Below are 71,689 nucleotides of genomic sequence, written 5' to 3'. Positions count from 1 at the left end.
GGCCAAAGTACTGGAGTTTCAGCTTTAGCATCAGTCCTTCCAATGAACACCCAGGACTGATCTCCTTTAGAATGGACTGGTTGGATCTCCTAGAAGTCCAAGGGACTCTCAAGAGTCTTCTCCAGCACCACAGTTCAAAAGCATCAGTTAGTCACTTGCCAAATGGTTACACGGTAGGGCACAAATGTGTCCTTTTCTTTGCCTGTGTTTTCTGCCCTGTGGCTAGAAAAAGCCAGTCTACAGAAAAGAACATGGTGGACTCAAGGTGCAGAGAGAGGAGACAGGTTGAGCCCTAGCAGTGCTCCCAGGGCTCTTTCCATTTCTTTCCTTTTTTTTTTTTTTTTTAACAGAAGTGTCATTGATTTACAATATTGTGTTAGTTTTCCTTTGTTTGTTTTTTAATTCGGCTGCATGGGTCTTGGTTGCAGCACGCAGGATCTTTTTTTTAGTTGCACTATGTGGGATCTTTAGTTGCAGCATGTGGGATCGAGTTCCCTGACCAGGGATCGAACCCAAGGCCCCTGCATTGGGAGCTTGGAGCCTTGGCCACTGGACCACCAGGGAAGTCCCTTTTGTGTTAGTTTTAGGTGTACAGCGTCGTGACTCAGCATTTTTGCAAATTATGTTCCATTAGAGTGGAGGTGATGGAACTCCAGTGGAGCTATTTCAATTCCTGAAAGATGATGCTGTGAAAGTGCTGTACTCAATATGCCAGCAAATTTGGAAAACTCAGCAGTGGCCACAGGACTGGAAAAGGTCAGTTTTCATTCCAATCCTTAAGAAAGGAAATGCCAAAGAATGCTCAAACTACCGCACAATTGCACTCATCTCACACACTAGTAAAGTCATGCTCAAAATTCTCCAAGCCAGGCTTCAGCAATACGTGAACCATGAACTTCCAGATGTTCAAGCTGGTTTTAGAAAAGGCACAGGAGCCAGAGATCAAATTGCCAACATCTGCTGGATCATGGAAAAAGCAAGAGAGTTCCAGAAAAACATCTATTTCTTCTTCATTGACTATTCCAAAGCCTTTGACTGTGTGGATCACAATAAGCTGTGGAAAACTCTGAAAGAGATGGGAATGCCAACCTCCTCTTGAGAAACCTGTATGCAGGTCAGGAAGCAACAGTTAGAACTGGACATGGAACAACAGACTCGTTCCAAATAGGAAAGGGAGTACGTCAAGGTTGTATATTGTCACCCTGCTTATTTAACTTCTATGCAGAGTACATCATGAGGAGTGCTGGGCTGGAAGAAGCACAAGCTGGAATCAAGATTGCTGGGAGAAATATCAATCACCTCAGATATGCAGATGACACCACCCTTATGGCAGAAAGTGAAGAGGAACTCAAAGGCCTCTTGATGAAAGTGAAAGAGAGTGAAAAAGTTGGTTTGAAGCTCAACATTCAGAAAACTAAGATCATGGCATCTTGTCCCATCACTTCATGGGAAATAGATGGAGAAACAGTGTCAGACTTTATTTTTTGGGGCTCCAAAATCACTGCGGATGCTGATTGCAGCCAGGAAATTAAAAGACGCTTACTCCTTGGAAGGAAAGTTATGACCAACCTAGACAGCATATTAAAAAGCAGACACATTACTTTGCCAACAAAGGTCCATCTAGTCAAGACTATGGTTTTTCCAGTGGTCATGTATAGATGTGAGAGTTGGACTGTGAAGAAAGCTGATCGCTGAAGAATTGATGCTTTTGAACTGTGGTGCTGGAGAAGACTCTTGAGAGTCCCTTGAACTGCAAGGAGATCCAACCAGTCCATTCTAAAGGAGATCAATCCTGGGTGTTCATTGGAAGGACTGATGCTAAAGCTGAAACTCCAATATTTTGGCCACCTCATGCGACGAGTTGACTCACTGGAAAAGATTCCGATGCTGGGAGGGATTGGGGGCAGGAGGAGAAGGGGACAACAGTGAATGAGATGGCTTGATGGCATCACCGACTCGATGGACACGAGTTTGAGTGAACTCTGGGAGTTGGTGATGGACAGGGAGGCCTGGCGTGCTGTGATTCATGGGGTCTCAAAGAGTCAGACACGACTGAGCGACTGAACTGAACTGATAGTTTATCGTATATTTAAAATTTGATTTTAGAGTCGGTCCTTTATCAAAAATGAAAAGATTAGATGAGACTGACTACAAAATAAGAATTACATATGTGTGTTTGTACATAAAATATCAGTAATCTCTGTATTTATTGCATGGCATATATTCATACTTACATACAGACATGAACTCCGGGAGTTGGTGATGGATAGGGAGGCCTGGCGTGCTGTGATTCATGGGGTCGCGGAGAGTTGGACACGACTGAGCGACTGAACTGAACAGTGCAGGCAAAAGAAATAGAATGGTTAGTTCTACCTGGTGGTCTCAACTATGAAAATACTTTAAACTCGTGAATTTGCTTGAACTGAGCTGAGATAGAAAAGGCCACATGAACATCTAATTGGATGAGATTTACACTGGAAGGTGAAGATATTGTCTTTTTTTTTTTTTTGATTTGTTGTTGTTGCCATTCTGATTCTTTAATGGTCAAAGAACATACTCTACACTGTTTCAGTCCTTTTAAATGTGAGACTTGTTTTATGCCCAGGATATAGACTATCTTGGTGAATGTTACATTTGCACTTGAGAAGAATATGTATTTTGCAATCATTAGGTGGCATGTTCTATAAATAACAGTTAGGTCAAGTTCATTGATAATGTTCAAATCTGCACCTATTGATTTTCTCTCTAATTAACCTATTGATTGCCCAGAGAGAATTGTTGAAATTTGAAACTGTCATTGTGGATTTATTTCTCATTTCATTTTTGGTTTCCTCTATTTTGAATTTCATTTACTAAGTATACACATACTTAGGATTCTTATTTTCTTGATGGATCGTCCTTTTTGTCACCATGAAAAAATGTTTAAAATATCTGGTAGTATTCCTTATTCTGGAATTTACTTTGACTGATATTAGTTTAAGATCTCAATTTGATTATAATGTCCTTTGGCATGTTCTCTATTTGAGTTTTTTCCTGCTTCAGGTTCATTAAGTCTTTTGGATCTTTAGTGTACTTCTGCATTGCATTCCAAATGTCCATATTTGGGAAAAGACCTAAGGTTGTGTAAAAAATAAGAGTCATAATCTCTATGGCAGAAAGTGAAGAACCTCTTGATGAAAGTGAAAGAGAGTGAAAAAGTTAACTTGAAGCTCAACATTCAGAAAACTAAGATCATAGCGTCTGGTCCCACCACTTCATGGCAAATAGATGGGGAAACAGTGGAAACAGTGGCTGACTTTATTTTTATGGGCTCCAAAATCACTGCAGATGGTGATTGCAGCAATGAAATTAAAAGACGCTTACTCCTTGGAAGGAAAGTTATGACCAACCTAGACAGCATATTAAAAAGCAGAGACATGACTTTGCCAACAAAGGTCCATCTAGTCAAGGCTTTGGTTTTTCCAGTGGTCATGTATGGATGTGAGAGTTGGACTGTGAAGAAAGCTGATCGCCGAAGAATTGATGCTTTTGAACTGTGGTGCTGGAGAAGACTCTTGAGAGTCCCTTGGACTGCAAGGAGATCCAACCAGTCCATTCTAAAGGAGATCAATCCTGGGTGTTCATTGGAAGGACTGATGCTAAAGCTGAAACTCCAATACTTTGGCCACCTCATGCGATGAGTTGACTCATTGGAAAAGACTCTGATGCTGGGAAGGATTGGGGGCAGGAGGAGAAGGGGACGACAGAGAATGAGATGGCTGGATGGCATCACCGACTCGATGGACATGAGTTTGAGTGAACTCCGGGAGCTGGTGATGGACAGGGAGGCCTGGCGTGCTGTGATTCATGGGGTCGCAAAGAGTAGGACATGGCTGAGTGACTGAACTGAACTGAACCGAATCTATACGTGATCCTGTTTTGCCACATGTGCATGAGAGAATATTCAAATCAAATAAAGCTGGTTGACCTTAAAATGATCTCCTCAGTCTTTAAATAAACTTCAAGCAAACTGAATCCCTGTTAACTCATTTACTCATTCATTCATTCAGCCAGAGTATCCTCAGTCCTGCCCTGATGTCAGGCACTTACCTGCTTAGAGCTGATAGAACAAAGTTGAATCAGATGGTGCCCACTGCCCTCAAGAATCACAGAACAGGGTGAAGAGCATCACTGCCCAAGGCAGACTGAAACTTCAGAGACCCCAATAATGAAGGTTTTTCTGCAGATTCAAAATCATTATAAATAACAAACAGCTCAGAAGACTGTACATGGACATATTTAGAAATATATCATTGATTTGAAGGTGGTAAACTTTAAAGAAAAGTAGGAAGCAAAATTGTACATATAGTATGGTTACAACCAAAACATTTTATATAGAGAAAAGACTGGAAGGAAATATACCAAGATGTCAATAGTAGGTAACTTTGGTTATTTGGTGATTATTTCATAATTATTGGTCATTACTCTTTTCTTTTTTCTAGCCCACTTGATTTTAGGCTTTAGACTGTTTTGCATGCCTGTGATCATTGTTATTGTGCATTTGTATAATAGATTTTTTATTTTATAAAAATTTTATATAATAAGGGTAGCCATTCCCTTCTCCAGGGGATCGTCCTGACCCAGGGATTAAACCCAGGTCTCCTGGACCAAAGGCAGATTCCTTACAGTCTGAGCCACCAGGGAAGTCTTATATAATGACTAGCAGCTCTTATTTAAGAATACTTAGTATGTACTGGTCATCAGTTATCACTACCTGCATTTTTCTCAGTTAATTCTCACAATCTATTGAGAGAAGCACTACTATTATCTTTATTTTACTGATGTTCCTAGAGTTTAAAAAACTTTTCATCGTCACGTGGCTTGCAAGAAGCAGTCAGGCAGCTTACGCTCCTCACTGCAGAGTGACTATGACGGCTTCAATTTCTTAGTGACACAAGCACCAAGCTTAACAAAGACTCTCTTTCAGTTAAGCTTCTTTGTGGTGCCTGTTTATTAATTAAAAAATGTAAGAACTGCTAACATTGAAAAGAGTGGCAAAAAGATTATATTAGTCACTCAAGTTTTTTCATACATTTGTCTGTTTGAATGAAATCCTTTTTACTTTTTAAATTAAAAACAATTAGTCACACATTCAATTCTACTGCATTGATAATATGCTTGTCTCTGGATCATAATAATACGACTTATTTAGACTGCAGCAACTGCCAGGCATCTATGAGTAAGAATTTAATGACCCACCACAATATTGTTAAGTCTCTACACATTTTTCCATGCCCAAATAAATTCTCTGTAAATTTCAAGACCCAGTTCATATATTTCATGGTCCCTTCCAGAATCACTCTAGCCACCTGCTAATTTTCCTTTCCCTGTGCTCCAAAGACACACTAACCCTAACCCAACAATTTGCTTCTTAATCAAATATTGTTCCTAATTGATTGAAGCAATACTTATTGTGTGCATCTTATGTGCGGGATAAAATGCTCTCCATCGCTTTTTATGAGAGAAAATCTTGTACTTTGGCTGCAACTGTTCTTGGATTTATTGTGTCACTTTCATGAGCAAACACAGAGTGGGTATCTAATAGGTATTTTTGCATTTGTTTCCTCTCACCTGGTCCTAGAACCAGTTCTTTCTCCTACTACCTTAGTCTTTTAATTCTCGTCCTTTCCCTGGGCCTCTGTGTTTGAAACCTATATTGCCTCTCCATTAATCATCAGCATTTAAAAATTCCCAAAGTTATTCAGCACCTCCTCTTAATTTCTTCCTGTATCATTCTAATTCCTCTTCTAAATATAATCTCCTCTTGAACGATATATATGGATTTTTGTCTGTATTTAGCTCTTGGCTTCTTATTCCCTTATCGTCCTCTGCCTTCCTGTTCTGTTTCATTTGTTCCTTAAATGTTGCTGTTCCCTTGGGGCAAACACACATGCAAGCACACACACACAGTTCCCATTCCTGAGCTTTCCCTCCAATGAGGAATATCTTTTAAAGTCCTTTATGTTGTTGTTGTTCAGTTGCTAAGTTGTGTCCAGCTCTTTGTGACTCCATGAACAGAAGCACGCCGGGCTTCTCTTCACTATCTCCTGGAGTTTGCTCAAACTTGTGTCTGTTGAGTCGGTGATACCACCCAATCACCCCATCCTCTGTCTCCCCCTTCTCCTCCTGCCTTCAATCTTCCCCAGCCTCAGGGTCTTTTCCAATGAGTTGGCTCTTCGCCCCAGGTGGCCTTTATGTAGTGAGTCCTTTATATACTGAGAATTCTTAATTGTATCAGTTAGGATCTTTGCAAGTAACAGAATACCCTCACTAGAGTGACTTTAAACAATAAAGTAGTCCTGTCTCAGGTAAGGAGACTGCTGGAAGAGGGTAGCCTAGGCATCCAGACTCAGAGTACCCAGGGCAAGGCACCCCCTCTTCTACTTCTTTCTTCATTTATTTTTTTTGGTTGTATTGGGTCTTCATTGCTGGAAGCAGGCTTTCTCTAGTTGCGATGAGTCAGGGCTACTCTGTTGTGGTGCATGGTTTCTCCTGGCAGTGGCTTCTCTTGTTGCAGAGCACGGGCTCTAGGGTGAGCGGGCTTCAGCGGCCGTGGCACGTGGGTTCGGCAGCTGTGGCTCCTGGGCTCTAGAGCACAGGCTCAATAGTTGTGGAACATAGGCCTATTTGTTCCTCTGCACGTGGGATCCTCCCAAACCAGGGATCAAGGCTGTGTCTCCTGCGTTGGTAGGTGGATTCTTTACCATTGAGCCACCAGGGAAGCCCCTTGCCTGGCATTCTTATTCCACAAGTGCTCCACAGAATATGCACTATCTTTTGGAGCTGATAGTTTCAGAGTAGCAAGAAACATTTTACTAGTTAACAGGGATCTTTAAAAAAAAAATGAAGAAGGCAGGGCAGAGGAAAGCTAAGTTGGATAGGGATTGAGGAGCTGGGAAGGACAAATGAAAATACACAGGTCACCAGCCACACAGGCAGGAGCTCAGGTAGTAGATTTTGGCTCAGTACAAGTCACTGTTGAAAAAAAAAATGAACTGAGTAATGTTATGAAGTAGGAATACTGGAAGTATTCAAGTAGTATATGTTTGACCTACACCCAAGGATGTTGTGGAAAGGATTTTTACATAGGTTAGGAGGCTGGACTAGATCCAGGGATCTTAAACCTTTTAGGGTCAGGTGCCCCCAGGAACCCAAAGAAAGGGAAGGATCTTTGTTTCCCTCTGAAAAGTCACATGCCCACTGAACTGATTACTTATGGCTGCATAATAAATCACCCCTGAGAACTTAGTGGCTTATTATCTCACAGTTTTTGTGGGTCAGGGATTCAGAAGCCAGTTAGATGGGAGATTCTGGTTCATGAGGTTAAAGCTGAGAGGTCGACCAGGGCTGTAGTCATCTAACAATGTGGCAGTCAGCTGAGGGTGACTTTGCCCCTCAGGGGACATTTGACAATGTCTGAAGACATATTTGATTATCACCAAGAGTGTGTTGTGTGTGCTCTCAGCATCTAGGGAGTGGAGGTCAGAGATGTTGTTAAACCTCCCACAGTGCACTAGAGAGCTCAACACACAAAAATGACACAGTCCCAAATGTCAAGAGTGCTGAAGCTGAGAAACCCTGGTCCACAGGCCGGACTGGGTTGGGCAGACCCCCTTCTGAGGTGGCTCTCTCATGTGGCTGGTGAGGGCTGCCGGCGTCCTCACAATGAGGTGGCTGGCTTTCCCCAAGTGAACTGAGAGAGACAGCAAGGAGGGCCTGTAGGCAGTGCCTTTATGACTGAGTTTCTGGGAGCAAGTCACCTTCACACGAGGAAGGAGAGAGGAATCAACTTTCATTGTTGGAGGGGAGAATTATCAAAGAATTTGTGGGCATATCTTAGAATCAACACACCCTCATACAACAACATTTTAACCTGTCAAATTTGAGGGTTCACAGATTCCCTTCAAGGAATCCCTAAGTTAAAGGACCCCTCAGGTTCCCTTGAGCTCCAACAGATAAAAATCTAACAACCCATGATCAGGAAATCGGCAAGGACAGGTAAAAACTGCAAAACAACAAAACAAAACAAGAAAGAAAAAAAAACCCTCGGTATTCCACCCTCTGTTACAGTTCAAGCCCCTTTTTTTACACTATGCCTTTTCTTTCCTCCTTCTGGGTTTTTAATCCAAAGTCCTTGTAATTTACTGTCTAACATTCTATTTCATTCTAAATATGTATCACTCAATTTCATTCTAAAGCAGAACAGAAGTACTGAACCACTGTCATTTACAGATTGGAGAGTTGAGACTACATTTTAAGAGAAAGATTGGCTGGAATTTCAAGACCTCCCTCACCATGAGATAAAACAAGTAGGACTAGAATTTCCTTGAGGGTCTAGCGGTTAGGACTCTGCCTCCACTGCAGGGGGTGTCAGTTCGATCCCTGGTCCGGGAACTAAGATCCCACATGCCGCTAGGCTGTGCCAAAAACTAAAAAACAAAGCCCCCCAAAACCAACTAGGACAGTTAATTTTGCAAGTAAAGGTAGCTCTTATTGTCTATCAGAGAAAATGAAGGACAGCAGGTTAAGTGATGCAATCAGATCCATTCACTGATTTCCTGATGACTTATTTAATTTCAGTCCATAAATTTATTTGCTTTCATTAAATAAAGCAACTTCCAAGATAGTCATTCCAAGAGTGTTCCTTGGAATAGAACAGGATATATTTTTTTACTTAGATTTTTAAAAGATTTTCTACAAAATAATTTTTTGGTAACAATTTTCTGCTTTCAGAATAGATAGGCATATAGCTTCCTGGATATAAAATGACTTTCTCAATCCAGTGCTTTGATAGATGAAAGGGGAGAAGCTCTAATACACTTGATTATCTGCCCTTGAAACATCTCAGCTGAGCACCTTGGAGCAAATTATCAGTGGAGCAAAGGGTTTGAAAAACAGGGTCCAGGTGTTTTTCCTGGCCTGGAAATGCTGCCAGCTTTGCTTCTTGCTGCTGCTTTGATCACCTTTGGAACAAACACGGCCTGTGACAAGAACAGTCAGACTCAGGCCCTGCGGTTTCCTCAGAGATCTGACTTTTAATGGGAGGTGCTTGTGAAACCACGTCTGTGGGAGGGGTAGTCCCTTCACAGGCTTCTTGACTTAGAAGTGGACATTGTTTGTGGCATGAAGGCACCGTGGAAAATGGACAAGGAGCCCAATCCTCAGGCATCAGATAATACCTGTTAATCTCTTGTCCACAGGAAGTTAAGCCTCTGTGTGTCCCTGTCATGGGGGCTCAACCTCTGCTCCCCACCTGAATGGTGGGGCACCATTCATTACCGAGCACAGTAGGGCCTGGCAGGTGAACTGGACACATAGCGTCCTAAAGGGGGAGGTCCTCACTGTTTCATATACTTCCTGAAATCTGTAGGATGATTGATAGATAAGTTGGCTAAGTTTCATGCCTAAAATAGAGAAATGACAACTACACAGAGACACCATCAATCTAGTTGAAAGCACCTATGGCTTTGAATTTTGTGTAAAAGCCAGGCAAAAACAATATTTATTTTTTTCTCTTAAAAATTACAAAAAAATATGGAGTGAGATTTTTAAATTAATTATTTTCTAGTTTTAAGATAAAATACAGTAGTTTCAATGTATTGATCTTTTTCTGAAAGACTTATAGCAGAACCATGCAAATAAAACATACTATAGCTAAGTGTTGGTTAAATGAATAAGTAAACAATGAAGACATCATCAGTCAGTCAGTCAGTCAGTTCAGTCGCTCAGTCATGTCCGACTATTTGTGACCCCATGAATCACAGCACGCCAGGCCTCCCTGTCCATCACCAACTCCCAGAGTTCACTCAAACTCATGTCCATCGAGTCGGTGATGCCATCCAGCCATCTCATTCTCTGTCGTCCCCGTCTCCTCCTGCCCCCAATCCTTCCCAGCATCAGACTCTTTTCCAGTGAGTCAACTCATCGTATGAGGTGGCCAAAGTATTGGAGTTTCAGCTTTAGCATCAGTCCTTCCTATGAACACCCAGGATTGATCTCCTTCAGAATGGACTGGTTGGATCTCCTTGCAGTCCAAAGGACTCTCAAGAGTCTTCTCCAGCACCACAGTTCAAAAGCATCAATTCTTCGGCGATCAGCTTTCTTCACAGTCCAACTCTCACATCCATACATGACCACAGGAAAAACCATAGCCTTGACTAGATGGACCTTGGTTGGAAAAGTAGTGTCTCTGCTTTTTAATATGCTATCTAGGTTGGTCATAACTTTCCTTCCAAGGAGCAAGCGTCTTTTAATTTCATGGCTGCAATCAGCATCTGCAGTGATTTTGGAGCCCAAAAAAATAAAGTCTGACACTGTTTCCACTGTTTCCCCATCTATTTCCCATGAAGTGATGGGACCAGATGCCATGATCTTAGTTTTCTGAATGTTGAGCTTCAAGCCAACCTTTTCACTCTCCTCTTTCACTTTCATCAAGAGGCTTTTGAGTTCCTCTTCACTTTCTGCCGTAAGGGTGGTGTCATCTGCATATCTGAGGTTATTGATATTTCTCCCAGCAATCTTGATTCCAGCTTGTGCTTCTTCCAGCCCAGCACTCCTCATGATGTACTCTGCATAGAAGTTAAATAAGCAGGGTGACAATATACAACCTTGACGTACTCCTTTTCCTATTTGGAACCAGTCTGTTGTTCCATGTCCAGTTCTAACTGTTGCTTCCTGACCTGTATACAGGTTTCTGAAGAGGCAGGTCAGGTGGTCTGGTATTCCCATCTCTTTCAGAATTTTCCACAGTTTATTGCGATCCACACAGTCAAAGGCTTTGGCATAGTCAATGAAGCAGAAATAGATGTTTTTCTGGAACTCTCTTGCTTTCTCCATGATCCAGCAGATATTAGCAATTTGGTCTCTGGTTCCTTTGCCTTTTCTAAAACCTGCTTGAACATCTGGAAGTTCACGGTTCACATATCGCTGAAGCCTGGCTTAGAGAATTTTGAGCATGACTTTACTAGCGTGTGAGATGAGTGCAATTGTGTGGTAGTTTGAGCATTCTTTGGCATTGCCTTTCTTTGGGATTGGAATGAAGACTGACCTTTTCCAGTCCTGTGGCCACTGCTGAGTTTTCCAAATTTGCTGACATATTGAGTGCAGCACTTTCACAGCATCATCTTTCAGGATTTGAAACAGCTCAGTTGGAATTCCATCACCTCCACTAGCTTTGTTCGTAGTGATGCTCTCTAAGGCCCACTTGACTTCACATTCCAAGATGTCTGGCTCCAGGTGAGTGATCATGCCATCGTGATTATCTTGGTCGTGAAAATGTCATAGACAAAGTTAAAAGATGACATACTATGAAGAAGTATCTTTGACCTCTAAAAATTCAACAAGTTACTATTAATATTTATGTGGGTTTTATTTTATTCTTTTGGCTGGGCCTTGCTGCATATGGAATCTTAACTCCCCAACCACAGATGGAACCAGCCAGCGTCCACCTGCAGTGGAAGCGCAGAGTCTTACTGGACCACCAGGGACGTCTCTACGTGGGTTTTAAATCAGGCTTTCTGAGCTTCACTTAGGATGTGGGATTTACAATGTGAATGTGAGTGTTGCTGGGGGCTCCACCCTGGACTTCCCACAGCTCAGCCCAGAGTCCCCTGTATCAGGACCATCCTCCCAGAAATTTTCCCCCCTCTGCAGGAGGCCTTGACCCGCCCTTCACCCTTTCACTCTTTGGAGTGCTGAGGAGGGCCGCCCAGAATTCCCTGCTTCCCTCTTTCTTGCTGCAATCAAAGGCAAGCACATTGACCCGTTTCCATTTCAAGAGTTTTCCTGCTAATCACTAGGGAGCAGGCGACTGCTAAGAGTCAGGACCCATGTGGAGAAGTTCCTGAGGTTCCAGAAGCTTACCACTGTCTTACCTCTGCTCCACAGTCCCTCACTCCCTTATCTTTAGCCAGCCAGCAGAGCTCACCCTCCCCTTGGAGTCCACCTTGACCAAGTGGACCTTTTCCTTGGTAAAACCCAACTTCCCAGTCAGAAAAGATGGTCAGTCCCTTGGAAGTGCAGAAAAATGAGTGCCCCTTTGACTCTACCAGTGGGTGCTTATAACCCACCCAGAGGTGAAGCCTGGAAAAAGTTTTCTCAGAAACCAAGGCCAGCAGCAGTCTTGCAGGCCTGTGTTCTGGAATTGAAGGCAGGAGCATCTTGGAGATAAACAGCCCCAACTAAGATGCCTGAGGAGGCAGCTTTGGAGGGGGGCTTGCTCCAGAAAGTCAACCATCAGTGCCTGTGCCCTTCTGCCACAACGCCTTCTGTTTCCAGCTAAGGGCACCCAGGATCTCTCAAGGGGAAATCTTAGAAAAGACTTCAAGGGGACTTCCCTGGTGATCCAGTGGTTAAGACTCTGTGCTGCCAGTAGGGTACCCGGGTCTGATCCCTGGCCAGGAAACTAGATCCCACATACTGCACTTTCATGGTGCCACCAAGTAAGACCTGGTATAGCCAAATTAACTAATTAATTAAAAAACAAAAAGACCAGTGCTTATCTGTAGTAAAGAGCAGAAATAATGAGAGTGTGACAGGAAAATTGACTTTCCAACTATATTAAAAAAGATTTATTGTTTTTTATTGCATGCATGCATGCTTAGTTGCTTCAGTCATGTCCAACTCTCTGTGACCCCATGGACTGTAGTCCGCCAGGCTTCTCTGCCCATGGGATTCTCCAAGCAAGAATACTGGAGTGGGTTGCCATACCCTTCTCCAGGGGATCTTCCTGATCCAGGAATTGAATCCATGTCTCTTGGATCTCCTGCATTGCAGGCAGATTCTTTACTGCTGAGCCACTGGGGAAGCTGATTATTTTTATTTTCTGATTGTTAAGGCTTATTGTGGGAAAATGTGAAAAAGCTGAACATAAAAAGTACCTATAAGGCTACCACATAGAGACTGCTACTTTTACATTTTTGGGGTTTCTTCTCAATCTTTTTTGGTTTTGCATTTCATATTTTCAATTTTTCTTATAGAATTGCTTCATGAATATAACTTTTAAATATTTAAAATATAACTTTTAAAAATTTAATTTATTTACTAAATTTTAAATCTAATTTCAACTTTAATGAGATGAATATACGTAGATAGTGGGATGAGCAAGTGAAATGTAGAAACAAGTGTGTTTTAACGTCTTTCAGCAAGACTTTCAAGTCTTTAAGCAAGTTGAAATGTTTAAAATTGACAGAGCTGGCTGAGAGGAGGGGCATGTTTGGGGCTGGGGGTGGGTGAGAAGAGCTTGGTATTGACTACTGAGGTACTTTCTGAAGCCATGTGGTCTTTGCTGCTGTGGCCACAAAATCACACTGTATCAGGCACTGATCTAAGTACTTCACATTCTAACTCATGGAAACTAAAGAAACAAAAATTGTCCCAAGCTTTCACAATAACTTCATGAGTAGGTGCTATGATCCTCACCTACAGATGAGGGATATGAGGCAAAGAGAGGTTTAGTAAACTGTCCAAGGTCTCACAACTGGTAAAGCCAAGACTGAAGCCCAGGCAGTGTATCTGGAGACCATGCTCTCCTGCCCTGGGCTTTGGCTGTGGGTTCATCATGCCAGGCCCCTTCCCCTTCAAGCTGTAAGGGTTCAGAACAGTCACACCAACCTCCTTCGTTTGGGCAAAGCAGTGCTTTCATTTCAGGCATCAGTGGCTCTGTCCTTCTTGTCCCCCTCATGCAGAAAGTGGGCTCAGATGCTCCCTTTGACTAACATGCTTGGTTAGTTTCTATGGCTTCTCCCTGCCTCATTCCTCCAAGCAGGAGCCACACCAGCAGACAGCAGACTGGGTCTGGCCTCAGCCATCATACATTTCCCTGTTCATCGACCGTTTTCCCAGAGAGGCCCTGCAGGCACTCTGTGGGGATGTGAGGGTGAGCTCATCAGATGTTAGGGTACCTGGATGAGTATGCAGTCCCCAGAAGGAGAGGGCCAGCCCAGCAGAAACGCGACAGTTTGGAACTCAGACAGGGACTTCGGGCCCAAGAGCCTGCACTGGGTTCCCTTTGCTGCACATGCTGGGGTGGAGAGTAGCCGTCCACTTGGTCTGGCTTAAGAAAAGGAGAAGTCTTACTATAAAGCTACAGAGGTCTTGGGAGTCCAAAGGAAGGAAACAGAAGGAAGAGGGAAGTAGAAAGTCAGGAGCTAAAGTCTTCTCTCCTCATCACTGAGGGACCAGAGGTTATTATTATTATTTAATTGATTGATATTTCAAAATCAACTTCAGTGAAGTATAACTTAATAATGCCTCTGTTTAAAGTATGTAACTCAATGACTTTGACCTCACAATCAAGATGTATAACCTTTCCATCACCCCCAAATCATTCCATGGGGGAGCAATTGTTTTTTTTTTTTTTTCTTTGTACAGATTACTGAACATATTGATTGTCAGTTGCTAGCCTTGGGTTAGGCGAAGGGGACTGTCATCTGGTCTACCCATTCAGCAGGATTTGTGTAGCAGCCAGGGCTTCCAAGATGGCTCAGTGAGTAAAGAATCTGCTTGCAATGCAGGAGACACAGGAGACGCAGGTTCGATTCCTGGGTTGGGAAGTTCCCCTGGAGAAGGAAATGGGAACCAGCTCCAGTATTCCTGCCTGGAAAATCCCATGGACAGAGGAGCCTGGCGGACTATAGTCCAAAGGGTCGCAAAGAGCTGTACACGACTAAGCATGCAGGAGTGGCATGGCAGGCAATAAAAGGCGTGTTGAGAACAGTCATCCGTTAGCTGTAGGACCCTGGACAAGTCACTTAGCCTCACTGTGCCTATTTCCCATCAGGAGAGTAAGGATAATAATGTCTACCTCACAGGGTTGTAAATAGTGTGCAAGAGGGTATTCAGACTGTAGTTCTGATAGAGACTCTGAAATACAATCGACATGAACAGGAAACAGTCTGAGGAGAGTTTTAAGAATCTTAGAACCCTCAATCAGTTCGGGGATATAAAGGAAGTCAGCATGTAGTAGGGGAGCATCTTATAAAAAGCTGTGTTGAGAGCCCATCTTTCTCCCCCAGGAAGGGGAAGTGGGTGACTTTCTTGGAAGGCTTGTCTGGAAGCCCTCAGCCTGGGGCATGCTGGACTAGAGTCTGTCTCCCACCAGGGAATACAGAACAGACTGAGTGCTTTGCAGGAGAGGTTGGAGAGGGGAGGTTGGAGAGGGGAAGTTGGAGAGGGTCACTATGCTGGGACTGGCCAAGTTTCTAGAGAGTCAGGGTTTGGGTACAGGGGTGACCAGGGGGAGTACAGTGAGAAGTCCTCTTGTGGCCTGTCCAGTGGAGCTGCCTGTGTTTTGGGGGAAGCCTGGCAGCAGGAAGCTGGAGGCAAATGTCTGATTTTAAGACCTGCCCCACGAAACCACAATAGATACACCTGCCGGGCTCGAGGGGCCCAGGAGGCACTCCCTGAGAACCAATGAAAGCACCCTAAGAAAGTCAATGTCACATAGCTGCCAGAGACAGATCAGCCAGGTGCCTGTGCAGGGGGGACCTGTCCCAGCCTCCAGCATTTGCTTCCCTTCTTTCTCCTCTCTGGGACCCTGAAACTGGCCAGAAACTCAGACAGGAAGAGGAGTGCCTGACAGAGAACCATTGTGTCCCTTTCCCATCTCAGCCTCCAGCCTGAAGCCGGCCCATTGGAGCCAAAGGAGGGAGAAATGGTAACGTTAAAACCAAGTCTGGAGATTTGATTGTCATCTTGGATTGGGCTGAGTTGAAATGGTTGAATCTTAGAGTCACCATGGGGTGTAAAAGACCATCTGCCTTTATAGAAGGGAAGTCAAGGGCCTGCCTGCAGAGTTTTTTTCCCAGTGGCAGCAGAAAAGTTCCTTCATTGAACAATTTTAAAAGGGTGGTGGGAGAAAAATACAGTAAGTCCCCTGCATACAAACCTTTAAGTTTCAAAATTTCAAAGACGTGAACAAGTGTTCCATCAACATCAGACATGGGTGAAATTGCAGCGTGCCCTCCGTGTTCTAATGTTGATGATCCTTCTGGCTCCCACCTCCTCTCCCTCCCCCAGTCAATAACTCTTCTTGCCTGTTCACTAGATGCCATTCTCTGTACGCCAACTGTTGCACTGTACTAGTGCACTTTTCAGGGTACTATTGTTGTTGTTGATTTGCTCTGCTGCTGCTAAGTCGCTTCAGTCATGTCTGACTCTGTGCGACTCCACAGACAGCAGCCCACCAGGCTCCCCCGTCCCTGGGATTCTCCAGGCAAGAACACTGGAGTGGGGTGCCATTGCCTTCTCCAATGCATGAAAGTGACAAGTGAAAATGAAGTCACTCAGTCGTGTCCGACTCTTTGTGACCCCATGGACTGCAGCACTCTAGGCTTCCCTGTCCATCACCACTTCCCAGAGCTTGCTCAAACTCCTGTCCATTGAGTCGGTGATGCCATCCAACCATCTCACCCTCTGTTGTCCCCTTCTCCTCCTGCCTTCAATCTTTCCCAGCATCAGGGTCTTTTCTAATGAGTCTGCTCTTCACGTCAGGTGGCCAACGTCCTGGAGCTTCAGCTTCAGCATCTGTCTTTCCAATGAATATTCAGGGTTGATTTCCTTTAGGATTCACTAGTTTAATCTCCTTGATCTCAGAGTACTATACTCTAAGATTAAAACTGTTTTATTTTTTCCTTTTTATGTATTATTTTTCAGAAAAGTATTATAAACCTATTATACTACAGTGGCTATCCGGTGGCTCAGATAGTAAACAATTTGCCTGCAATGCAGGAGACCTGGGTTTAATTCCTGGATCAGGAAGATCCCCAGAAGGGAATGGCAACAAACTCCAGTATCCTTGTCTGGAGAATCCCATGGACAGAGGAGCCTGGTGAGTTACAGTTCATGGGGTCACAGAGTTGGACCTGACTGAGTGACTAAAACATACTACAGTACCATATAACTGATTGTGTTAGTTGAGTACCTAGGCTCACTCTGACTTACGAACAAATTAAACTTATGAACGCATTCTTGGAACAGAACTCATTTATATATAGACTTACTGTAAGTGGTTTCGATCACAAGTTGAGCTTGTTCAACATAATATAGATAAGATGTGTTTTGTTTGGCAGGGGTGTTAAGTATGTTTCCACAGTTGTTGCCATAAATCAGGGCTTTCCAGGAGAAGGGATCCCCTGCACCAGGGTTAGTGGGGGGTGGTAACCGAGACAACCAGGTTGCAGCTCACCAGGTTCAAGGCAGGTCTCGGTGCCTGTGACCCACTGGCCTTTGTCCCTAGGGAGTCACTAACCCAATGCAGCAAGATTTCATTGGCCCAGACAGTTGGAGCTGTTTCCTGGTGTCCTGGGCACCACAGTGGCTGCCCCGACCCAAGCAGGAATGGAATCACCACCAGTCCAATTGGAATCCAGCACCCACTCAGACGAAGGAGTTCAGCTCCAGACAAGCAGACTGTGATCATCTTCTGGGCAAGGACCCTGGGGTTCACAGAAAAAAATAAAGCTAAAGAGGAAAAGAAGAGCTTGGTGTTTCCATGGGTTGCTGACCATGACCTTGACAGTGTCAGCGAAGCCTGACTTTGTCTGTGAGATGAGCACCGAGCTGTGCTCAGTTACTCCATCGTGTCCGACTCTTCGCAACCCCATGGACTGCAGCCCACCAGGCTCCCCTGTCCATTCTCTAGGTAAGAATACTGAAGTGGGTTGCCATGCCCTCCTCCAGGGTATCTTCCCAACCCAGGGATTAAACCCAGATCTCCTGCATTGCAAGCTGAGTCTTTACCATCTGAGCTACCAGGAAGTCCAAGATGAGTACAAAGTACTGCCATTTAAACTATCCCGGATGACTGTTTCTATTTCTATGATGGTCTGTATCTTTCTTCAGGAACACTACAGAATGTCAGAGCAGATGAGTGAGGTGTAGTTTCTCCACAGTTATGGTTCTGGAAAGGCCTTGCATTTATGGACTGCTGAGAATCTGATGGGTTCTATGGACCCACTGCCCAGAAAAAAGTGTGCCTGGGCCTCACCTTCCTTCCCATCCACTTCCTGGTGACCTACATGACCACCATTCTTGACCCCCTTGGTCCTTGCTGGTAGAGCCCACTTTCCTCTAAACAGGCTGAAAACACCAGATATTCTGGGTCGAATCTCCCTCACAGCTGTGTCCCAGCCCTGGCCACTGAGACCAGGTCTACCAGGAGAAATGGAGAAAAGTCTGTCTTGGGACTTCTCTGGTGGTATAGTGGATAAGAATTTGCCTGCTAATGCAGGTGACACAGGTTTGATCCTTCGTCTGGGAAGATCCCACATGCTACTGGGCAACTAAGCCCGTGTGCCACAACTACTGAGCTTGCACGCCTAGAGCCCGTGCTCTATAACAAGAGAAGCTACCACAGGGAGAATCCAGCATACCTAAACTAAGAGAGTAGCCCCCACTCACTGAAACTAGAGAAAGCCCAGGAGCAGCAACAAAGACCCAGAACAGAAGTAAATCAATATATAAAAAAGTGAAAAATCATTTTAGTAAAAAGAGAAGGATGAGGGGGCAACTCTCTCCTCCTTTGGATGTTGATGCTAGGAGTCCAGCTGCTACTCTGTCACCGTCAAGACAAACAGAGCTGAATTAAGCAATCCTGCCACTGTCCACTTCTGGACAGTTCAGTTCAGTCACTCAGTCATGTCCGACTCTTTGCGACCCCATGGACTGCAGCACGCCAGGCCTCCCTGTCCATCACCAACTCCCAGAGTTTACCCAAACTCATGTCCATTGAGTCGGTGATGTCTTCCAACCATCTCATCCTCTGTCATCCCCTTCTCCTCCTGCCTTCAATCTTTCCCAGCATCAGGGTCTCTTCAAATGAGTCAGCTCTTCGCATGAGGTGGCCAAAGTATTGGAGTTTCAGCTTCAGCATCAGTCCTTACAACGAACACCGAGGACTGATCTCCTCTAGGATGGACTGCTTGGATCTCCTTGCAGTCCAGGGGACTCTCAAGAGTCTTCTCTAACACCACAGTTCAAAAGCATCAATTCTTTGGCGCTCAGCTTTCTTTATAGTTCAACTCTCACATTCATACATGACTGCTGGAAAAACCATAGCCTTGACTAGACGGACCTTGGTTGACAAAGTCATGTCTCTGCTTTTTAATATGCCGTCTAGGTTGGTCATAACTTTCCTTCCAAGGAGTAGCGTCTTTTAATTTCATGGCTGCAATCACCATCTGCAGTGATTTGGAGCCCAAAAAAGTAAAGTCAGCCACTGTTTCTACTGTTTCCCCATCTTTTTGTCATGAAGTGATGGGACTGGAGAGATGACATGTATTATTATTGTTGAAATTGCTTTCCTGTTCTTTTTTTTTTAAGATTTTTTTTTGATGTGGACAATTTTTAAAGTCTTTATTGAATTTGTTACAATATTGCTTCTGTTCTATGTTTTATTTTTGTCTCAAAGGCATGTGGCATCTTAGCTCCCTGACCAGGGATTGAATCCATGACCCCTGCATTGGAAGGCAAAGTCTTAACCACTGGACCACCAGGGAAGTTCCTGCTTTTCTTTTCTTACTGCTGAAAGCAGCTGCTGACTCAGTGGATTCCCTGATGACCATCCAGCACCTTCTAAGATTTCATGACCCAGCGTTGGAAGCTGTGGACTAGGGCTTGGTCTCCTCATTCTAGCATTTGTCTTCTCGGGTCCTCAACTTCCTCAACTATCAGCTCACAGAAAGGCCAAGGCAGGCTACATCAGGGGTCTCCAAGCCACACTGGGCTGTGTTAACTCTCTGAGAGAATTTGTATGCAAAGCAGTCTTCATATACGGGGGATGATGTGTAAGAAACAGCATGCTGGAAAACACAGGTTCTCAACCTGCTCAGTTCCAATCTGTGGTGGGAACTGGACAGTCTCACCCCTCCGACTCAGTTTCCACATCTGCCACTTCACGCTACCTGGTCCTAAGGGACTGAATGTGTGCGCATGCTAAGCTGCTTGTCACATCTGAGTCTTTGTGATGCCATGGACTGTAGCCCGCCAGACTCCTCTGTCCATTAGATTTTCCTGGCAAGAACACTGGAGTGGGTTCCATGCCTTCCTCCAGAGGACCTTCCTTACCCAGGGATCAAATCCAAGTCTCTTACGTCTCTTGCATTGGCAAGCGAGTTCTTTACTAGCGCCACCTGGGAAGCCCATTCTTGTTTACATCTGTGGTTAATTTCTTCCTGATCACAGTCCTTCCACAGCATCAAAAATACATCAAACCAGAAGTGGTTCAGGAGATGAACTGGGAAGCTAAGGCTTTCTTCTTGTGTTTTGACAAAGGCATTGAGGGGTAGGTGTACCCCGGATACTGAGGCCCGGCCGCAGCCCGTCGCTGGGGGAGCAGGGCAGGAGCCCGCACCACCGTTGCTTCTCACCCCACTCCATCCTCACTCAGTCTCCTGGCTGGTTCCCACCACACCACAGGCTTGAGTGCCTGCTGGTTTTTTACACTTTGGGCTTTTGTTGGTTTAGAGAAACAAAATACTTCAAAAATTATATTTCTGGAATGCCTGTAAAGCACGAGCAGACACAGATCACAACTCAAAGCTTTGTTATTGGCTCCAAACCAAAGTCACACACTGGCTTATTCAAATCTAAACAGCCCAGCCTGGTCTCTGGGTGAGCACCACATGGCTAAAATTAGACTGGCCATCTGCTGAGACAGCAGCTGGGCTATTCTGATCCCCAGTAGGCCTGGCTGGAAGCAGGGCTGGGCCTGGGAGGAGGACTGTTGGAGTGTCAGTCCCTTTACAGTTAAGGTGGTGACAGGGAGGGACGGAGAATGAAGGCACACTGAGGGGAGGCCAGTGTCACTGTGAGGTTTCACTGGAGATTGAAAATGTGGGCATAAGGTCACCTTTATAACCTTGGGCTTTTCTTCCTGATGCCTGGGTGGGGAAGATCCTCCGGAGAAGGGAATGGCAATCCACTCCACTTTCTTGCCTAGAGAATCCCATGGACAGAGGAGCCTGGAGAGTTACAGTCTGTGGGATCACAGAGTTAAGACACGACTTTGCGACTAACACTTTAATGTTTCTTTCATTTCCTCCTGACTGTCCAATGGCTCCCAACGAGCATAGGATTTATTCCTTAGTCTTGTTCCTTGGTTTCTCCTTTTCTTCTTTTTTTGGTCGCACTTCATGGTATGAAAAACTTCCCCACCTGGAATCAAACCCATGCCTCCCTATAGTGGAAGGGTGGAGTCTTAACCACTAGACCACTAGGGAAGCTCCAGTTTCTTTTTTAAACTGGAGCTTCCTGTTTCAACTCACACCCCAGGCAAGGTATCTGTTAGGATTTCAACAATAATGGCTGAGGTTTACTGAGGGCGTTATCAAGGTCAGGAACCATGCCAAGTACTTTATAGGAATTAGCACACACATTCTCAGAGCAACTCAGAGGTTGGTACCAACAGATTTCAGGCATTCAAAATGGCTAGATTTTTCTTTTTTTTTTTTTAACATTCTCCTTTTAAAATTTATTTATGTATTGCTGCATAGGGTCTTGGCTGCTGTGCAGGAGCCTTCTCCAGTCATGGAGAGCAGGGGCTACTCTCTGGTTGTAGTGCACTGGCTTTTCATGCCGGTGGCTTCTCTTGTTGCGGAGCATGGGCTCTTGGTGTGCAAGCTTCAGTAGTTGTGGCTCATGGGTTTAGTTGTCCTGTGGCAGGCAGAATCTTCGCAGACCAGGGACTGAACCTGTGTCTCCTGCATTGGTGGGTGGATTCTTTACCACTGAGCCACCAGCAAAGCCCTGATTCATCTTTCTGCAGTCAAGAGAAAAAGCCCTGATTGAAGGGACTCAGATGACCCTGGGAAGTCAGGGGTTCTCTCCTTTGGGCCCTGAACCTTACTTCCCCCAAGCTGAACCCACCACCAGTTCTCAGGCAACAGCATCCCTGAGTTCAGGATCTACTGAATTATGTATGAGGTGGGGAGCTTGGGGGTACAAATGTAACCTTATTGACATCTGGCTGTGTTGTCCTTAGTCGCTCAGTCGTGTCTGACTCTTTGTGACCCTGTGGACTATAGCCCACCAGGCTCCTCTGTCCATGGGGATTCTCCAGGCAAGAATACTAGAGTGGGTTGCCATACCCTCCTCCAGGGGATCTTCCCAACCCAGGGATCGAATCCAGGTCTCCCACATTGCAGGTGGATTTTTAACCGTCTGAGCCACCTGGGAAGCCCAAGAATACTGGAGTGGGTAGCCTATCTCTTTTCCAGGGGGCCTTCCTGACACAGGAATTGAACTGGGGTCTCCGGCATTGCAAGTGGATTCTTTACCAGCTGAGCGGTATACCAGGGAAGCCCCATATTGACATTTATAGACACTTTAAAACAATTTTACATTTATAGCCATTCTAACCCATCATCTAAATCCTAGGCTCAGGCCACTTAGGCCAGTTGTCTACAGCGCCCTACCTGGTTCAGTTGTTTATGCTTGGGTCATAAAACCACAGTTGTTACCTATAGCTTCTTCTTTCCTATTCCTTCTGCCCTCAGTGTGAACCTTATGTTTTTGACCTGGTGAAGTGCCCAAACCACCGTTCCTAAGGGTCAGGTCCTCAACAGCCCCACCACTGTCATAGACTGCTGACTTCCACTGACCACAGCCCCCACCACCCCCACCCCCAACTATGCCATGGACAAGGTGATGCTGAGAAGCCCCTGGGCTGCAGACTGTCCTTCCACCTCCAAGGTCCAGCGTCCCAACCTCCCACTGGGTAATCAGTCACACTAGCCAGTTGAGTAACCCCGTTCTCTGCTTGTGGGGATGGTGGCTTTTAGAGCCCTAAAGTGGCAGCCTTATCTTCCAGCTCGGTGGAATCACTGTTGTGGCCCCTAGGGAAGCATGTCTCCCCCAGGCCTTGGACTTCCAAACCAGCAGAGCTCCAGGGCAAAGTCACATGTGCAGAGTCAGGAGCTATGCCCACTCCAGCCCTTGCTTCTAGGACCACAGGCTGCTATCTGATCTAAAGCACATTCTGGGGGACTTCCCCAGCAGTCCAGGGGTTAAGACTATGCTTCTAATGCAGGGGGCGAGGGCTTGATCCCATAGGGGAACTAAGATCTCACAGGCCCTGTGGCGCAGCCTCACCCCCTTTGGCACACGGGCTCAGCTGTAGGAGCCATTCCTCCTTCAATGAGGCCACTTCTGGGTGAAGGGACATGTAGCAAAACCAGTTGACTTGTGGTGAAATAGGGTGTCCCCATCATCAGCACTGTCCACCAGTCGGCAACCTCTTACCTGAGGAAAACGTTTGCAGGCGATTATCTTTTTATTTTCCAAAATGAGTCTCCAAAAATGTACGTGCTTATAACCTAGATCCTGGCCTGGCCTTGCTCTCTTAAGCCAGAGAAATGCAAATAGGAGCTGCCTGCTGATCTTTCAGGCAGAGGTTACTGGGCAGAAGTGAGGGGGGTGGTGGGATGTTGGTCATCACTGCTCTGGACCTCACAAAACCAGCTATAAGCCCCCAGGGAGCCACAATTCCTTTAAAAAAGCAACTCCTAGTATTTCGGGAATTGATGCTACTTTGGAAATATGAAATCCTTAAAGTACCTGGGTGACAAGGAGAGTAATTAAAACCAGCCCAACAGGTCGGAGATAAACCTATCCCTGATATTTAGATCCTCATGGAGAGAAGACACAAGGTGTCTGGAGCAGGTCAAAGGGCTTTCAGCGTGAACACTGAATACACACTCTGCATGTGCCAGGGGCGAAGCTGACACTGGGCTTAACTCAGGGGATCCTAAAAGCACACAGTTTTGGGGTTCACCCCAGTGAGAAGCTCCAGTCATCACATCATTATAGCAGCTTCACAGGCGTGCTCTCACAGGGCTGTTCGAGGAGCTGTTCTCAGCCTCCAAAAGAGGGCAGCGAGAGAGAACTGCCAATGCAAAACCTGTTGGTTAACACACTGGAGTGATGGGTGGTGCTTCTGCTGAGAACATTTAAACCACAGGCGTGTGCCACGCTGTGTGGAACGTGAGCCAAATGCTGTCTCTGGCAGCTGCTGCCATCCAAGGGCATTTCCAGGCAAAGGCAGGAGGGCGGGCAGCTGCCAGCAGAGGCCCAGCACCTTGGCTCACTAGGCACCCTGTGCTTCTGTATGATTTACATTTTAAACTAACTACACACATTTTACCTGCTAACCTGAATTTTTGTAAAATGAAGAAAATAAAAATATGAATACTGAAACATAACATGGTAGGTTCCCTCTTTTAACAGAAAAGTATAAAATCAGAATCTTTTTAAGAAATCAGTTCTGATTATAGAAAACCCATTAAGCAATCACTCCAACCTAAAAATACTGTTTAATCAGGTACTGTGGTGCGGGGAGGGGTGGGGGCTGGTAACTGCCCTTTTCTGTGCCGATAAAAAATGATGAAGAATACAGAATATTCAGGATCTAGGGAGCCTGAGAGCATTACTGAGTGGCCAGCTAACCAGGAGAGGGGCCTCAGGTTGATTCTGCTAAGGATTTTCATCAAAAGTTAAGGACACCAAACAAAAGATAAAGACTCTGTTATGAAGCTGGTTTGCCCGTTTCTGAAATCTGACACCCTAACTTGGGTTTGTATGGCCCTCAAATTTTATTAACTGCAGAAAGCCACAAACATGGCTACCATGACACAGTCACAGTTCATAAACTGCACCTGCCGCTAGCATCACTTCAATGTAACTCAACTCAGAGAAAATGTGTTTTTCTTCTTTCCTGTCTGGAATGACGTCTGTTCTTTGTTTCTCTGACCCAGAACACCTGTGTAAGTCTGGGGCTGCGACAACAGCTCATTCTGAGGCCTTCTCTTACCTGTGACTCTGCCTTTGAGCCCTAACTTCCCATTCTCCTCCTGTAGAAGGTTTGAAGTGTCACAAGATACCATCCTGGCTTTCAGGGAACTTAAATGTAAATATTTAATAAGCACCATGCTCAAATACACAGTAGTGGTAGGAGGCAATATAGTATATGTAAGATAACACTCCACAGAAAGGAAGAGCGTGCTGACACGGGTTTTATCACCGCTAACTACCTGATAAACTGAAGAGAAAGAAGCACGGTCTCCTATGCTTGGCTTTCTGTTACTCAGACGGGGCTTTCCTACCAGCCGCTGCTGTATGTTGCCTGGCACATTCTGGGGTTTCATGGATACGGGTGCAAACAATCCCCCTACAGTCTCTGTGGACCTTGCACTGTGAAGATTAATAGATCCGCAGTCAGAACGAGACCAAACACACATAAGGACAGAAGCCATTTCCATTTTAATCCAGAATTACTATTAGCCCTTTAGCATTTTGGTGATGCTAGTCTTAATTTAAAAGACAAAATTGCTCAGAGGAAAACTGAGAATTTCAAATGCAATCTAAAACTACTACGTATTCTGAGAGCTTCCACGTTCGAGAGTTTCTAGAAAGGGAAAGTGCCTTTTGTTTCTCAGTATGAGAAATTGTTAAAGCTCCTCCCTGTGGTCTCCCAACACTTCTCACCGAAAAACAAGACGCTGAAAGGGTGACAACAAATACAAAATAAAAAAAAAAAAAAAAAAGGAAATTTAAATAGTATGAAATTAGTTTTTATTTTGACCTCAAAATAAACACTTAACATTTTTCCAAAACTAAAGATGAATACTTAGCAACAAGGGTAGAAGATTATTTTTTTCCTTCCCCCGGGGAAACCAGTAAGGCAGACGTTCTAATGTGGCTTGCAAGGCTCTTCCATTGGACTAATCTAGACACAGTTAAGACCCTCCCCAACTTTTCCTCTATTGTCAGTTGTACCTACCAGGGTTATGGCTGGCAGGAGAAATACCCCAAAACAACCCCCCGCCCGCTCCCCCGCCCAACACAATCAAGGGATTTGAAAAGCTGGGAAAATTGTTGAAACGTGTGACCAAGTGTTCATATAAAATCCTTTCTAAGGAGACTGAGTGAAGCTACTATGCCTCAGCAACTCAGCAGAGGTTTCTGCCTGGTCAGTCAGTGCAAAGCACGTCAGTCACCAGCCTGCACACCTCACAGCTCACCACAGGGATGTCTTAAAGTTGAACTTCAGCTTCAGCAGATACTTCAGGTGGACCTGAGCAATGTCGTAGACAATGTACCTGGAGGGGAAGTGTGTCAAGGTACAAACGCTTCCACAAAGGAGGGTGTGCTTGCTGCCCATAAGCTGGCCTATGGCCATACCCCAGAAACCCTCCCAGGTCGGGGGTTTGGGTCTCTCATCTTGACCGGGGAGACCACTGAGGGGAACTGTTCCCCGTGAGACACACCACGGGACAGTCTTGAGCCAGCCTGCCCCTGGGTGAACTGGCTGCATTTAAGTGACTTCACAGCCCCAGACCATTGCTTGAGGCATGCATAGCACACTCATAAAAGGATACTCGTTATATAGCAGACAGGTGTCATTAACACCAGATGAAATCCCTGTCCCGAGAGGCACCTCCACACCATCCACGGTAATACTAGCCGATGGGTCAGGGGTAGTTTTGCCTAAACCTGCAGAACAGAAGGCAGACAGGATATGATTTGTGGAAACATGCCAAAAACGCTCGAGAGAAGAGATCTATACAAAACGCAATACTGTGTCCTCCTTCCAGACATAAGGCTGTAGGTATATACCAAGTTCCAGCCTAAGTGATTTTCATCAGCATAGTAGTGCCCTCACCCTGCTTTCTGTTAAGTAGAATTCCAAAGCCCTTGCTTCACCTAGGCAGAAGGAAGTCCTAACTCATTACGGGCTATGAGCTACAGCAATTCAAGAAGCTCCAGGTATCACGATGCCACCAGAAGGCCCTCAATACTGAAGCTAAGAGTCAGGTTAGAACCCAAAGCCAGTGCACTTGGTTATTAGAAGCTGGAACCAGAACTCTTCCATGGCATTTGTAAAACCAGGGTCATTTGTGGCCAGAGTGAAACATTAAAAAAAAACAAAAACAGAACTTGTAACAGCTAGCCACAGAAACTATGACTTTGGGGGAAAGAAAGCCCCCCTCCCTGTGCCGTCCGGGGTAACTGCAGCAGCAGCTTCCAAAACACATTACCTTTGACACTGTGCTTGCCCTTGGGTAACTTGCTGATATGCGAAGCATGTTTCAGTTCATACCTATAAGAGAAGGTAGCTTCAGAAGAGCCTCTAAGGTCACTGGGCTCTCAGACCAACAGTACGAATAGCAGAGTGAGGCCATGGAAGCTGCTGAGACCAACACTCAAAGAGCCCAGTCCATGTTCCCTGCTAGGAGCTCCCCTCTGCTCTGTTCTAGACATGAAAGGTGCAGCCCCCTTTGAACAGTTGATACCAATGATCACTGCCAGAAGGCCACTTCCAGGAAAGGGCCTGATTAGAGCTATGGTGTAGCTGCCATTCTGGAACTTTCTGTCCAGTCCATGACCCCAAGACACCTCCTGGTCTATTACATAACCCTGCTCTCTTTGGGTTATGGTCGATAAGGCCAAGGTGGACAACCAATCCAAGATGGGCCAATCAGATTTTCTCTGCAAGGAATCTGCAATTGGGATTAAGATTCCAATTCAACCTGAGTTGGTCTCAGATAGGAAATCTAAATATCAGTAGGGGGACAGGGGCGATGAAATGACCACCCTCTGTGCTTCCCGGTCCACAGGAAGAACAGAACTGCCAGTTCCTGAGGCCTGGCTGTCTTCCTGTCTTGGCTTCGTTAAGCATTTCTGTGCCTCCTTCATTCACCTGCATTGGTGTCTGACACCCACCACCGAAGTGGTGGGTCCTCTTAACTGTGGTGGGGAATTTCCAGGATCACCCCTAACCAGGGGAAGCTCCTTCCTGCAGCCCACCCCGTCTACCCCCATCAAGTGCCACCAGCCCCAGAGCTGGGGTTACTCACATGTTTCCAAGGGCAACTTCTCCCAACAGGATCAAGCCTATTGGGTCTCCCTGGGACGTGTGGCAGTAGTTGGCACTCTTGGAGACCATGTCGGCGAAATAGATCCCCTTACCAAACATGTAGCCCGTCTGGAGGGATGGAAAAGGGACAGATGAAAACCTTCTCATGGGAGCGCTGACTGTGAGCCAGGTGCCAAGAAAAGCTGTGACAGGTGACTAGCAGCCCCCACAGTGCTCCCCACACGGGGCAGAGGCCTGCACTCAGGAGCCGGTTGTTCAGATCCCAGCTCCACCTGCTGCCTAGGAGCTGTGAGAAGTCACTGAATCTCTCTGGACCCCACTTCCTTCGCTGAACTGGGGAAAAGAACCCTATGTGGCTGCTGTGAAAATTAAATGAGCTACTAACAGCTTCTTGGGGTCGCAAAGAGTTGGTCACGACTGAGCGACTGAACTGAATGGCTTCTTAGACCGGGTGTGGCACATGTGAACACCCAGTAAACACGGCTGTACTTTTTATTCCTTTAAGGGAAAATGGGGTTAAGAGACATTAGAGTGTTTGCTGCTGCTCGGCACAGTGGACTTTACACACTAACGAGTCCAGTCACTAAGTTCCTCGTTTTCTATAAGTACAGAACAAGGGGCCTGGCAGACCCTTCTTCAGGTCCTGCCTGTGGGTCACGTCTATAATCAAGCAGCTGACACAGCGGTCTGACTTGGGTCTGGGTTGGGCTCTACCGAGGCAGAATGGAGGTCCCTGGCTGAGAGGTGGGAGAGCCAGGTTGGGACTCAGCCTGGCCCTTGGCCAAAGTCTGTGCCCTCTGCCAGTCAACACACCCAATTACCATTCACAGCAGGGTCTGGAAAACACTTTACTTCCTCTGTTCCAGAAACTGTGTGCAGCATGGTAGTGAGGTCAGGAAAGGGCCATGCGGCAATGCCCACCTTAACGACCACGGCTGCGCCTTCATCTTTAAACAAGGCCACGTGGTCACAGAGGCACACAGAGGCTTCCCACACAAGTACCCATAGGGCTCAAGTGGAGATGGCTGCAGAGATGGGCAGAGTCCACCCCTCTCCTGCTATGGCTCCCAGGCCAGGCACGTACCACAGGTGCTTCAGGTGGGGCTATCCGCAGACCCTGGGACAGGATGCCCGCGAAGTTGGTGGTCCTGGACCCATGCCACAGCAGCCTCCGGTTATGCAGCTGCTTAAACGGCTTGTAACGCTGGCTCTCCCCTTCGCGCTCTATCTTGAAGATCTGGTCGGAGTTATTACATAAAGGAGAGAGATGGAAGGAGCCACTGGTTACTCTGGGGGAACTGGAAGATCCGACGAGACACAGGGACAGAGCTAGGAGACACGTGAGGCCTTCTGCAGTATGTAAGGTGTTCCCATCAGGCTGGGATGTGGCAACAGGCCACTCAAGATCTCGTCCAGCAGGGACCAGCAGCTAAAATTCATACTACGTGAGCAGAGGCACACCTGAGGCACTTTATTTTGGATCTCTCATAATAGTTCTGATTCCAAAACTAGGTTAGAACTAGGTTTTTGGAATGGTAGGTAGGAAATGTCCTTTAAAACAGAATAAAAAGCCAACCCCAAACCACAAGACTATGGACTTTTGTGTCCCACAAACAACTGTGTCACTTTTTCTGGTTATTTAAAGCAAAGTCAACGGCTCTTTTCTATCCAGGTCCAGGTCGGAGGAATGGGCAGGGAAGAGCCGGCAGGACACAAAGAGGGCAGAGGGAGGAGAGAGCCTTACGTCGATGACTTCTAAGTCGTACGCGTTGTGTGTGGTCGCATGAGTGTTCTTCACGTACTTCCTAATGATCTCGGCTTCTTCGGAATCTTTATCCACAACCTAGAAATAAAGCGTCTTGGAATCAGAGCAAGGAGAGCCACACAGAGGCAGGGAGAACAACAATAGGCTCAGTTGGCGCACAAGGAATACATGGCTCACGTGGAGCCCGGGTGGGAGAGAGCCAGCCTGTGTTCCAGGCCCCTCACCTCCTCGGGCATCACCTGTTTGCATGATCCCAGCCCCCCACCCCCGCCTTAGAACCCTATGCTTTGGGCCATCACGAAAGCCAGGAACATGGGGCTCACTGTCTGGTGGCGGGGAACCTCTACAATGAGGGGTTAGCTGGCTCTCAGGTGATAGTCCCCCTAACCATAACTTGAGCAGATCCTGGGTTCAGTCCTTGGATCGGGAAGATCCCCTGGAGAAGGGAATGACAGTTCACTCCAGTATTCTTACCTGGAGAATTCCATGCACAGAGGAGCCTGGCGGGCTACAGTTCATGGGGTCACCAAGAGTCAGAAACGACTTGTGTACTGAACTGACCCATGACTTAAAGCCCCAGGGCCAGGAGACACCCTGCAGCCAAGACTTGCAACCAAAAGCAGGATATGACAGACTCTAGATAATGACAGACTCTACGTCATTATTTGACGATGGTGATGGGTGCTCCATTTGAATCCTCAGGGACAGGCACATCGTGGCTCAGAGCAAATGTGCACTAAATAACTGTCAAATAATGGAATCTCTGCCTAAATCAACGAGTATGTGATGGGACTTATATTTTCAGTCTAATCCAAAGTTCAAGGAATGCAGAAATTCTAGTTCTCCTCATTGCTTCTTAATTAAATGGCTTCACAATCATTAATGGAGACATTAACAACCCCCTTCATGAAGAGCCAGGCTGTTTGGTATCCTACCCTGCATACACCCACACACCACACAAAACCTACACTTTGTCCTAAGCACGGAGCAAAGGCTCTTTTTAGTTATGTAAACACAGGACACCAGGCTGAACAGATCCCAGTGTTATCTGAACCTGATCACACTGCAGGGCAGGACATGGGCTGTGAAATAAGGCACGTGTGAGATGTGAGACCAGAATCAAAGCCGGGGCAAGCTTACAGCTAAGGCAAAAATTTCTCTGGTTGGCCAAGGCAGAGTGATTTCTGCCCAAGCCTCCAACAGACCCAAGTTCAAGTACTGTGCGCACCAACATGGCCACTCTGACTCCAGAGAACATGAATCCAGGCACTGCAGCTTTATTACGACTGCCATCAGGCGCTTGCCTTGACTTGGAAGCCTGCCTTGCAAACAAGGGCTTCTTTACAGGTGAAGGCTCTGAGGTTCTCAGAAGACCACAAGCAGAAACACCTAGGAACCTTATCAGGATGGTCAATCCTTGGACCCCAGCAATCTGTTTTAACAAGCTCTTTAGGAGATCCTGATGCATGTTTAAATTTGGGGACCACTGTTGATCTGATGCTTCAGAAAGGGCAGGCCCTGTTACCTTAATGTCAGTTTTGAGCTTCTCATAGTTGACATCAATGGGGTCCTTGCTGCTGTCATCAGAACCACCCCTGAGTAGACTGTAGGCCACCTCAATGTCCAGCAGGTTGTCTAGCATTTCCACCTTGGCCTGGAGGAAAGGAAAACCTTGAGCTAAGTACAAAGTGAGGGAAAAAGACTCACCCAGAACTCACACAGTGACGAGGTCCCTCCCAGGTGTCCAGGGAACACGCCTAAGGATTTCTGGAATGCTAAGGAGGCTCGCTCCCTGGGGCAGAAGAGGCAGCAACCACATGGCTGTGTGTGTGGGGTTTCTCTCCCACACATTGGTGACAGGTGGAGACCTCTCACTGGCTCCCTAATGAAGGAGACAGGGAAAGCAGGGACAAAGATGCTCCCCCCTCGCCTATGGTTCTTCTTCCCCAGACTGATGTGGTTCAGCAAGGGCAGGAAAAACCCAACTGTTCTACCCATGGTCAGGCTCCTAATATGGAGAGAAACCCTACTTCGAAATGAGAGCCCAGCGGTGGGCCTCTGGCCCTGGCTGCTGCCCTCGGGGATCACAACACAGAGGGGCAGTGATGAGGGAGTGACACCCAACCCTGCACAGCCCAGACCAGTGGCCACCCCTGGACCGCGGTGCTACCTGCACGCTGTCTGCGTTGTTCAGGAGTGGGGGCTTCTTCATCCCAAAGTCGTGGGGGATCAGGGTGTAGAAGCGGTTGGAGAGATCCAGGATGTGAGAGTCACTGCTGCCCTGGGACAGTGCCTTTGCGGGGAGGGAACAGAGGGAACAGCCTGAGGCTCCTCTGAGCTCCCAGCACCTTGCCGGACTTTCTCCTTGAAGCTGGGTGCTGCCACCAAGTCTGTGTGGCCAGGCCAGGAAACCACTGTCTGTCACTCAACTGGGCAGCGGCAGGATCCCATCCTCAAACTGGGTGGCTCAGGACACACGGGCTTCTCGTACACAATTTCACTTGTACAGACAGTTGAGCATTTATATACCCATAAACCCTGCACCACTATCCAAAACGTTCGCCGGGGCATCTTGGTGGTGGGCGCATTGGCTGTTGCTACAGAAGTCTTTCGACTTTCTGCATGTTTGAAAAGATTTCACAACAAACTGTTGGGGACTTCCGTGGTGGTCCAGTGGTTAAGAATCTGCTTCCTAATGGAGGGAACGTGAGCCAAATCCACGTTTGGGGAACTAAGATCCCACATGTCATGGGGCAACTAAGCCCAAGTATCACCAACTACAGAGAAGCCTGTGCACTGCCTCAAAGAATCCACATGTGACAACTGAGACCTGATAGAATAAAAAACAAACCTTAAGGGGAGCAAAAAAGACCCTTTGCTATAAAATTCCATCAGGCCCCCTTGGCCACTGACCTTCATCTTTAAGGCGGGGCGGGGTGGGGGAATTTGTCTTTAGTGCCACTTAGAGGGTCAGGGCCAGCCTAGAAAGGTGAGCCCCTCCCCACGCTGCACTGCTTTAGTGATCCATGCAGAAAGTGCTCAGTAAATGCACAAAGAAACGGAGGAGCTGGACCCCTAGGCAGTGCATGCTCGGCAGACACCCTCGGTGCCTACAGGAGGGTAAAGGGGCAACAAGTCAGCACCTGAAGCCCTAGGTTGGCTTCCCATGGTGACACGGGCTTGTCCTCATTGTAAACCTCTGTCTGTGTTGTAGGCTGCTCTGTGCAACAGGCAAAGGACACTATCCCAGCCCCTCCGCCTGGACATTCTGGAATAGCAAAGAGCTCCGGTTGAGGAAAGTCTTTCAGGTCTCTGGCAATGGGTAACAAGGAAAGAGGTCAACTGATCAGGACTGCTGTAACCGGATTTAACTGCTACGTCTCAGGGGCTCTTCTCCAGCATCAGCCAGAGTCCACTGCCCTGGTCCGACTTCAGTATCCTGTGTGGTTTTCTTCTTTCATGTGCCACCCCCAAACACAAGTGGAACCCTCCAGGGCAGAGGCTGGAAGGCACTGGGGACTGGGGGACCTTGGGAGATGCCCAGCAAGTTGACGTTGAATGAACATGAACAAGAGCAATGTGATATTTAACTTGCTACTTGATAATTTCTTAGTAACTGCAAAATAAACTCAGCCTCTCTTAAGGACACACAAAATAAAATCAGAACATTTCTACGAGGCAGGAGAATGAAATTCCTCATCAGGCATATAGTGTTTACTTCATATCTGACAACTGAAAACACTGCTAATTCATTAGGATTGTGATCATCTTACTTTCTTTGTCATACTTAGTGAATTGAAAACCATCTAAATCAGCAGGAATCAGTATGTCTATATGCTTAACCTTGAGTAAATGTACTGCTGTATTCCCCACCTGAGGATGAGAGGCAGCCCAGGAGATGCCCCTGCTCCCGACATGGGGCAGCTGGAGGAGAGGTTTGTTGGTGTCTTACCTGCTGGACCTCACTGAGGATGGAGTACGCAGCCTGGATCTGCCTTTTGCTCAGCTTCCCCAAGGGCATCTTCTGAAGGTCAATCTGAGGAGACAAGGGGATTTTTTTCCCTTTGAAAGTTGGGCACTGTCCGGCACGATGATGGGAGAGCCAGACTGAACATCACCCCAGGCCTCCTGGGCTCCCAAAGAAGCACAGTCTATTTGGTCCTCCTAGGGAGTCCCTTATAATGCAAGGAGATCCAACCAATCCATTCTAGAGGAGATCAATCCTGGATGTTCATTGGAGGGACTGATGCTAAAGCTGAAACTGCAATACTTTGGCCACCTCATGCGACGAGTTGACTCACTGGAAAAGACTCTGATGCTGGGAAAGGTTGGGGGCGGGAGGAGAAGGGGACGATGGAGAATGAGATGGCTGGATGGCATCACCGACTCTGTGGACATGAGTTTGAGTGAACTCCGGGAGTTGGTGATGGACAGGGAGGCCTGGCGTGCTGTGATTCATGGGGTCGCGGAGAGTCGGACACGACTGAGCGACTGAACTGAACTGAACTGAACTGAGGGAGACCTGGTGACCCAATTCCACAGGCTCTGCAGCCCTACCCCCAGTGCAGTGGATGGGGGTCTGTGAGAGAAGACTCTTGTTCATTTCATTTATGGCAAAGGTAAGCCAAGCCCCTACCCCTGCACTGGGTTTGAAAGTCCCACACTTCTGGAAGAAAACACAGCAGGACTCTCATCTAATTCTCAAGTGAGCCCCTCCCTGGGGTCTCAGAGCCAAGGCTATCCCCAGCCAGAAAGTAACCATAAAGTGGTGAAAATTATTTTTAAAAGGACACACTCCTGAACATACATCCTGACATCAAGCTAACAATGTACCCCTCAAATCAGTCACCCTGAATGTTAAACATCTGTCCCTACAACAGTGCTGCTCACAACACCCTGGGAACCAGCAGGAAGGCAGGGAGCTGGCTGCAGTGGGAGAAGCATGAACTCTGTGGCCAGGGGTCTGATCACCAGCTATCGAGCGAGGTACCCCCTCCCTATGGGAGCGACCTGAATGCTGGCTAGGCCCCCTCCTCTGTCAGCCCCCCAGGGAGCCCCCTGCTCTGAATCCTGAGCTGCTGTCTCTAGGGTTATTCCCAGCAGACCTCCTGAGCTCCTGGCCCCAGGACTGCACTTAGTCCATCTTTGGGGCTAGTATCTGCCGGGCCTGGAACAAAGATGGAGCTGGACAAGCACTCAAGAAGTGGAACCTGTCTGATTAGATGAAATGTGAAGAGGATGTGAATGTACTCACAGCCCAACAGGCACCAATCAGGGACCAGTGGGGACAGCGTCTGCATCCTCAGTACCGTCCATGCCCAGGGAGAGCTGGTTTCTGGGAGGAGTTAACAGTTGGAGTGCAGCCCGGGGAAGAGGGTGGATTATGTATTCTGAGCCAAGGACACAGTATACTAATAGAGCAGAGTGACCCAAGCAAGGACTGTGAGTTGGCTCTAAAGCAACTCTGAAGAGGGAACTCCAGAAGATGCTCCAAGAACAGTGTGACCAGACTGACAGCAGAGACTGAGGGAGGCATTTCCCTGAGCTGGGTAATTCTGGTGCTTGTTTTAAAAAGACCTGGTTTCTCTAACCTGCACCCTCAAATGCACAGACAACAGCCCACAAGAACAAGGGAAGGACTCAACCAGCACAAGCCACCTCCACCCTCGACTGTGGGCTACTGGGGGGAAGGAGGCTTCAAAGCTGGAGCGTGGGCTCTGGACTCAGCACACACTCTCCCTGCCCCGGCTAGGGCTCTGCTCTGGGCGCAGGACTCACCTGCCTCACGGGGAGCACACAATGCCCCTGGTTACTGTTTCCTTATCTACCTGGCCACCCCATCCCATGTGGAGTCCACTGGGCTGGGAGTGGGTGCCCCACTCTCCACATGCTCAACCCACTTAGTTCCCTGTCTCTAGGTTGTTTTAGACTGCGTGTGTGCGCTTAGCTGCTCAGTCATGTCTGACCCTTTGCAACCTCATGGACTGTAGCCCACCAGGCTCCATTGTGCATGGGGGTTCTCCAGGCAAGAATACTGGAGTGGGTTGCTACGCCTTCCTCCAAGGGATCTTCCCAACCCAGGGATTGAACCCAGGTCTCCTGCATTGCAGGTGGATTCTTTACCGTCTGAGCCACCACGGAAAGTCCATTTTAGAGTGTAAAACAATACTAAAAAAAAAAAAACGTCATTTCACAGAAAGAGACTGGATCTGATGACAGCTGAGAAATTCTATGAATCACAGAGAAGCCAGAGTACAGAAAGCCAGAAAGAGTATGTGGGACCTTTCTTTTGAAAGATTCATGCAATGAAGATGCCCCGGCCCACTCCAGCACACCTCTTCTCTAGGCATTCTTGCTGAGCCTGCCCATAAGCTGTTCAAACTTGTCAGATCTCCCAGCCAGAAGCCTGGTTGTATATCTACTTGGAACAAGGTATCTGCATAAACCCTAGCTATCTTCACACGTTAGGGGTTGTCTAAGACATGACCCAACACTGTAACAACATCAGAGCCTGAGCAGTCCTGCCAGGCTGGGCTTAAGACAGGGAGATGCAGGGCTGAGGAAGAGAAGCAGATAGTGATCTCTACAACCCAGATTTGTCTTGCCTTCTCTAAAGCTGGCTAGTAGTCTCTAGGAAGGTCCTGGGAAGAAGCAGAGAGGAAGCAAGCTGGTGAAGGGGCAGATTGGTCAAGGCTAATCTGCAACTCTTGCACTCTGCTGGTCCCTGCTTCTTTTTCAAAGCGGCTCAAAGCTTCGAGGCAGCAGGAACATTCATCTCCCAGGGGAACAAACAGAGAACACCTGGCCCTGGCTGGTGGTCCCTGCCACTTTTCCTTGGACAGAAATATGACTGATACACTCATCACTTCCCCTCCCCTCCACCCCTATGATTGGCTGGTATGAATTTTATCTGATAAAGCAAGTGTCAGAAGTGTTACAGCAGTTCTTTCACTGTATCTTGGACTTCCCGTGACAACTCCGAGTGGCCTATTTGGTTGAGCCACAAAAGAACCATGCCCCACACTCTATTATGGCAACTTCAAGGGAAAAAGTGCAATGGGGACAACATACCATCTATTTCACAACAGGCCAATGATTCTCTGTGAAAGTGTAGGTACCCCAGGCCTCAGCGCTCGTTGCCAACTCAGCACTCCCATCATCCACCCCAGCTAATGCTCACAAATATAACAAAAGTGCAATAACCTCGTACTCCACCATGGCTTTCTTCATACTTTCTACATCAAAGATCATCTTAATGAGGTTCTGCACTGGCTTGGGGAGCTTGGACTTGGTGCCAGGGTTTACTGTCAACTTCTTCACCGCCTCTTCATCCTGTAGGGAAAATCAGGAAGAGATCCAATTAAACAACCCACGCAAAGTTGTGGTAGTGTCACCTAGCAGAGAAAGGATATAGGATGGAGTGCCACCAGCAAAAAAGGTTAAAAAAAAAAAAAAAGGCTGCGTGCTCATCAAAAAGGTTTGGCATTAGTTGTCAGGAGGAACATGTTGAGTTTGGACAAGATGAGACTGCCTGTGCACCCCAGATCCTCTCGGCTGCTCCCGATTCTTATTCAGACACCGCTGAAGCATCCAGTTCTGTACAGGCAGACCTGCAGGCACCCACACTCCCTTTATGCCCGCACTGCCTCCCACACTGGGGTTGCTGGTGCCCTGTGCCTGGGAACCTGCCCAGTGCCCATCCATGCCCAACGTGGAAGTGCTGGCAGCTACGAGGGCAAACCTTGGACCCAAGGAACACTGGACTGATGGGCAAATTCTGCCTCCTTTCTTCTCTTACACTGCCTCGCCCAAGGCTGAATTCACACAGTCTTCTCTACAGTGCCAAAGGATCAAGCAACCAGTCCCACTTCCTGCCAGACAGCTTGACAGTGTTAAAGCACATATGAGCATCATCCGCACCCCTCACCCCTGCTCCCTGGGATTGCTCTTCCTAATATATTAACAACAGAGGACTTTAACTCCTGCCAGCTGGGGATCCCAGGCTGAGCCAAGACCCTGCTTGAATGAGGGTAACTGGTGTTGGGCTTTGCTCCCGGAATCTGCTTGGCTTAATGAAGCTGCAGAGAAGAACCCGTGTGCTAGTGCTCAGGGCTGCTGCTGTCAAGAGTCACAGTGGATCTACTCTCAATGCTGAAACTCAAAGTCTTTACATACAGTCTTATCTCCTAGCTATAACTTTACTTGAAGGCAAACTATTAGCTTATTAAAAAGCCTTATTTATATGCATGTACTGTAACCAGTAACTCTAAGGATAGTAAGCAAAAAGGCATACAGACATGTACATCAGCATCATTATAGCAAATATCTAGAAATAATCTAAATATCTAACTGGGGGATGGGAGAGTGTCGTTTGGTAAATTACTAACTACAGCCACCCACGAGACCTGGGTTTTGATCCCTGTGTCGGGAAGATCCCCTGGAGGAGGGCATGGCAACCCACTCCAGTATTCTTGCCTGGAGAATCCCATGGACAGAGGAGCCTGGTGGGCTAAAGTCCATGGGGTCGCAAAGAGTCGGACATGACTGGGCAACTAACACTATTACTACTACCAGAGGATGGAATTCTATACAGACTTAAGAAATGATGCTCTAGTTCAGTACCATTTAAGAGTAGCCCCTGGTTCTGACATGTGGTCATTCTCAATTGAGATATGTTTTAAGAGCTAGAAAAACATCAGCTATCAAAGACTGAGTTAAAAAAAAAAAAGGAAAGATATTTCGATATCAACATATCAAAATGATAATATTTTGGACATACTGGGTTAAATGACTAGTATTAATTTCACTGTACTTACTTCATAAAACGTAGCCACTAGAATATTTAAAATTGCATAAGTGGCTGCATCTCTGTTGGACAGCACTGCTCTAGAGGACATGGGGAAACACTCCTACAACATTAAGGCAAAAAGTGGGTGGTGGCGACACAGTGCGTAAGGAAAAGACTCCAGGGCTACGATGGCTGAAAGTACCTGTGAACTGAAAAGAAGACTATACAGACGTATATCTCGAGCTTAACTCTTTTGTACCTTTGTACAACTCAGGTGCTAGCTACCCTTCCTTGCAGTGGAAAATGTGCATATAATTTATTACACGGTTTTTCTCTATCCTCAGCACATCCGTGGATTCAATCAACCATGGATCGTATGGAACTGCAGTATTTACAATGAAAAAAATCCACATGTAAGTGGACCTATGTAATTCAAACTTGTGTTGTTCAACAGTACATCTTTTTGAAATGCAAAAAATAAACTCAGTAGGGATCACTGCTGAGTTAGACCAAGTATGTCCAACACTCAAGTCCAAGTTCTCTACCCCAACATTAAACAAGAGTTAATTTCTGTTTTAAATAGTAAAGTTCATGACACTCTATAAACTAAAGAGCTTACAGTTTATAAATTCTTCAAATCCCACTTTGAGACATGTTAGACCTCAAAGATTTGGGTTGAAACAGACCACTACAATAAATCTCCTTCCCTCTGCATAATAAATGTGCACCACCCTTCATTATAAAAGCAACTGGTTTTCATATAGAAACAATATAAATTTTGTCAAAACAAATGGCCTCAACAGTATCAGTCAAGAGACACTGTGAAGGTTGCCTGGTAATACATAGGGAGACGATCAAGCTTCAAATAAAAATTATCAGGAAATAATTTAGGACTAAAAACTGTGACCCAGTTGGTAACGTAGTCAGTATATCTTGATGATAAAGCAAGTCACGTGATCTTTAGATAAGAAACCTCTATGGACTCCTCCCTTGTGTTTGCTGCTGCTAAGTCACTTCAGTCGTGTCCAACTCTGTGCGACCCCAAAGACGGAAGCCCATCAGGCTTCCCTGTCCCTGGGATTCTCCAGGCAGGAACACTGGAGTGGGTTGCCATTTCCTGCTCCAATGCACGAAAGTGAAAAGTAAAAGTGAAGAAGGGAGCAAGTTCAAAGACTGCTCCTTGTGACAGTCTTGAAAATGCTCACACTGTTCTTACAAGCGTCACCTCATACTTCATGGAATAGATTTTATTCATGAAAGGGCATGGATTTTATTAAATGCTTTTTTCTGTGTTCATTAGGATGACTGTGTGGCTTCTATCCTTTATTCTACTCATGTTATATTACACTGATTTGATTTCTGCATGTTGACCCAACCTTGCATTCCTGGGATAAATCCTACTCAATCATGGTGTCTAAATCCTCGTGTGCTGCTAGATTCAGTTTGTTAATATTTTGTCAAAGGTTCTGCATTTATATTCATAACTATATGGGTCTGTAGTTTTCCTGTGATGTCTTTATCTGTCTTTGGTTATCAGGATAATACTGGCCTTGAATAATGAGTTGAAAAGTGTTCCTTCCTCTTCTGTTTTTTGGAAGTTTACGAAGAACCAGTATTAATTCTTTAAATATTTGGTGGAATTCATCAATGATGTCATCTGATTCATGCCAGGTTTTTAAAAGAAAACCTTTTATTAGCACTAGCAAGTGTCAGAGCATGATTACCTGGCCATAGTCAATCTCCAGAGGATAGAACTTTTTGGGATGCTTCGTAAAGTTTTTGGAGTGCCAGGCATTTCCGGTTTTCTCTTCATATAATTTCATAAAATGCTCAATGGCATCCTCCTTGGATGGCATCTGCTCCAGTTTGTTACTACCAATCACCGTGCCCACACGGCCCCAGGACCTGAATATCCAGTACCTGTGGGAAGAGAAAAAGAGCCATCAGATACAATTTTGCGGGTTAGCCAGTCATATTTCAGGATGAGCTTCCTCTCCCTGCTATTTCCCTTGAGGGAGAAAAGAGTTGTAAACACCCCAAAATGATGATGACTGACAAAGAGGAACAAAAGGAACCAGCATTAAACAACTTTTAATTTCTATTAAACTGAGAGTTGTTAAGTTTAAAGTGATTTAAAACTGCCCTTCCATATCATACTGGTAAATGAGCTATAAAAAGGACCAAAGAACAGATTAACCTTGGACCTGGCAGCTGAACTTGAGGAGTACATCCTGAGGCCGTTACATGGTGGTGGTGGTGGTGGTGGTGGTTTAGTCGCTAAGACATGCCCAACTCTTGCGACCCCATGGACGGTAGCTAGCCAGGTTCCTCTGCCCATGGGATTCTCCAGGCAAAAATACTGGGGTGGGTTGCCATTTCCTTCTCCAGAGGCCTTTACATAAAAACATCCAATTCCTTTTCCCAAATAAACACAGCAAGTATTACCTGGAAGTCATGCATTCATTAACGACAGGTACTAAAAAGAATGAAGAACCTTTGGCTCAGATCAGAGGCTGAGATGTAATGAAATGGGAGGGGGCAGGAGAGTGGTCCACAGGGTCAGCCACCTGCAGACCTAGGCTAATATCCTCGGTTTCCATCTCAAGCTAGAGCTAAGTCCCAGGTACTCTAGGGGCAGGGCTGCCTAGCTTTGGGGGAGTTCATTTTTCTTAGTGAAAATCATACAGAAGTTAAATCTCATATCACGATAAGTACTGAAATAGCAGTACTTAAACCACAGATTTCAAAGAAAAATGGGTGCTTCCTGCTGGTTTTCTGGGCCACTGCCCAGAGGCATATAAGTTCATTCTCTGTTGGTATTTTTCCCCTCTGGAAATGTTTGGAAGATACCACATGGACCTAACTTGAAAACCAATAAATCGAGGCCACCAGGATAAGCAACCCATTTGAAATCACCAGTACAACTTCTTGTGTTGGTAGTAGACAGTTCTGTTCTCATTGCCTGCGGTTAAACGAACTACAGCACTCGGTGTGTTTTTACATAAACCCTACTCTTCCTCCTGCACTCCAATACACAGCTAGCTATTGGAAGGTTATATTTTACAAGCAAGAAGCCCTATCTTCAAATCTCCAACAAGAGTCGGCAGTAAACTAAATGATGTAGGATTTTTTCTTTACAACTTTAAATAGCCACACAGATGTTACGTGCCCTTGTAAGGTCACCTTTGAGGTCACATTTTAAAACCTTGCTTCATTCATATTGATAGACTTGGCAGTCTTTTGATTTTTTGTTGTTTTTTGTTGTGTGGCATATGGGATCTTAGTTCCTTGATCAGGGATCGAACCTACACCCCCTGCACTGAAAGCATGGAGTCTTAATGACTGGACCACAAGGGAAGTCCCTGAGGCTCACACTTTAAATGGCAGGTTTGTGAGAAGCGAAAGAAATGGAAAAAAAAAAAAGAAATGGGAAGAGCCCGAGCCCGCCAGTGCCTACAACTTGCAGCTGCGAGACTCGCCAGGTGCTGACATTCTCTCAGGGGTCTGCCTTTCAATGAGTAAAGTTCTTTGAATCTCTTGGACTTCAATGGGTAAACTGTTTCCATTTACTAAAAAGGTCAAGTTCAAAATACAAAGTGCTTTTCTGCCACCATTAGGGTTTAGCAAGAGTTCCTTTCACACACCTCTCCCGCTTACATGTAGCTCCCACCCCACAGTGGCTGTAACAAGGGCCCATCCGCTCGTTGGAGGACCACTCCGACTAGGTAAGTACGGAGTCAAGCCAGCCCAGTCTCTCAGCACCCTAGGACCAGCTCTTCTGGCTCCATTACATTGAAAATAAAAAATAAAGAAACAAACCCAAACGCCTTTGGTAACCCAGGAGCCTGAGCTGACATGGATGACCAAGGACAGCACGGACTTTTCCCTCCTTCACTGAAGGCCTCACCACACGCCGATAATCCTCGAGGCAGCTGGTCCCCAGGTGCGTTGACAGCCCAGCTCCGAGGGGCCGTGCTCTCAGGAGCGCGCTCCTCTGGACACTTCCCCGCCCCCTGGCGCACCTGCTCTCTTTGTCATCCTCCAGGAGCTGCAGCTTGTAATAGGAATTGGTCCCTTTGACGATGTCCACGAGCCCAAGGGTTGCACTGAAGACCTTCCCACCTTTCTCGAGGACGTGTGCGTTGTGTTCCAGACCTGTCAAGACAAGAGCTCCTGGGAGTCCGCCCCCATGGTAGGGGGAGGGAGGGGACCCTGCTGGTTCCCCAGGACCAGGGAACCCGGCAGCCCACTCTGTTCACTCCCAATTCCTCACCTGAATCAGGGTCGACGGCTGCTCCTCCTTTAAGAGTTAACTTCATCCTCTTTTCAGATTTGTTGGTACCTTGGAAGGAAACGAAGAAATGCAAACGTTAAAAATAAACCAGAAAGGGGAAGGTAGCAGGCAGAGCAAGTGAGTCATCTTTGCTTGTATCAGAGTCAACAGGGAATGTGTGTGTTGCCTCCCACCACCTGAAGTTGCTGCCATTGTGACAAGGGAAAACGAACTGAGACCGTGTGGGCAGCTCTCATCAGACCACTGGGGCACAAAGGGAGAGGCTCTGCATGGGTGGACCCGATGGGGCCACGGGAGGGCGGGGCCACTCAGGGCCTCACCTTCCTCCTTGACGGGACCCTTGCTCTTCTTGGAGGGCGCAGCCCCCGACTTCCCTCTTGGGGCCACTGCTTCAACAGGCTCCACCTTCACCTCGGCCCCCCAGGGGGACAAGAGGTGGGTGGAGAGCAACTCCTGAAGGCTCTTGGTGGAGGCAGAGATGTCCTGCAGGAAGTCCTCAGACACGACGCGGATGTTGGCTTCTTTTACTTCCTCCATCTTTTTATTCATCTTGTCCACCTCCTCTGTTCAAATTGGAAGGAACAAAAAGCGAAATCTCAAATTACGCCAGTGTCGTTACTTACTCGGTACTTTCCTCACCACTCAGTTTTCTTTTCCTTCAAAATCTAGCACTCAGGAACTTTGCTCACTTTGACAACTGTTCTGAAACTAGCAACAACCCTCCTTTTCTAAGGTGTGATGAATGAGAGCTGCTTTCTCCAAACCCTTCTACAGAACAAGATGTCAACAAGGATTTCACAGATAAGGCGAGTCAGGTTTGCATGGGAAAAGCGGCGTAGTGCTTTCTGCTCTTGGAGACTTAAGATGGTCATCAGTGTAATAAGCCTGCAAAGAAATCTGTGGACCCTGAACTCTGCATTTCAAGCCTGCTTAAGCTGTGAACTTTTGTTCTAGTGGAAAATCTACCAACATCTTGTGAACAGTGCTAGGCGACAAGAGTGGGCTGGTCTTCAGACAAGTGAGCAGAGACCACAACGGGGAGCAAGGCCAAGTTCTGAGTGCCCGTGCCCCTTCAGAGAACCTGAACCAGGCCCGCAGTAAGAGACATACCTCTAGGGTCCCTGTGTGTGTCGGACACTGGGCTCAACACAATCACGAGGGACAGACAGGGTCCCCCTGGTTCTCAGGCCAGTGAGACTTACTTTTGGTGCTGATACACAGGGAGGCCTTGTTGGCTGTCCCTGTCAATTTCCCCCCGAGTTTCTCGATCGTGGCCTTCACTTCATCCTTGTTCTGGGAGAGTTTCCCAAGAGTCAGGATCTTCATGTTGGATAATGGCTTGTCTGGAATGGAAAACAGGATCATGAGACAGGGCTGCTACCTGTGGTACAGGAGAGGAGAAAACTAGGCAGTAGCTCCCAGGGAAAAGTCAGACAGGCTGCAAGGCCCCTGAACGGCCTCAGCGCCTTCTCTGATCAGGGAGAAACGGGTCTCCTTAGGGAAAAGGCCACGTAAACAGCAATGAGCTAGAGTAACAGGAAAGCAGAGGACAGGACAGCAAACCGCACCCAGTTCTCAGCACAGAAGGGGCCAGATGGGGATGAGCCACACACTGACACCGTTCTACAATGAGGCCGTGAGCAGGGATGTCTGGGGGGCGTCTGGGTCTGCACCACAGACAAGGAAGGACCAGGGGTCTGGGCAGTGGTGGGCAGCCAACTCGCAATTCCTTCTGTTATTTTTTACCCCCATTCCAAACAAACTACAATCCTCACAGGATACTTATTAATCAACCCCATTTAAAAAATCAGTCTTGTCCACCACTAGAAGCTCTGGTCAGCAGGACCACACTGAGTTGAGATGGATTCAGGCACCAAGAACCCTGGCATTTCAGGTGTTCAGCACTAACCCCAGGCCAAGGAAGACCTGGATTAGGACTGTGCCATCTATTTATTGCAAATGGAGATGTACAGAGCTAGTGACACATTTCCACAAGTGATGCTGTGCAATCCTTTAAGCCATCCCTGTGACAGTCCCTTGGATCGCAAGATCAATCCTAAAGGAAATCAGTCCCGAATATTCATTGGAAGCTGAAGCTCTAAACCTCTGGCCACCGGATGTGAAGAACTGACTCACTGCAAAATACCCTGATGCTGAGAAAGATTGAAGGCAGGAAGAGAAGGGGACAACAGAGGATGAGATGGTTGGATGGCATCAACGACTTGATGCACATGAGTTTAAGCAAGCTCTGGCAGCTGATGAAGGACAGGGAAACCTGGTGTGCTGCAGTCCATGGGGTCGCAAAGAGTCGGACACGAATGAGCAACTAAACTGAACTGTGAGGGGGGAACAACCAGGGACACCCACAGGGTTTAACTGAAAGCTGGCCGAGGTCTCCACAGCGAGCAGAACCACTGAGCTGTGAACTGCAAGTGAGGGGAATGCAGAGGGGACCCTCAGCGCAGGGCCCGGGTGCTGACCCCACCCAGCCCACCACATATGCTCCTGAACCCAGCTGCAAACGGCAGGGTGACTTGGGATGACCACACGACCTCTCCCCAGGGGATGAAGGGAGGGCACTGGTGGGCTGACATTCACAGATGAATCCTCACCCTCCACCTGCCACACGGTGGCCACAACAACTAAGCCACATATCTCTGAGTAAACAAAGACAACAGCTCCTTTCTGCCAGGAAAACACAGACTGATCTCACTGTCTTTGCTGGTGTGGAATACCTCTCATGTTGATCACAGTACGTACAGCGGGTCTCTGAGTGAACAGAGTCCCAGTGTCACATTAGGCTCGGGATGAATGGTGGGGGTGGAGTAGGGGGTGCTGCCCAGAGGCGGAAAGGTGAGACCTGGACTGACTCTGCTCAGCAGTGCAGATTTAGGCAGGCAGGACGATGTCCCCACAGGTCGTCTCCCTGATCCTTCTTAGAAGCCCCTCCCCAGCCTTCCTCCTCCTGCTGGGGGTGGGGTGGGGAGAACAAGGGCAGAGTTTCCCCATGGGATCAGCCAACAGGAGAAGGAGAACCCAGCTGGATCCCCTCTCCCCGCTAAGCTCAGGGCTCCAGCCCTCCCCACCCAGGCTGGGCCTGGAGCTGTACCTGGAGGGCCGGAGTGCACAGAGGCAGGCGCTGAAGCTGCAGAGGGTGGAGGTGCTGCCCCTACTGGGGCGCTGCTCTCTGGGGGGAATATACGGTCCTGCTTTTTGATCTTCAGTTTCTTGAAGTAAGAGATTTCTCGGAATTCCTAAAGAACGTAAGTTATAGTTAAGAAACCAGTTCTCCCACGAAATAACCAACTGACAGAGCAAAGAATTTCAGAATCTTTTTCTTCTTACAATAAAGAATAACACAATAGGAAGACTGGAGGCTTTTGGTATGAAATACAATTGATATAGTATTTCAACAACAGTTGAAATACTGTTGATAAAGTACTTATTATTAGTGCTTCTACATTTATAATAGAGCTGGTACTGTGACGCGTTAAGAGGAAAAAACAACAACAACAACAACAAAACAAAACACCCGTTGACTATCTGGTCAGGGGACCCCTGCTGGAACCAGATTACAACCCATGGGCCTCACTCTCGAGCTGCAATCCTAAGGATCAAGAGGCATCTTCCTGGGGTCATGTGTCCTTTCCATGACCAAAAGCCCCCCAGACTCTCCACATCCTGGGAGAGAGGTTATTCCCTGGAAGGAAATGAAGGCACTTCTCTTCCCTTCCTAGAAGCGACCGTGGATGCAGGCAGCCCAACAACAGTCAGTGTCCAGCACAGTCCACCTGCACCCCAGGTGACTCCCCGTGGGCTCTGGTCTAAGTGGTCACGCAATAAACATCACGTGCACGAGGCTCAGGGGTACCAGGTCCCTACTCTCCTAAGTCTTCATCCCACCAACAAACGGTCCTTCTGCTCAATGTTATGTGGCAGCCAGGATGGGAGGGGGGTTTGGGGGAGAATGATATGTACAAATGTATGGCTGAGTCCCTTCACTGTTTGTCAACACTGTTATCCAGCTATACTCCAAAACAAAATAAAAAGTTGAAACAGTCCTTCCCTACTAGATCCATGGTCAATGACCATCCAGTGGATAAAACATATGCTGGGCATTTAACATGTGCCACACGTCACAGTGCGTTTAAAAGAGTTTTGGCCTTTGAGAAACAAACACAGCCTTGACTGAGAGTCAGATTAAGAAGGCAACTTCCATATAGGAGCTGGCCTCTAAATCAGAGGCGTGCTAAAGTGATGCAACGCGGGCAATGTTGGGAGGGCTCCTCAGAGGCAGTGACCTGCTCAGCTGGCTGGAAGCTGAAGAGCAGGCAGTTAAGTATGTGCATCCAACGGGTATTGTGATGTACTGGGAACACGCAACTACAGTTGGTTCCCCACTGTCAATTTTGTGTATGAAAGAGATACAGATGAGGATGGACTGGGGAAGGGGAGAGACGGAGACACAGAGGACGCATGTGATGAGCAGTGAGAGCAGCATGAGAAGCGGGTAAGAGAGCCAAGAGGGGCTGCAGAAGGCAGCTGGAGTCAGGCCGTGGAGGCCTTTGGAAAAGGGGGTTCACGCCAAGGAGACGCCTGTGATTCTGTGATCCAAGCCCCTGGTGGCACCACAGTCCCTACACAGGGCCTGTAAGTCCGTGACTTCGCCTGGGCAGCAAGACCTGTTGACCTGACGAAATGTCTTGCATATCCAGGTCTCCTTTTATAATAACCCTTAGAAATCTACACATAGATGCAGCACAACTCACAGATCAACACAAAATAGTTCATGTAACAATCTTATTTTTTCCCCAACCTAAGATACTGAAAGGGATACAAATACTACAAATGGGCTCGTAACATTGACATTCTCAGAAGAACTGGGAAAATATTTCTGGAAGAAATGGGGAATCACTGTGAGGTTTTAAGGGTGGGGCAGCGACAGTCAGATTTGTTTCAGAGCAGCTGCACAGGAAATATTCAGTAATTACGGTAGGGGACAGAGAAGGCAGGAAAAGAATGAGTGCAAAAGGGGAAAACGTGGGACAGCGGCGTTCAGCCCCGACGCAGATGACAGTTACATACACTGCTGCTCCAAAATGCTCCACCCCCAGAAGACACAGGTAGTGAGGGAAACTGACAGACCCCAACCCCAAAGCCCAGTGAGCGGCAGGGCCACGACTGTCCCAGGTGGTGCTGGGTCCTTCCAGCAGCCAGCCCCCTGACACTGCTGGCTCCCCAGCAGCACGGCTCCTAACAAGGTGCCTCAACTCAGGCTTCTGGCATTCTGAGAACTCAGCAGAGAGGTGACAGGGGACACGTGAACCCTGGGTCCTACTCCTCCTCCAGCACCTAGGCAAGGAAATGTCCTTGAGAAGTACCCTTCTGTCATAAAGGTAGGAATCGCCACTGGTTCACCACTGTGTCTCTTGTGCCTAGAACAGTGCCTGGCAGAGGGTAGACACTTGAGAAACAGAAATTAAAAATGACTCACAGTCTTCACGTTTTATAGCAGCTGGACTCCAGCTGTGCTCCAGCTGGAAGTGCACTGGTTCTCCATCTGTGTAGTTTGCAAATGTACAGAACCAGTGACATAATTTCATATTCTGATTATGAGGAAGGCCCCAATGTAAAGCGGTCTGAGACACTCTACTCTGCAGTCATAGTGGCCTTGAATGTGGACAAGCATGGAAGGTGGGACCAGGTTTTTCTGTAAACAGATCCCAGGATTGCTCCTACCTCCCACCTCACTTACCTTTGGGGTCACCCACTCCTTCCGGTTGGGTGTCTGTGTCTTGACCATACACTTGGTCCAGGCGGTCACGTCCCCGGTACAGTAATAGGCGTCGCCCTTGAAGACCAGCTGGCCTGAGCATTCCTCGCAGGGAAGGAGCGCGCCGAACACCATACCATCGGCCACTCGGTCCAAGATCTGAAGCCAGTGAAGAAACACGTCAGGGAGGAAAGGTGGAGGGCCGTGAGAGGACATTTGCCAATGTGTGATGAAGAATCTGCACAGACTTCACTTGCTAAAAAAGGGAGTGCCCTGAGGCTCCCTAACATTCCCCAGGGGAGGCAGATCATGGTTGGAGCTTGGATCTTATGTCCACCCGTGAAGTGTTCCTGCAGCTACCCCATTCCCTCGGTGACTCAGAAATAGAGGGAGCGCCCAGAGCATCCACTGCTTCTGACTGCACTGGAGTGACGGCAGGGCCTGCTGGGGAAACAGCCCTCGGGGCCCCTGGGGAGTCCAGAAGGAAGGCAGCAGAGAGAGCTTCTCGGGCCCAAGTGTGTGGCATGAACACGCGAGGCAGACGTGCAGCCCATCTCAGTGCGTGAGCGCCTGCCCTTCCTGCCCCCGCAAATGGCGACCTCGATGGCGATGACCATGCAACACGACTGTGGAATGTCACTCCCAATTAATACCGGCAGGTGTTCAACCGAAGGGCCTCCCACACTCCACCGGGACAGTCACCGCACACGGCCTGGCCGCCTGGCCCGCGGCTCTCGTAACACAAGGGCAGCTCACCGCCGACTCCCCGGAGGGCACTTGCTGCTTGTTGAAGATGAGCAACTCTTTCAGGTCGTTCGTTGAGCACGCTTTCTTTAGCTCGTCCTTGATGTTCCAGATCAGGTCGTTCTGGGCCTGTGTGCGACAGCCAGCAGCTGAGAGATCTGCTCTTTTCAGAAAAGAGGTGGCCAACCAGAGGGTCCACCCTGGCCCTGCTTTGGCTCCCACCATAGTCCTGCTTCACAGCCCTGCACTGAGCGGAGCGGCCGCATCCCCAGGGCTCTGCTCCCAGCACGGGGTGCCGTGTCTGAGTCGGACTACGGTGTGGGCACTCGGGCACTGGAGTCCCTGGAACCAGCCCCTCAGAGACAAATCTCGGGAAACGCATGCAGGAAGGCACCGGGTTTATCTGTCCAGCACCGCAGGGAGGAGGGGCGGCTCCCCAACTACCTGCGAGTGGGGACAAGCCCCAAACACCCCGACCGCCTTGATCGTGCATTACGCTCACTGTTGTGAACAGACTTCAGGTCTTCGGAAATCACAACTGTAAATCTCTGTGGTAATTTTTATGCAGTGCTTACTCTTCGTGGGCACTTCTCCCGTCACTGCACTTAATTCTCCCATCTGCTTTGCTTTGGAATGCAGTGGCCTCCCCACGGCACAGCTAGGGCAGGGGAGCGCTTCCTCCCGCTTTAGGGGACTGGGCAAGTCATGCCCAGTTAGGCCTGAGACCCTCCCTCTGCAAGACAGACGAAAATGCCAGCCCTCTCAGCACCAGGTGAGGACTTTAACGTGACAGAGCTGCATCCCACACACAGGTCGGGCTGGTTGCCCTGCCCCACCTCCGTAAGGGCCTCTCAGTAATACTGACCCCTGGGACTTCCCTGGTGGTACAGTGGCTAAGAATCCGCGCCTCCACTGCAAGGGGCACAGGTTCAATGCCTGGTTGGGGAGCTAAGATCCCACATGCTGCACGGTGTGGCACCCCCCAAAAAAGTAAAAATATAAGTATGCATCATTTTTTGAAAGTAAAATATACAATTAAAAGAATCCACGCCTGCAGGACCACGCGGCGTGCCTTGGAACGACAGAGTGTAAGGAACGAGGGAGGATGAGGAAGAAGTCTGAGGGCGCCAGGTGAGATGATGTCACCTCCATGACCAAGGATGGGAAGCCAGCACAGACGACGTGCTGGGCTGGGGAGCGTGTGGAGCAAGGAAGAAGAGCACCAAACCCGCCGCAGCGGCCCTGCAGCCATGGCTGGCGCAAAACAGACACGCTTTAAACTGAAGGACAACTCACACCAAATCTGTGATTTGTATTAGGCATGGGAACCACATACCCAAGAAGAGACTGACTGCCCCCCTCCTACTTTCCCAAACACTTGACATCTTCTGGTTGATATGCTTACTTTGCTTTGACCCATGTTTACCAACATGGTGATGAATGTCTCCGGTCAATGACCACTGATCTAATGGGCAGTTTTCTCCTTTTACTATATGCCTTCTATTTTCTTCCCCCGCCGCCAAGAAATTTTCATTAAAAAAAAAAAAAAATTTGAATTTTTTCTCTTTCAGCCATTCTCTGTGCCAAGAATGTTCAGCATCCTTGAATTCAATACCTAGTTTCCAACGTGCTTTAGGTCCGGGATGCAGTGATGCACTGTGTGGCTAAAGCATGACAAGCCTATCCCAGCACGAAGCTGAGTGGGAAGTGACAACTCGGCTCCCACCAGCCTGGCCACTGGTCTGACGCTGAGAGCCCATTATGGATGCTTTCACGTTGCTTTGCGAGGAGGGAAGAAAGCCTGGGGGGAAAACCAGGCTACTGAACAACAGCTATCGATCTGGGAATTTTAAAATCTCTTATAAAGCAGGACACTCACACCTCCTTTAACTTTCTCCCCAGAATGAGGAAGAGAATTAGACTGAATGGTAAGAGGAGATAATGCAGCTCGGGACTCACCTTGAGGGCCTTTTCAAGTTTAATCTCCTTGTCTTTTTCTTTTTTAGATTTCTTCTTGGCCACTTCATCTATTCCATCCACCTCATCGCCTTTTCTCTTTCTAAAACAGACAAAGGATGTGAGAGAAAGAACCAGAACCACTGAAACCCTGAAAGCCAATACCTCGGTGACATAGCATCCTCATGCCACTCTTAACACGGCTCGGCCAGGTGCTGCCCACTCAGGAGCTCGCCGTCTGCTCAGGTCTGCAGCTGCCACTTCATGACATACTCTGCTGCAAGGACGGGCCAGCGGTCACTCCAGGGCTTAGGCCTCATCTGACCCAGGGCTTAGGCCTCATCTGACATCAAAATGCCACCCATCTCCTGGTATAGACAAGATGGCCTGGAAGGTTCTGGCAGGGACTATGCTAGAAGTTAAGGCCACGGGTGAGGGCAGGGACTGCAGAAGACAAAGCACCAGTGTCAGGCACTGAGTCTTTCAAGCAAAGACACGGGGCTGCTCCTGAAGCCAAGAGGCTGTTCTCAGACGCAGGAGGCTGAGCTAACATTTCAAGCCCAACAAGAAGCAGTAGTCTACGCACTGCCAGCTGGTCTGCTTCAGCCAGGTCAGCAAACAATGCTGACCAAGTCCAGGAGCATCACCCCTGACTTGAGAGAGGGCACTGAGGGTCATCAGTAGCCCCTAGAAACAGGGCAGGTCAGCCATGGTGGTTAATGCTTTCAGCTGTCACACTGGTCTGAGATCGAACCCCTGTATTTTCCCTCATTCATTAAAGTGGGGAAAAGAATACCCTCTACCTTGTAGGATCATGGTGATAGTGAAATGAACTATCCTGTAAAAGGCTTAGCATAGTGCCCAGCACACCAGAAGTACTCAGCCAATTCTGGTGGTTACGGCATAAATGGAAGCTTATACATTCTTCTTATACCTATACCAAGTGTCAAAGCGCCCTGAGGACTTTAAAATTCATGCCTCTGACTTTCTAGTTTTCTTTAACATTCCAGAGCCACATGTGCTGTACAATAAACTTGTGCACTTATTTCATTTTTAAAATTTACTATTTGCTTATGGCTGCTCTGAGCCTTTGTTGCCGCGTGCAGGCGGTGAGCAGGGGCTATTCCCTAGATGAGGTGTGAGGACTTCTTTATTGTGGTGGATTCTCTTGTTGCAGAGCATGGGCTCTAGGGCACATGGGCTTCAGTAGTCACGGCACACAGGCTGAGCTGCCCCGCGGCGTGTCGAATCTTCCCAGACCAGGGGTTGAACCCGTGTCCCCAGCATTGCAAGGCAGACTCTCAACCACTGGACCACCAGGAAAGTCCTAAATGCGTGCATTTAGAACTGAGACAGTGCTTGAAGGCTGTGCCTCTACACTTGGGGTTGCCACGGCGACGTGAGAGTGGGTCATGGAGCAGTGAGAGGAAAGGCGGTGGTGGACTCCAGTCAGGGGAACACTCAGACGGGGCAGTCAAGAGGGTGCAGCAGTCTGACACAGACGCTGGGCCTGCGTGCAGCCCGTCCCTGAAGCCCCACGGACACCCCCCACCCCTAGCCCTCTACCCACCGTTCACCCTTGATGCCCGGGAGCTGCTTCTTGAGGGCTTCTTGGTCCTCTGCAGTGAGGCAGCTGAAGCCCATGAGCTGGCTTGCGCTGAACTCAGGACGGAAGCCCAGCTCCTCTCGCTTTTGAACAAAACACTTTGGGTGGTACCAGCAGTCAACCATGCCCAGCTGGGGCTTATCGGGGAATACCACCTTCTTGGACAGGCGCACCTGGCCCTGTAGGAGAATCCACACGTGTTACCAAAGAGAGACAAGGAAGGGTGGTCAAACATCGGGGCAGCCCAGGGGCGACCAGGTCCACACTGAAGGTGATGGGAGGGCTGCTGGAAGGTTTTGGTTCTTTTAGGCCATTAAGGATTGTGTTACCCGGAAGCCTCTGCTCCCCATTTTTAAATAAGGTGCCTGGCGTGCTGTGATTCATGGGCTTGCAAAGAGTCGGTCACGACTGAGCGACTGAACTGAACTGAAAGTCCAACTAGCTACCTACCCACCCAGCTGCCTGGGCAAGTGATAAAGTGGTAACATCACCCTGAGGACACTCTGTAGAACCTAGTGCAGAGGTAAGAACAATGCCTGGGATGCTATACTGCAGGCTCAAGGGAGCCAGAAGTGGAAGTGTTTAGTTGCTCAGTCGTGTTTGACTCTGCAATCCTATTGACTGTAGCCCATTAGGATCCCCTGTCCAAGGAATTCTCCAGGCAAGAATACTGGAGCGGGTTGTCTGTTTCCTCCTCCAGGGGATCTTCCCGAACCAGGGACTGAACCTGGGTCTCCTGTATTTCAGGCAGATTCTTTATCATCTGAGCCACCAAGGAAGCCAAGGGACACAGAGCAGGCCTCAGTCCTAGCAGGGATCTTTTGCAATCTCCTACCCAGCCTCCTCAGTCTCCTTATGCAGATGAAGGTTCCCTAAAATGCGGTAGCAAACCTGTAAGCTAGCATCCAGTCCTGCCATCCTGCCCAGGTCTGACATCCCTAGTGAGTTTCAGGCCCGTGAGCCCCAGATGGGGAAACCTGGACCAAGTGGCACTGACACAACTCCACCTCAGGCCTGGCCACACTCCGTGACACACGGCCTTGGGCGCTCCCTTTGAAACTTTCAACTTTTGCCTCAAATTCTTATGGTAAAAGTCAGCTGGAGAAGATCTAGCAATTTCACGTTTTTCCTTTCTGAACACTCACTGACTTGCCTCAATTTCCGGTACAACACTGAGGAGGTGGAAACTTCTCATCAGTGCCTTGATTTAATCAACCAGAATGTTTGCCTAAGACAAGAGGATCTCTGGTAACAAGGCTAAAGAGCACGGGCCAACCCCCTGATCTGTGTCTGAGCTACTCAGACAGCCGTCACTCTGCCCAACCAGCTGTCATTCTACAGGGGTGACAGCTGGAAAGGAAGGAGGGTGGACGAAGTTCCTGACTAAGTGGAAGAAAGCCTGGCTGCTGACACTAGGGAACAAACACACTCCTTAAACTGAGTCTACCATAAAACACAACCAACAGCTTCCTGAAGCCCTTTGGGGGTCCAGAAGAGGCCCACTGTGTATGTGTTTTCCAAACTCTCCCAGGTTTCCTAAGAGCAGGTTCAGTGACACACACAAGGACGGCATTGTGAATAATCAGGGCTAGATCTGCCCACAAGAAAAGTCACCGTTATCTCCTGTCTCTACCAAGACGATTCACTTTATTTTTACCCAGCACCTAAAGCCCTATTTTTTCTTTTGAGATATCCAATGACATCCGATGCAAGAAATCCAGAAAGTCAGACAGACCAAGGCTGAGGCTCTCACCTTTTCGATCTTCTCCATGCAGCTCTTGCACGTGCTTCTGTTGGACTTGGCGTACCCTGCCCCAAAGTCAATCAGTGTCTTCTCTGTCTTGCTGCCAACACCATCTTGGCCTTTGCCTGAAACATCTAACACAGCCACGCTCATTTCAACAACCTCAGTGTAGTTCCAAAGAGCCCTGTCCTCCTCTGCCTCTTGGGATTCCTCTACCAGGACACCTTCTGCTTTGGGCAACCAGTTGGTCCATCTCACCTACGTTTGTTTCTAACTACTGTGGTTGGTTGACAGTTTCTTCTCTGGCAATAAAATTAAAAATTTTCTCAGGCTCCTGGAAACAGCACAATGTTAGCTGGTGGTGGTCTTACCACTCCCACTCCCGGCGTCTGCTCTGCAGCCCCCCTCCTCACTTTGGAAAGAACTTAGTAAGTGCTTACTATGACATATGATATTAGATCAACAGGAGAATGAACAAACTCAAATATAGTCAAAAGACTACTCTTTAGTAATTAAAAAAGAACTGATGACACATAAGGCAACCTGGATGAGTCTCACAGACATGCTGAGCAAAAGCAGCTTACAAGAGAAAAAGACACTATTCCTTTTTCTCTGAAATGTTAAATCACACAAAATTAATCCGAAGGGACAGAAACCAGAAGAGTGGTTACCTTGCTGAGAGGAAGGATGACTCGGAAAGGACGTAAGCGACCTTTCTGGGGGCTACTTATTGATGGACGAATGTCAGATGTGTGCATGCACTTGTCAAAATTCACTGAACTGTACATGTAAAGTCTGTGCATATAACTGTATTATTCTAAAAATTCTGGATGAAAAATTTCAAAATACCAGAAACAGGTACTGTGAGAAAACAGATATTACAACAAGAACACTGACTCAAAGATGAAGCTCCATTATGATGAAACACGTGTCCAGCAAAATGAAAAGTAATGAAAGTACTTAGGGATGGTGTGGAAGTGGAGAAATGAGTACATTACACATTGCTGGTACAGGTAGAACTGATACAATCTTTCTGAAAGGCAGGTTGGCACACACACCTTGAAACAGTTCATCTCTTTCAGCAGTATTTCCTTCTCTTAAAGAAATAACTGGACAGATGCCCAGGATATATGAGAAATGTGTGACAGTTCTGTTTGCTAAATGGTTTACAGCCTAGTTTCAAAAGCTGAAGAGTCTGGACTTGAATCTCACCTCGGGCATTCACCACCATGCTAACCTTGGGCCACTCAACTAACCTCCAGGTGTCTCAACTCAACTGGAAAAACTGATCAAGCAATGCGGCAAGGATTCAATCAAATTACTATAATATATGCCAAATACTTGAATGATGCACAAAATTTAGCAAGATCTGAATAAACGAATACAATGTTATCTTAAACAATAATGATGGAAATCTGTAACTTTTAACGTGAGAAGAGTAAATATTAAAACTGTAAAATGCAATGTGTAGACCACAGGGAAATACAAATCAAGATTATGAGATATCACTTCAAAACATTATGAAGGATATTTTAAAAAATCCTGAAAAACCAAAAAATCCAGAAAACAAAAGTGTTAATAAGGATGTGGAGAAAATCAGAAACCCGTGTATTTTTGGCGGGGATGTGTAATCCCACAGCTGCCGTGGCAAACAGTACTGCAGTTTACACAAAAAACTGAACGTATTGATATGATAATTCCACTCATAACTCCACTTATGAGTATATACACAAGAGAACAGAAAACAGGGTCTGGATCAGATAAATGCATACCAATATTCACCAATTACCAAAAGGTAGAAACAACCCAAATGTCCACCAATGAATGAACCGATAAATGAAATGTGGAATAGCCATATCACAGAATCTTTATCTGGCCTTTAAAAGGAAGGAAATTCTGACAGACGTCACTTGAATGAACCCTGAAGACATCACGCAGAGTAAAATAAGTCAGACACAGATGGACAAATACAGTATAGGCCAAACACAAAAGGATAAATACTGTGTGATTGATTCCACTTGTATGAGGTACTCAGAAGTAATCAAACTCAGAGACAGAAATAGCGGTTGTCAGAGAGTAGGGGGAGGAGAAAAGAGGAGTTAATGTTTAATGGGTATGAAGTAATAGTTTAGGAAGATGAAAAAGTTTTGAAGAAGGATGATGGTGATGGCTGCATAGCAGTGTGAAGGCACTTAACACCACTGAAATGTACACTTAAAGTGGTAAGCACTGTGTTATGTGTATTTTATCACAAAGAAAAGGTGATGGAACATTAAAAAAAAAAAAGTATTATACTCAAGGTAGAATCCTTTTTCTGCAGGAGTAAAAACACAAACACACAAGCATCAATATCTGAATAGAAAAACATTTTCTAATAAGACACCCTGCAATATTAATGATAGTTCTTTCTGAATTACAGGATCTGGGACAATTTAAAACTTCTTGTTCTCAACAACAGCCTGGAGTCACAATCATAGGTTAAACTGGGTCAGTTCACAGGAAGGCAGAGAAATGAGAATACAGTCTCGGGAGATCGCCTTCAAAGGATGATTAAAAAAAAAAAAAATCAACCATTTAAAATTTAAAGGCGTCTCAGCAAGTTAAGTTTGTGGATACTGACCAACTGACCACCGCTTATATGGAGAGGCAGGAGACCCAGAATTGCCAACACAATATTGAAGAAACAAAGTCAGGGAACTGACACTGCCTGACAAGACTCACTATAAAGCTATATAAACAAATCAGTGTGATATTGGTGAAATTGATAAATAAGCCACAACACAGTCCAGAAGTATACCCACACAGATACAGTCACTTGATGTTTGATAAAGGAGCAAAAGTCAACACAGTGGAGAACAGACAGCTTTTTCAACAAGTGGTACTGGGACAACAGGACATACATGTGCAAAAAAATTTAATCTAGACAGATCACACCTGTCGCAAATATTAACTCAAAACGGATCACAGACTTAAATGTATTGATTAAACAAAACTATAAAACTTCTAGAAAATAATATGGGAGAAAATCTAGATGACCTTGGGTATGGTGCTAAGTTTCTTCGGTCGTGGCTGACTCTGTGTGACCTTATGGACTGCCAGAAGCCTGGCAGACTCCTCTGTCCATGGGATTCTCCAGGCAAGAATACTGCAGTGGGTTGCCATTCCTCCTCCAGGGGATCTTCCCAATCCAGGGATTGAACCTGGGTTTCTCAAGTCTCTTGCACTGGAATCTCAACCACTGTACTGCCAGGGAAGCCCCTGGTGATAACATTTTAGACAGTACTAGACCCAATACATAAAAGAAATCATTGATAAGCTAGACTTTATTAGAAACAAAAATGTCTACTCTGTGAAAGATAGCACCAAGAGAGTAAAAAATATAAGCCACAGACTGAGAGAAAACACTTGCAAGAAACATATCTGAGAAAAGACTGTTGTCCAAACTACACGATGAACTCAATAAAATGAAGTGAAAAGATGCTCAAAATCCTATGGCACTTCTTGTTATTCAGTCTCCAAGTTGTTTCTGATTCTCTGTGACTCCATGGGCTGCAGCATGCCAGGCCTCCCTGTCCCTCACCATCTCCTGGAGTTTTCCCAAGTTCATGTCCATTGAATCAGTGATGCCATCCAACTGTCTTATCTGCTATTGCCCTCTTCTCCTGCAACCTTCAATTCTTCCCAGCATCAGGGATTTTCCCAACGAGTCAACTCTTTGCATCAGGTAGCGAAAGTACTAGAGCTTCAGCTTCAGCATCAGTCCTTCCAATGAGTATTCAGGGTTGATTTCCTTTAGGACTGAATGGTTTGCTCTTCCTGTTGTCCAAGGGACTCTCAACAGTAATCTCCAGCACCAACTTGAAAGCATCAATTCTCGGCACTCAGCTTTCTTTATGGCCCAACTCACATCCATACATGGCTACCATAAAAGACCACAGCCTTGACTATACAAACTTTTGTTGGCAAAGTGATGTCTTTGCTTTTTAATACACTGTCTAGGTTTGCTGTAACTTTCCTGTCTTCAAGAAGCAACTGTTTTCTAATTTCATGGCTGCAGTCACCATCCACGGTGATTCTGGAGCCCAAGAAGAGGAAATCTGTCACTGCTTTCACCTTGTCCCCTTCTATTTGCCATGAAGTGCTGGGACCGGATGCCATGATCTTAGTTTTTGAATGTTGAGTTTTAAGCCAGCTTGTTCACTCTCCTCTTTCACCCTCAAAGGCTGAGTTTCTTTTTGCTTTCTGCCATTAAAGTGGTATCATTTACATATCTGAGGTTGTAATCTCCGGGCAATCTTGATTCCAGCTTACAACTCATCCACTCTGGCATTTTGCATGCTGTGCTCTGGATATAAGTTAAACAAACAGGGTAACAATAACCAGCCTTTCTCAATTTTGCACCAGCCTTTCTCAATTTTGAACCAGTCAGTTGTTCCATATAAGGTTCTAACTGTTGCTTCCTGACTTGCATAGAAGTTTCTCAGGAGACAGGTAAGATGGTTTGGTATTCCCATCTCTTTAAGAGTTTTCCACAGTTATGAACCACAAAGTCAGTGGCTTTAGCATAGTCAGTGAAACAGAGGCAGATGTTTTTCTGAAATTCCCCCGCTTTCTCTATGATTCATGAGTGTTGGCATTTTAATCTCTGGTTCCTCTGCCTTTTCTAAACCCAACTTGAACATCTGGAAGTTCTCAGTTCACGTACTGTGGAAGGTTGAAGGATTTTGAGCATAACCTTACTAGCACGGGAGATACGTGCAACTGTCTGGTAGCTTCAACATTCTTTAGTACTGCCCTTCTTGGGAATTGGGGTGAAGACTGGTCAGTCCTGCAGTCACTGTTGGGTTTTCCAAATTTGCTGACATATTGGGTACAGCACTTTAATAGCATCATCTTGTAGGATTTTAAATAGCTCTGCTGGAATTCTATCACCTCCACTAGCTTTACTGGCAGCAGTGCTTCTTAAGGCCCACTTGACTTTACACTCCAGAATGTCTGGCTCTGGGTGAGTGACCACACCACTGTGGTTATCCAGGTCATTAAGATCTTTTTTGTACAGTTCTTCTGTGTATTCTTGCCATCTCTTCTTGATCTCTTGTGCTTCTATTAGGTCCTAACGTTTCTGTCCATTATTGTGCCCATCTTTGAATGAAATGTTCCACTGATATTTCCAATTTTCTTGAGGAGCTCTCTAGTCTTTCCCCTTCTGTTTTCTTCTATTTCTTTGCATTGCTCACTGAAGAAGGCCTTTTTATCTCTCCCTGCTATTCTCCTGAACTCTGCACTCAGTTGGTTACACCTTTCCCCTTCCCCCTTGCTTTTTGCTTCTCTTCCTGCCTCAGCTATTTGTAAAGACTCCTCAAACAACCACTGTGCCTTCTTGCATTTCTTTTTCTTTGGGATGGTTTTGTTCACTGCCTCCTGTACAATATTACAAACCTCTGTCCACAGATCTTCAGGCACTCTGTAGATCTAATCCCTTGAATCTATTTATCACTTTCACTATATAATCATAGAGGATCTGATTTATATTGCAATGGACTGGCCTAGTGGTTTTTCTCCCTTTCTTTAATTTAAGCATGAATTTTGCTGTAAGGAGCTGATGATCTGAGCCACAATCAGCTCCAGGTCTCGTTTTTGCTGACGCAGACAGCTTCTTCATCTTTGGCCACAAAAATGTAATCGATCTGAGTTCAATGTTGATCATTTGGTGTTATCCATGCGTAAAGTGTCTCTTAAGTTGTTGAAAAAGAGTGTCTGCTATGACCAGTGCATTCTCTTAGCAGAATTGTGTTAGCTCTGCCCATGTGGTACTAGGGAATTGCAAATTAAAACAAGATACCACTACAAACCTATTAGTTTGCCAAAATCCAAAACACTGGTAACAAACATTGGTAAAGACATGGAGTAATAGGAACTCTGGTTCATTACTGGTAGGAATGTAACGGTCTGGCCACTTTGGAAAATAGCTTGCTGTCTAAAGATACTCTTACCATACAATCCAGCAACTGTGTGCCTTGGTATTTAGTATTTATCCAAGCGACTATAAAACTTATGTCCACACAAAACCCTGCATGGGGACATTTTATTCATAACTGCTAGAACGGGAAGCACCTGAGGTCAGTAGGTGAATGGATAAACTGTGGTACTTCCAGAGAGTGGAATATTTAGTGCCCCAAAGAAATGTTACCAACCTGTGACAAGATACGCAGGAATCTTCAATGTGTATTACTCAGTGAGATAAACCAATTTGAAAAGGTTACATACTGTGTAATTCTAACAATACAATATTCTAGAGAAGATGAAACTATGGAGATAGGAAAAACATCAGTGGTTGCCGGGGGCTGGGAGACGGAGGGAGGATCAGGTAGAATGCAGAGGAATTTTACAGAGCAATGGAAATACTCTGAATGACATTATAGTGATGGATATATGTCATTATACATTTACCCAAACCCTTACAGGAAAGATGCACACCACCACGACTGATGGCTAATACAAACTCTGGACTTTGGGTGAACCGATGTGTCAACGTAGCTGCAGCTGCTAGGGGAAGCTAATGGTGGAAGAGGTCATATCTCTGTGGAAACTCTGCACTTTCCATACTGTTTGCTTAATTGTGCTGTGAACCTGAAACTACTCTAACAGAGGGTCTAGTAAGATAACCACCACAGCAAATTTAAAGGCATCTAGAAGTAACATAGCCCGCACCCAACAGAACAACTCTGGGTCACTGAGATGCCGCTGGAGTAACAGGAGAGTGAGCTGAAGGACCTACTCTTTGCTCTCACAGAACGGTCCCTACCCAGGAAGCTCCAGGGTTGGGGCAACCCCCACGCCTCCCCGCTGCACACACACCTGTCGCGCCTCCAGTCTCGGCCATCTGCTTGATCTTCTGCTGATCATCCCAGCGGAGCTCGGAGAAGCCCTCCACCTCGACATCAGGGTGCCAGACGGAGTAGCCAACCTTCCAGAAGCAGGAGAGGTGGTGCCAGTGCGGGATTTTCCCATCGAACATGGGCGACTAGAAGGGCGGAATCAGAGGTGGAAAAAGAGCCGTGAGCCTCAGGCGCAGTCCTCAGCACCAGACATCCCCAACCCCCTTGCTTATGTGTCAACAGAGGCCGGCACCCACCCGTCAGCTGAGGAAGCTGCTTTGCCTGCCCTGGGGACAGGCACCAGGACATCCGTGGGGCTGACCAGCACATCAGCTTAGAGTTCAGCCCTGAGAGCGGTTACCAAACTTGCCACTACGTTTCAGTCGCAAACTCAGCTCAGAGCTAGGTGAGGGCGCAGAAGATGCCAGTCCTGCTTTCCGGGGCCCTCCCAAGTGGAAGAGGCCCCACCACCGCCAGGGTCCGCATGGCCCCCAGGGCTCTGTGCACTTAGGACAATGGGGAATGAGGCCCCGATGAGCGCCGGGCTGAGCAGATGCGTCAGGAAAGTGTCCTGCTGGCAGGAGCCATGCAGATGTGCACAGAATGAAGGCCTTTGATGAGGGAGACTGAAAGGGACCGGCAGGGGGGGCGCCCCACCCCCAGGAGCCGGAGGGACCCTGCTGCCCACCACCCACCATGGGACACCCCACAGCTGTCTCCGAGGAACCAGCACCCTCATTTCACAGTCTCACGGGGGTGCGGTCAGACAGGCAACAGGTGATTCAGCCCCGGTTCTTTCCACTACGCTGCTCTATGTCGCTCGGCAGGAAGAGGTACTTAAAAATACACAAACGGTTCTTCTGACTGAAGGCCCCAAACATCTGCTTTGATAGGACATAACTCTAAATGTCAAGCAGATGGCATAAAACAGCATTAAAAATAAACACCAAGCTGACTGTTTAGGATGGAGTCATGCGGACACGGAAAGTGCTCAGGAAAAGCAGGGACAAGCTCTCCCAACTGGCCCTCTCCTACTAGGTGAGCAGCCTCTCTCTGGGCTTTATAGACAGCATTGAATAAAATAGAGGGTTAACGGCTGGGGCACAAGGACTCAGGGTCACGCAGCTTGGGTTTACAGCAGCAATGGCTGTCCCCTGGGCTCCCCAGATCTAACTAGAGACAACAGCACTTCCTCAGGTCCCGTGACAGATGCCCCTTCCCATATCTCCCCAGAGTTAAGATCCATTTGGCTTATTATTTGATCAAGGTCTGTGTCCTGCATCGGGTCAGGAGCTGCCCAGAGAGGCGCCATGCAATGCCTGTTTTGCCAGCACAGTCATGGCAGGCACTCAGAACATTGTGGGGTGCCCCAGGTCTGGAGGAAAGAGGAAGAAAGGAAGGATGGAGGAACTCCTGCTGTGGGAAAGATGCTCCCTTCAAGACAGTCCTCCCCATCCACAACCAGTCAACAAACGGCATTTCAGAGAACACTCATGTCCTGGCTCTCAAACGTTCACCAAGGCAGCCAACATATCCTTAAGCGCTGGACGTCTTGTTACAGCATCTGCAGTGGCCTTGACCTGGTTCTGCCTGCCCTGGAACCCCTCTTTAAGACTCCTCTAAGTGCAGAGGGGGGCCCCTGACGCATGGCTCTGTCCATCCCCCCTCACTGGAACCTATGGCCACAATTTCTTCCTGGCTCTCTGAGGCCCCCACACTTGCTCCTTTAACTTTGTCCTGAGTGCTGTGTCCCCAAGCACCGGCACGGTGCCAAACATGAAAAGCCTCTACCAGGGTATACTCATGGCACAGACTCCGGGACTGTTGAGGCCGATGGTCTCCCTCCAGAGGAAAGGATGCTCGATCAACGCAAAGCTTTATACTTAAGAACTCAGGACTGAGAGTGAGATGGCAGGAAAGTAACCAGACCAAGATCACAAGCCTACTGCCTCACCAGGCAGCTGCCCGACTCCAGGAAGGAGCAGAATCCTTGGCTGTAGACTCAGCAAACATGAGTGCCCACCATGCACCAGGGTCCTTGCCCAGCCACTCTCAGGCTATAAAAAAGAGGCCACACCAGGGCCAGCCTACCCCAGAGAGCCCTGGTGGCTCAGAGGTTAAAGCGTCTGCCTCCAATGCGGGAGACCCGGGTTTGATCCCTGGGTCAGGAAGATCCCCTGGAGAAGGAAACGGTAACCCACTCCAGTATTCTTGCCTGGAGAATCCCATGGACGGAGAAGCCTGGTAGGCTACAGTCCACGGGGTCGCAGAGTCGGACACGACTGAGCAACGGAACCCCAGAGAGCACAGAACTGTTACCAGGAAGAAAGTCACCAGGGTGTTTCCTGCAGGCCCTCCCGAGAACACCAAGGTCCGGTTCATTCCCCTCCAGGCTGCCCCAGGGCCTGCCGGCTAAAGTATCAGGTGTTTGATACTGGAGAACAATCCTCCCACACAAATGCAAAAGAAGGTATTTAAATCCAAAGGGAGAGGGGAAGAAAGGCTTCTTTTTTTCTGGCCTTCACCAGCTCAGCCTACAGGACCTAAAAAATATGTGTTAAAACTCCACCCTCAAGTACCATTAGAGAAAAATCACACTTAATTTTAATAACAAAAATTTCCTTCACTATCAAGTAAGCAGGAGAGCCCAGAATGTTAGACTTTATTTAGTTTAGGACGTGATTACTCAGTGGAACTGCCTGGACTAGAGCTAACCAGCCTCTTTACTCCTCACCCAGGTCCCAATAGAACAGGGTCCTCTCTAACTGTCCAGTGAAGCCTATGGATGTCCCTTTCTCAGACTAACATTTTAAAATGCACAATAAAATACATAAGTTCACAAAGGAAACCAATGGTATTAAAATAATTTATTAAAACATTAAAAAAGTTTACTGGGATACAGCAATCTACAAGTCTCTCAATCCGACTCTCTGTGACCACATGGACTACAGCACGCCAGGCTTCCCTGTCCTTCACCACAAAGTTTAAGGCATTAAATAACAAGATCCAGCACCCGCTTTAATAACTACTATAATCTTATTGCTAACAACTACTGTAATCTTGTTGCCATGTTATGCCATGCTTAGTCACTCAGTCATGTCTGACTCTTTGTGACCCGACAGACTGTAGGCTGCCAGGCTCCTCTGTCCATGAGGATTCTCCAGGCAAGAATACTGGAATGGGTTGCCATGCCCTCCTCCAGGGGATTGTCCCAACCCACGGATGGAACCCAGGTTTCCTGCACCGCAGGTGGATTATTTACCATCTGAGCCACCAGGGAAGCCCATAATCTTGTTGAGATGAGTATAAATGGTTATTTTAAAAAATCCCCAACAACCGTAAACAATATGAAAATAACTACTACTGATGACAAAAACTGCAGTTACTGTTAACGTGCCTTTGCTTTGGGGCTTACATTCATAACTGTATGAAGTAATGAATTGTAACCGAAGTCCAGGGAAGACAGGAATCTTTTCTCATTGAAACTCATGGACCTCTTGAGTTCTATGTGCCATCCCACAGACTCCAGGTTAAGAGCCCCTGCATTAATGGGGACTTCACGAGATCAGCCAGCCACCCAAACGTTAGGATGAAATGAAAAGACGCTCTGGGGGAGACAAGGCTCCTCAAATAGTAGGCCTCGTCTACTCCTCCATCCTCAACTTTCTGCCACTTCTGTGGTGAGCTCCAATTTGGCACCCACCATGCCAACGGCACAGCTCTATCAGGTGGCACCCACCCCAGCACAGCCATGTTTACCAGTCACCACCCCTTTAACCAAATTGTGACCTCCCAGAAATGGAGTCTGTCCTTGTGCCCCTGGTACTTAACACCATGCCTGGAACCTAACTGGTGCTCAGTGAGTGTTTACTAAGAGATAAGTGTTGGGTAGTGAGCTAGTGGCCCTGAGAATGATACTAAGATGACAATGCCAACCCCTGTCATATTGTTGGAGCCCGTCAGGCTCCTCTGTCCATGTAATTTCCCAGGCAAGAATACTGGAGAGGGTTGCCATTTCCTCCTCCAGGGGATCTTCCCAACCCAGGGATCAAATCTGCATGTCTCTGGTCTCCTGCATTGGCAGACAGGTTCTTTACCACTAGTGCCACCTGAGAAGTGACATACTGTTGCTAATTCTAACTCCCAGATGGATCACGCACGATCTGTTTATTGGACTTTAACCTTTTTCATTGCTCTTGTTATTATAATCATATATATTAACCTGCCTCTGGGAACCGTGCCCCTCTCCCTAAAGAGATTAACACACACATCCCCTAAGGGCTTCCCTGGTGGCTCAGATGGTTAAGAATCTGCCTGCAGTGCCGGGGTCCTGGGTTCAATCCCTGGGTCAGGAAGATCACCTGGAGATGGAAATGGCAACCCACTCCAGTATTCTTGCCTGGACAATCCCATGGACGGAGAAGCCTGGCAGGCTACAGTCCATGGGGTTGCAGAGTTGGACACGACTAAGCAACTTCAGTTTCTTTCTTTCCCCTCCCTAAGGTTGGCCATTTCAGGAGAGATTTGCAAGAAAATGATCTTTACTTTCTCAACTCCTTCCCCTCTGTGTCCTATAAAAGAAGCTGGCATCCAGACCCCAACAAGACAGCTGATTTTAAGACAACAGTCTGCCATTTTCTCGGTCAGTTGGCTTTCCAAATGAAGTTAGTATTCCGTGCTTCCATTAGCCTGTCGGGCAGTAAGCAGATTGAGCTGGGACTCGGTAACAATATTATGAAATGAGATAGCCTAAGTACACTGGTACCCATTCCCCTGCACCACCTAACTACTGCAAAGGCAGCAATACCACCTAGTCATTCCTAAAATACCTACCGCCTCACCGGTGGAGGGAAAATCAAGCTATCTTGACCATGAGCACTAAGCTTGGACAAAAGCTTTACCTTGGGGTGGGGAGGACAGGGCAGGTGGGAACTAGAATTACACAGACAGACGGGAGCTTTTGGAAGCTGAAAGAGGCAGGAATCTCTCTGCCCTGGGAGGGGTCTCCAGACACACCACCTCACTCCGACACCCCTCTGGCCTGCCCTGAAGCCGCAGGGACCACCGGAGGGAATCTTGACAATATTAACAAGTCCAGATGAGAATCACCAGGAACCACTCTTACTCAAACAAGATAGCTACAAAGACGACGTTTTGTGAACTTGGAAAGTTTGGGGGAAAATGTTAAACCATAACGTAAGCCAAAAGTGAACGCACTGTACTGAAATGACATCGACTTGCATAGTTTTGCATAATTAACTAAAAAAATGAGAGTGAGCGGGTGTTGAAATGATAGCCAAAAATAGATTACAAAAAAAAATCCAAATCGTCATTTGCCAGTCGCCACCGTCAATGTAGGACAAATATCTTCCAAAACAAGAGAGGTCAAAACTAGCTTCAAAAAAACACGAGTCACTTTCCTTCCCGAAGCGAATGGCAATAAAATAAACCCAGAACTAAGGATAGAAGCGGCTCCCTATTTTCACAAAGTAAAAGGCCCCACCGGCTCCAGACCGTATTTCCCGGGCTTTTCCTGCAAGATCAGCAAAACACGACGGAAGAAGGGTCCCCCCGGCGGGCTCGTCCCGCGATAGCAGCTGTGCCCGCAGGCCCCGCGCTGGCTGGGAGCGGTCGGCCAGGCCCTCGGCTCCGGGCCGGCCCTCCCCGCCCCCTCCCCGGACGCGCGGAGGCCCGGCCGCGCACAAAGCGCCCCTCCGCCCGCACCTGCACCATGAAGGCCATCCGGATCGAGTCCTTGGGGATGCTCTCTTTGCATTTCTTGCAAGACGCGCGCCCGCTCTTGGCGTACTCGACCCGGTAGAGCTTGTCTGAAGACTCCGCCATCCTCCTCCTGCCGCTTACAGCTCCGGGAGCCCGACGCCGCGACCTGGAGACCCACTGCTGCTACCGCCGCCTCACCCACCGAGCCGCTACCCGCAGGCGGCCAAGCGCTTAGAACCGCCGCCGCAGCCGCCCCCTCCGAACACGCCGCGCAGGCCACCCGCCGCTACCGATAGACTGCTGATGCCTGGCGGCGGGCACGCCCCGGCGCCCGTGCGCAGGGGCGGGGCCGCCGGCGCGCGCGCGCCCCCTGCCGGGCGGGGGTGGGGGCGGCAGTTCCCCGGCGCCTGCGGCTGCGCGACCTCCCTCCCGGATGCTGGAGGCCGAGGCCCGGCAGACACCTCGCCTGCAGCTCTGGGAAGGACTGGGTTCCAGTCCTTTCCCCATTTAACTGTCGCCAGGAAGGCTTAAGTGTCCTCACAGCTGATTCCACCCTTGTCGGTTTTTAATTCATGTGTCCCCTCTGCCCTGAGGGCAGCTAAACCTTCCGGGGCTGGACTGGCTGGGGAAAGTCCTTTGGCAGCTAAAGGACCTGGGCAGCCCCGTCGCCTGGGCTTGACTGCAGTCTGCGGACCATTGGGACCAAATACTAACTGAAATCTAGCATCACCTTCATGTCAATTTTAATGCATGGATACAAATTTCGGGAGTCTCAGCAATAGTTATAACAGCACTTTCATATCACTTTACAGTTATTGGGGATGTAAACTACAAATTGGCACTTATCAAGAGCATTGCCAATGACAACAACAAAGGCTTTTGCCATCTGCCTCTACAGAGATTGAACCTCATGCTGCTAAAGCTGTTGACCCTCAACAACCCTGAGGGAGTTCAGGGTGGAGTGAGGCATTCTGTACTCTAGGGAATCTGGTGGGATAGGTCTTTAGATAGTTGGATGCGTTTAGGAACAGATTTTATTATCTCAATCCTTGCATCTCCTCATATCTAGAGAAGCACGAAATCCCTTCATGGTGACATCAGATCCTCATGACTAACAAAAACAAACCTTTTGTAAAATGAGTGTTTCATGGCAGTGAACTCCCCCTTCACCAAAACCTTATATATTGACTTTCCCCCACTGCTGCTTTGGAACAGTCTCTCAGAGCTACCTGAGATGATGCCTCCCAGGCTGCAGTCCTCATTTTGCCCCAAATAAAACTTAACTCAAAACTCTCAAGTTGTACATCTTTTTTTAGTCAACAGGGAGAACTCAGTATTAAGCTCAACACTACTTAAATTTCGGTCATTGAAAGACCTGCTGCCCTGGGTCTTGTTATTTAATGTGGAACTGTATATACCTGGTTTCTTTTAAAATTCTATGCATTTTATTTTATTCATCTAAAACATGATTATAATGGAATATGCTCTATTTGAGAATATTCCATTCTATAGAGGAAAAGAAAAATAAACAGGATGAATGAAACAAAACTTGTTAAACAAAGGGAAGGAAAAAGCTAGAAGTTTTTGAGATGCGGATGTTGAGTAGGCTAGTAGGTTGTGAGACAGACCTAGGAAAGAAGCTTTAGTAGTGACCTGTTTGATATGTTGCACGTGAATAGAGTAAGTGGAATATACGATGCAACAAATAAAAGAATTTTACTTGGAGGGTAACCAAATCAGCAGGCATCATCATTTGACCTCTGGGTTGACAACTGTGTCATCCCTAATAGCCACTCACTGGTGATAATGTTGTGATCCCATTCTGGCTTCCATGTGCTCTGCTCAAGAACTGCAGATAAAACCCACGTCTGTTTAGCAGGTTATTGGTGAGCTATATCTGTGGCCAGGTGTGCTTGCCCCTCTGTCTTTCTGATGGGTTTGGCTCCAGGTACTTACTCTCTGGTGAATAACTTTGAGCATCCTCAATTCCAGTCTTCATAACCCCACTGTCAGTCTCAGAGAGAGACAGAACAAATGAACCCTGCAGGACCCCGGGTTTAGATGGTGTGCTCCACCTCTCCTCCAGCATGTCCTGGGTATGTTATCCACCCCGTGTTGTTCTCCTTGCTGCAGGAGATGTCAATCAGGTGTTTCAATTTGATTTAATAAGCCCTGCAATTCAAGCAGCTTAGTCTGTGGAGCTTTGTTTTGTGACTTCTCAGATAACATGCCTGATAGTGTATCTGGAAGCTACCTTTGCATTAGAGTCTCATAGACTTCACTGGATTGACAAATGGGCCCTGGGTGCACACACAAAGGTTAAGAATCTCTGCCCTACATATATCTGAACGAAACTATAATTTGAAAAGATACACGCACTCCTATGTACATCAGTTCAGTTAAGTCGCTCAGTCGTGTCTGACTCTCCGCGACCCCATGAATCACAGCACGCGAGGCCTCCCTGTCCATCACCAACTCCCGGAGTACACTCAAACTCATGTCCACAGAGTCGGTGATGCCATCCAGCCATCTCATTCTCCGTCGTCCCCTTCTCCTCCCGCCCCCAGTCCTTCCCAGCATCAGACTCTTTTCCAGTGAGTCAACTCGTCGCATGAGGTGGCCAAAGTATTGCAGTTTCAGCTTTAGCATCAGTCCTTCCAATGAACACCCAGGATTGATCTCCTTTAGAATGGACTGGTTGGATCTCCTTGCAGTATAAGGGACTCTCAAGAGTCTTCTCCAACACCACAGTTCAAAAGCATCAATTCTTCGGCGATCAGCTTTCTTCACAGTCCAACTCTCACATCCATACATGACCACTGGAAAAACCATTGCCTTGACTAGACGAACCTTGGTTGGCAAAGCAATGTCTCTGCTTTTTAATATACTATCAAGATTGGTCATAACTTTCCTTCCAAGGAGCAAGCGTCTTTTAATTTCATGGCTGCAATCAGCATCTGCAGTGATTTTGGAGCCCGAAAAAATAAAGTCTGACACTGTTTCCACTGTTTTTCCATCTATTTCCCATGAAGTGATGGGACCAGATGCCATGATCTTTGTTTTCTGAATGTTGAGCTTCAAGCCAACCTTTTCACTCTCCTCTTTCACTTTCATCAAGAGGCTTTTGAGTTCCTCTTCACTTTCTGCCATAAGGGTAGTGTCATCTGCACATCTGAGGTTATCGATATTTCTCCCAGCAATCTTGATTCCAACTTGTGCTTCTTCCAGCCCAGCATTCCTCATGATGCACTCTGCATATAAGTTAAATAAGCAGGGTGACAATATACAACCTTGACGTACCCCTTTTCCTATTTGGAACCAGTCTGTTGTTCCATGTCCAGTTCTAACAGTTGCTTCCTGACCTGCATACAGGTTTCTCAAGAGGCAGGTCAGGTGGTCTGGGATTCCCATCTCTTTCAGAATGTTCCACAGTTTATTGTGATTGACACAGTCAAAGGCTTTGGCATAGTCAATGAAGCAGAAATAGATGTTTTTCTGGAACTCTCTTGCTTTCTCCATGATCCAGCGGATGTTGGCAATTTGATCTCTGGTGCCTCTGCCTTTTCTAAAACCTGCTTGAACATCTGGGAGTTCACGGTTTACATACTGCTGAAGCCTGGCTTGGAGAATTTTGAGCATGACTTTACTAGCGTGTGAGATGAGTACAATTGTGCGGTAGTTTGAGCATTCTTTGGCATTGCCTTTCTTTGGGATTGGAATGAAGACTGACCTTTTCCAGTCCTGTGGCCACTGCTGAGTTTTCCAAATCTGCTGGCATATTGAGTGCAGCACTTTCACAGCATCATCTTTCAAGACTTAAAATAGCTCAACTGGAATTCCATCACCTCCACTAGCTTTGTTCGTAGTGATGCTTTCTAAGGCCCACTTGACTTCATATTCCAAGATGTCTGGCTCTAGGTCAGTGTTCATAGCAGAACTATATACGATAATCAAGACGTCGAAACAACCCAAATGTCCATTGACGGATGAATGGAATGGAGTATAAGCCATAAAAAAGGATGAAATAATGCCATTTGCAGCTTCGTGAATGGACCTAGAGATTATTATACTAAGTGAAGTGAGAGACAAATACCATATGATATCATTTACATGTGGAATTTTGACATATGATGCAAATGAATTTATCTATGAAACGGACTCACAGACATAGAGAAGGGATTGTACTTGTCAAGTGGGAGGTTGGACTGGAAGTTTGCAAATGCAAACTGTTATATATAGATTGAATAAATAGCAAAATTTTATTGGATAGCTCAGGGAACAATATTCAATATCCTGTAATAAACCCTAATGGAAAAGAATATGAAAAAAATTTGTATAACTGAATCACTTTGCTGTACAGCAGAAATGAGCACAACCTTGTAAATCAACTATCAGTTCAGTTCAGTCGCTCAGTCGTGTCCGACTCTTTGTGACCCCATGAATCACAGCACGCCAGGCCTCCCTGTCCATCACCAACTCCCGGAGTTCACTCAAACTCATGTCCATCGAG

At 47.2% G+C, this 71,689-nt stretch overlaps 1 protein-coding gene and 1 pseudogene across 1 annotated transcript; both read right to left on the bottom strand.

Annotated features, from left to right (window-relative positions):
- The window catches only part of LOC148775180 (isopentenyl-diphosphate Delta-isomerase 1-like), a 22,821-nt pseudogene extending 2,406 nt beyond the window's left edge, over positions 1–20,415 (bottom strand).
- Positions 20,416–25,588: 5,173 nt separating this feature from the next.
- On the bottom strand, positions 25,589–67,492 carry PARP1 (poly(ADP-ribose) polymerase 1). The gene is made up of 23 exons (XM_055419782.2): positions 67,183–67,492; positions 61,439–61,604; positions 54,590–54,714; positions 52,801–53,015; positions 51,234–51,333; positions 49,287–49,403; positions 48,513–48,689; positions 45,867–46,011; positions 43,960–44,100; positions 43,078–43,320; positions 42,737–42,805; positions 42,486–42,618; positions 40,188–40,383; positions 36,879–37,007; positions 33,628–33,711; positions 31,846–31,968; positions 31,201–31,329; positions 29,655–29,753; positions 28,995–29,147; positions 27,891–28,018; positions 27,072–27,133; positions 26,412–26,526; positions 25,589–26,132 (listed from the first exon to the last, which is right to left on the bottom strand). The coding sequence occupies exons 1-23, from the start codon at positions 67,300–67,302 to the stop codon at positions 26,051–26,053; spliced, it is 3,051 nt and encodes a 1,016-aa protein (XP_055275757.1). The 5' UTR covers positions 67,303–67,492; the 3' UTR covers positions 25,589–26,050.
- Between the last annotated feature and the right edge of the window lie 4,197 nt (positions 67,493–71,689).

The sequence above is a fragment of the Moschus berezovskii genome, chromosome 17 (assembly GCF_049115385.1).
Source record: "Moschus berezovskii isolate FMDL1 chromosome 17, NW_MosBer_1.0, whole genome shotgun sequence".
In the NCBI taxonomy this organism is placed as follows: domain Eukaryota; kingdom Metazoa; phylum Chordata; class Mammalia; order Artiodactyla; family Moschidae; genus Moschus; species Moschus berezovskii.
The sequence above is the reverse complement of the archived record's forward strand: the minus strand, read 5'-3'. Positions and strand labels throughout refer to the sequence as shown.

Coding starts and splice junctions, on each gene's coding strand:
- PARP1 (XM_055419782.2), bottom strand. CDS start 67,302: ATGGCGGAGTCTTCAGACAAGCTCTACCGGGTCGAGTACGCCAAGAGC. Junction 54,715..61,438: donor CGAGACTGGAGGCGCGACAG/GTGTGTGTGCAG, acceptor TGGCTGTGTTAG/ATGTTTCAGGCAAAGGCCAA. Junction 29,754..31,200: donor AGCTCAAAACTGACATTAAG/GTAACAGGGCCT, acceptor CTTTATTTCTAG/GTTGTGGATAAAGATTCCGA.